This window comes from Conger conger, chromosome 15 (genome assembly GCF_963514075.1).
Source record: "Conger conger chromosome 15, fConCon1.1, whole genome shotgun sequence".
Classification (NCBI taxonomy): Eukaryota; Metazoa; Chordata; class Actinopteri; order Anguilliformes; family Congridae; genus Conger; species Conger conger.
Genome location: NC_083774.1, coordinates 19,224,702 through 19,296,790, shown reverse-complemented (window position 1 = coordinate 19,296,790; position 72,089 = coordinate 19,224,702). Strand labels below are relative to the sequence as shown.

Below are 72,089 nucleotides of genomic sequence, written 5' to 3'. Positions count from 1 at the left end.
GCCTAATAAGACTATCTAACTAGCTAACCACCACTACAATGTCTGGATATAATTTATGCGATTTGTATGCTGAACATCCAACCCGCAAAAATTCAACCCACTTCAAAAGTAGCCTAATTTCATGGGGAAGATGGCAACACTGCAGTACCCTATGATAAATTGCATTCTTAAATCATCAAATAAATTGAATTTGTGTTATCAATACCAATGTCTAAATCCAGAATTATATCAGTGTAGAATGTGGAAAATATGAGAATATATCCCCATCAGAGAAATGGAAATAAAATAAGAAAAAAATCCATTTTGAATGCGGACACAACCTATGACGGAAAAACACAGGAAGAATCATATCCTTGAGCTGCACTGTAATGCAAGTCTTTCCAAGAAAATGACCCCTTCTTTTAACAATGCCTAACTTTATCACAGCTCCTCTCTTCCCCTTTTGAATCTCAGAGGCAAAGCCACAAAATAAAAAAAATACTTTAAAACTATGGCATCATGGTTCATGGTTTATCGCTTAAATAAAATATGGCAATTGAGCTGTACCATCTTAGCTTCTGAATCAGGAAAAGCCATTGATTGCCCCTGCCCGTGTGCATCTGTCATGTTGCTTGCAGCTGGAGTTTCCTGGAGCTTTACATCCCTCAGTTCCAAATTGTGAGGAAAATTACTCTTCAATGTGCTCTCATAACGGAGAGTGGAGCTGACATTTGGAGCGGATAATGCAGCCTATTACAAGTTTTCCACTCAAAACCCTTTTGTGATCTCACAAGCAACCACTGATCTCCATGTGCATGCCTGTGAATGGCCTCATTAATCCTGTCAGTCAACAACAACAACTGAATCATCCTCTGAATCTTGAGGGGGAGAAGCATTTTAGGTCACATTAGGGGGCAGGGCACAGATGAATGAGCAATCACAGTGGTGTAGCACTTGATTTCTTTCCCTTTTTTCACTCTCATTTTGTATTCCTGCTGCTTTTGCCTCTTTCGTTCTCTCCCTTTCATCATCTTTTAAATGCTGCAGCTTTTTTGAGTGATGCAACTCTCAACGGGACACTGAATTGCTGCTTTTTTAGTGTAATTAACATTTATTTGACCTCATCACAACTGACATATCCAATGAGCTGAAAAAAAAAAATGGAAATAAACTTATTTTCATACAATAGAATTTGAGAGTTTTGAAGGGTTTTACGAATTTATGAATCGCAAGATTTATGGATTCCAAGGGGCTGAGACAAGAGCAAGAAGTTTTAATAAATAGAAGAATAGAAATTTGTATTATCTTTTCATAGTTTTTCAGACCCACTCAAGTTGAGCTTTCCTTTTTCCCACGGTTGCCTTTTCTCTTTGCAAATCGGCTCCAAAACCATTTGTAGCAAACACATACTTTTGAGACATGTTTCAAAATGTGTTTTTCGTATTCATAACATTAATACAAATATGAAAATACACTTCCCTAATTTTGGCATGACTCATCATCATTCTGAAACTTTAAACCATTGCCATGTGATATGGAAGCTAAGGTTCCGATCTCGATTCATACATTCCTGCATATTTCTGAACACAGAATATGAAAAAAAAGACTTCAGACAGTAGATGAAGAAAGAAAACTTTCTGTCATTAAAACAAGAATACTTTGTAACACAAGAACACCAGTATTACAGTATATGGAAAGATAATGCACACATCCCAGCCAATCAGAATTGAGTATTCAGCCAAGCCGTCACTGGTTTTGTGTGTGTTGAGAATAAAATTATTTGTATCATATCTGAGAGTGGCTGGATGTGGAGGGATGTTTATTGACACTAGGTTGTACTACAGTAGTCAAAAGACCAACCAAAACTGAGGTGGACATGACTTAATTTATCACCACTGACTTACTTGTTGTTGTACAGTTGCAACTTTACAGAGCCAATGGTGTTCACGTGACTTTGGAACCCTCTTATTTAGCAGGAGTTTCTTCCTTCATCTACATATTCCTTATATGGCTTGAGAAAAAGTGCCCCATTCATATATAATACCATTATTGTTTTGTTTTCACAACAGGAAAATCACATTTTAATAATAGTTGTTATTATGCACTGGCACCAGGGTAACCAATTTGAATATTTCAATGAGGGTGTTTCTGTAAATCTCACTGTGGACTTCAAGTTAAATTAAACCAATTTAGCAGGCTAATTCAGAGAATTAATAAACAGTACACTTTTGTGTGCTTTTACAGTGGTTGTGTGTGGTTTTATGCAACCTATTACATGATGCATATCCATCCTGACTTACAAACAATCCATCAAGTAAGTTCACACTTTGTACTAGTTCTGAGGAAACAATCATTTTCAGCCTCAAACTTGCTGAGAATCTGTCTACACTGATAAAGTCTGAAGGTGAAATGAAACTCCAGCTCCTAGGTGAGAGCGTTCAGACCATCAGCCGTTGGCACTCTCTACCACACCCCCCGAAGGAGCCATGTCACGACAATGCCGCGGTAAATCACGCCAAGCGTGAAGCAAGTCGAGGGTACCGGGTCCTCCACTGAGGCATCAGTCCAAGAGGATTTTGCTTTTAAATGTTTGACTGTCATGTAACCGGATCCTGGCTGAGAAGGTGATCAATCACCAGGGTCAGGTGACGGGCTAGCAGACGACATGCACCTGCACTGTTTCTTGTGGCCTGTGAACATGGCAGATGTGCCCCCGCTGAGCTGGGGGGAATGGGGAGGGGACAGACGGACACGCAGGGCAAGGGCTACCACATCTGCTACCAAGACGTCAGCGGGTACAGAAGTTCCGTCAGTATGGGTTCTGGAAGTATCGCAGCTACCCACACACACACACACACACTTTATCTGGGGCAGCAGAGTGGTATAATGGCTAGGGAACTGGATTTGCAACTCAAAGATCGTGGGTTCAATTCCCAACTGAAACGATGGTGGTGTACCCTTGAGCAAGGTGCTTGCCTGAATAACCTCAGTAAAAAAAACAGCTGTGAATTGATTATTTGTGAGGAATGCAAGCTCTATAAGTCGCTCTGGATAAGATCGTGTGTCAGGGTACTGTATAAGTAGTTCAGTTCTAGTATTCTCATTGTATTGAAGTGCAGTCGATAGGGGAAATATTTGCAAAATATTGGCAAAATATGCATGTTGGACATTGATAACATTCACCGAGCCATAATTTTTACTGCTTTGTGTATGAGCTTAATTAATTTTAAGGCCGTGCTCAAGAGTTCACTGTACCTTGCATTATCAGATAACATAATATCTGACAACACAATTAAACTAATTATACATATTTTATGACAAAAACAAATTTATTAAAAATGAATAAATGTTTGAAAATTAGCTCCAGGGAAAGACTGAATAAGATATACAAAAAATATTGTAGAGCGTTTTCAAAAAGATAAATTACCTTCATACATCCTCTAGCCACTCATCTGTCTAGAGCACAACCTGTACACTCTTAACAATAATTGTTGTACCATCTACATTTCATTGTTTGTAATTGCATGCACACTGGTGACAATGTCCTTTTGAGAACTGGAATATACATACCACTTATCCATGTTTTACATGGCAGATTCCATTTCCCTTGTACATACATGTTTTTCTGTTTTGTCTGTATCACTTGCTGCCCAGTATCACTCACTGTCCATTTTCCACCACAGTCTGAAGACTCATCTCTTCACACTGTAGTTAACTCCTTTGTGGGAGTTTCCTAATCTATTGTCACTTGTCTTGCTTTAGCCCCTTGTATTTCGTACCTTTAATCTAGGAATTTTTTTATTTGTATTTCTCCTGATAATGTACTGTAGTTCCTCAAGTTGTAGTTGTCTTGGTATGGTAGTTACAAACTTGGCCTATTGAGGATATACCACAAGATGCAAACCACTCATCAGTAGTAAAAATCGGAAGGTGAGATCACAGTTTGCAAAGAAGTACAGGGATGAGCCACAAAAGTTCTGGAACAAAGTTTTATGGACAGATGAGACCAAGATGAACCTCTACCAAAGGGATGGAAAGGCCAAAGTGTAGAGAAAGGAGGGATCTTCTCATGATCAAAAACATACAAGCAGTGAAGCATGGTCGAAGAAGTGCCATGGCTTGGGCTTGCATGGTTGCTTCTGGAGTGGGCTCACTAAACCTTATTGATGATGTACAGTACTGTGCAAGAGTCTTAGGCACCTGTATAACATTCTCTACAGATAAGATTCTTTCAAAAATAATTCAATGAAAGGTCCTAAATAAGGAAATAATTTGGCAGAATAGTTAAAAACTGACCCTTCAGCGTTAAAACAGCATCACTTCTCTGAGATAGCCAACGCTGTCCTGCAGTTCTATAAGACAATCAGCAGGGAGGTTTTTCCAAGCATGTTGGAGAACTTGCCACAGTTCTTCTGCAGACTTTGGTTGGCTCCTTGCTTCTGATCTCAGACAGCCTTGATCTAATTTTTCTGTAAAATGTAGTAAATTGCTGACAGTAATATGTTACTTTTTAAAAAATAAATACAAAAATGTCTCTGTAAAATTAAATCTTTTGGAAAATGAATATTTGGAAATCTGAAATGTGTTATTTTATACAAACACACGCAATAAACATATATATAATAAAGTCTAGGGTGCCTAAGACTTCTGCACAGTACTGTAACTCTGTGGTAGCAGCAGGATGAATTCAGAAGTCTGAATTCTGTCTGCCAGCGTACAGAGAAATGCATCCAAACTAATTGGGAGGAACTTCATCATGTAGCAAGACAGTGAAACAAAAAACACTGTCAGCATAACAAAGGACATCACTAGGGAAGAGGAGATTGAAGGTATAGCCCCCAAAAACAAACAACAACTGAAAGAGGCTGCAGTAAAATCCTAGAAAAGCATCACAAAAGAAGAATGCAACCAAGTATTTACTTCAATACTCTCAGTTTCAATACAAATTGGGTGGTCTGACACCAAAGGTGCTATGTTCTAATTTTAAAACATGTAGGTGTAAATACAAGGAAATAAAAGCTGAAACACGATGTCATTCTGTTGAAGATGTATAACCATTATCTTCTCATAGATTACTTGTTTTTAAGGGATGATGAACTTATTTTACCTTGTAATCTTACAAAAGGAATGAAATTATTATCCCTATTTCTCAGACAGAAAACATTACTGATGCCTCAGTAATAGGCGGCCATTTTGGATGATCACTGAAACCTATTTCTCAATAACTATTAGTATCTGGAACTCAAGCTTCTTTTTTTCCAGATAGGTAAGGAACATACATATATTAAAAATGAAGGTATTCTGAGGAACAGGCACAACAATCTAGTCCAGTCTATTCCCTTGGAATGACTCAGCAATAATTTATTACAGCATTTCATTTTAAACTTAAAATACTGTATATGGTATTTTGTGAGTATAAAATATATGATGCTTTTTGTTAGTACTGAGTCCCATTCAAATAGCAAATACAACATATATAACATGCACAATCAGACTTCCCTTGGACCTGGCTATTACGCTATATGGTGGACTAAGCACTGCATAGATGACACTCAACAAGCCTCCAATCATGGAAACATCTGAAGGACATTTTCAGTGGGAAGTGAAGAGAATGTAGCTCACAAATTGCTGGACCACTGCTTCCTGTAAACAACAGGGAAAAAGGAGGAAATGGTCTCACATACCTTCCATCTCCCTATATTTAAGAGAATTAATGCAACCTGCCACTGTTGCCTCCTGAAATGGAGCTATCCCCAGGGGATTATAGTCGGTTAATAAATAGAGGCAATGCTCTTCCAGGTACAGCGGTGGTCTCTAAATGAGACCTGCAATGCTATTCCATAACCAACCTCACCGACCATTTCACTCCTTTCAACGTCCTCCTCACAAGCCTTATGTTGTACCATTACATCCCCCTATCTGTCTGCCCAGGATAGTGCAGGGCAGATGGAAGCAGACATGATAAAAATGTTTCTTATGTCTGTACGCCCTCCCAACCACACTCCTCCTCCTCACCCACTCAAGCATTCTCCTTCCTTTTTCCCCAACTCCAGACCCCACCGAGCCTAATTTGGCAGAGGGGATGGGAGATATAGCTGTGCCACAGACCGTGAAGCCCCTTAAAATATACTAGCTGCTCCCACCACCGTCCCCACACCCTGCCGAGCCGACCTGCTTTTGGTGCTCCAACCGCTGCTCAGGGTGCAGGTGCCGTTGGCGGATCTGACATGGAGGGGTGAAAAAGAGGAAAATCCAGATCAAATATAAAGGTTTCTTGACAAGCCGCTGCGCTCGCCCACCGTTAAAAAAAGGCTGCAGCTGGGTGCCAGTCAGACTGTCAGGCCGTCGGGAACACCTGATCCATGCACACCATTTCCTCTCGGCTGCCATATTGATTTTAAGGTCTCCTTTTGAAAAGCGTATTAGACAGGAACTTGATGATCTGTGCAGCGCTTGGACAGGAGTCAACCCGGACCCAGGTGGTGAGGCTGAAGGATACTGTTTGTTTAGAAACTCCCGTGGACAAGCTACCGGCGTTTTAATAAAACTCATTGAAGAATATGAGAGATACGAGCCAATATACAGCAAAATATTGACACAGAATGATGAGACGAACACAAGCGATGTTCAATTTAATAAGTATGATTGTATTGGGAGTTTATGGCATTTTGCTATACATGCTGAACAATTAGCTTGAGCGATTGCATTGATTTAAGCTTTATTATATTGACATGCCAATGCTAACACATTTAGAATTATTGGTAGTACATATTTGTAAATTAAGTGTTTAAATGAAAAATGGTGTAAACTCTCATGAGAATGGTTGCCAAGAGGGATGCTGGGTAAAGCACAGCCCCTGTGTGTCCGTGATTCAGATGCTTTCGCTTCTCTCCAGCCAACGCATCTTCAGCAGCAATCAATAGTTTCCCACCAAGGAACTTTACAGCCTCCAGAAAAAGAGAAAATCTTTACCAGCACTCTATGACACAGACTGTGCGTGAGCACAATGTATGCACACATTTCTGATTTGCTCATACAGTATACTGTACATACATGCATACATACAGTCTACAAGAATTTGGAAGGTGATACATGTTTCGCCTGTTACTCCAACAGAGTGTATTTGAAATAAAACAACAAACATGAGGTTCAAGCGCAGATTATCAGGTTTAATTTCAGGCTATTCACTGAGCATTAGAGACACCTGTGCACCTACTTATTCATGCGATTATCTAATCAGCCAATCGTGGCAGCAGTGCAATGCATAAAATCATGCAGATACGGGTCAGGAGCTTCAGTTAATGTTCCCATCAACCATCAGAATTGGTAAAAACATGATTTTGACCGTGTAAAGGTTGTTGGTGCCAAACAGGGTGGTTTGAGTATCTCAAAAACTGCTGATCTCCTGTTATTTTCATGCACAACAGTCTCTAGAGTTTGCAGAGAATGGTGCAAAAAACTAAAAATATCTAGTGAGCAGCAGTTCTGCAGGCAGAAACGTGTTGCTAATGAGAGAGGTCAGAGGAGAAGGGCCAGACTGGTTGAAACTGACAGGAAGGTGGCAGTAACACAAATGTTATTACAACATTACAACATTACAACAATGGTATGCAGCAGAGAATCTCTGAAAACATAATGTGTCAAACTTCTGGATACGCTACAGAAGCAGACAACTTAATAAGTCTAAAAAATAAGTCTAATAAAGTGCTCACTGAGTGTTCATCCATACTGGGTGATTAAAAGGTCTTTCAAAAAATAACGCTTCAAACTGAGTGTTACATCATAGCCTTTTCCTCAATCAATGAACAGCTGCATTAAAGTAGCTAGGCATACTGTAGTCTACATGGTACATTAATGACTTGAATCGAGCCAGAATTCATAAACTACAACAAAGTAATTACAAATGTTTAACTGTTTTCAACTCCACCACTTCCCCTACCCTCAACCCCCCGATTATGAAATAAAAACTATGCTATAGTTCTTTGTGTCATTTTCTGCTGTTAAAAATAAATACTTTTTTGAAAAAATATTCTACTGGCCTTCTTCATGCTTTTATGTATGTTGTTGACCATTGTTTGAAATGTTATTTTATTCATATTTGGCCAAGCAGCTCTGCAAAACAGTTGCTATTTGGGAAAGACTCACCTCGAAAACAAGGCAATATAAATAAAACCTGACAGGGAACTGCACAGAAATGTTCCATTACTTCCTTTTCATTTTGATATTAATCTTTTCTAAACCTAAGGCTTTAAAAACCCTGAGCACATTCTTCCATCATAGTATAAATGCATTTTAGATTATCTCATTTTCTCTTCCAATAGATAAGAGCAGGGAGTTAACAGAGAAGTGTAAAATGTGTTGAGTGATTAGGAACTGCATTTAGGTAATGGGATGAAAGTTCTTAAAACTGCACCTTATCTTGATTTATTAAAAAAGGGAGGGATATTTTGATGGTCTGGCATGCTTATGTTCACCAGGAGAAGAACCAAACCAGAGCTCACCCTACAGGCATGAAAATGTATTGAATTGTGCCTCACAGCAAAAATAAATAAATAAATGAATTAAGTGTCATAGCAATTTCAGTTACGGTAAGAGTGCAAAATACGGTTGGAGGTCTGATAGGCCATCCTTAACCTTGGCTTGTAAAGAATAACATAATTTAAATAGTAAAATAAATCAAACATTAGATTATTTTAATAACATAAATAATGCATTCACATCTCTATCCTGGGTGATTTATAATGTTATAAGCTTAAAAACAAATAGGTTTACAGGAAAGCAGTTTTTTTTGAGAGGTTTCATTGGACAACAGTTTAGAGGAACCCATGGTTGTTAACACCAGAGAGAACAGCCATTGCAGTTGGATACTTCAGAATAAGAACTTCCGCCCTGGAATTATATTAAACTGACTCATTGAAGCCCTAACGATTAAAGCTCCTGGATCTGGGCCTTTGTAATCATCTTTTTAAAAAGTAACAAAGAATAATACAAAAAATATTATTAATAAACAGTAAAAATGAAAATAAAAAGCAATCTTGCAATCAAATTTGCAGAAGGGTCTCATGTTTAAATTGCATACAACTGTATATTTAGGGTGACCAGGGGGATTTAGTATGAAAGGGGATGTAGTACTAAAGGAAGCGTAACATAGCCAGGGTTTATACACATTCTCCTACAGTTTATTTCTCATGCAGGGACTACACATTCTTGAGCTCATAAAACTAAAACTTGATAGCTTTCAAGATATTTAAAATATTGCTTGAAGCAATTTTACATTTTATACATCCTCTAACTACTTATTTTTTCACAATGCAGTTTCATAATTGTACTCATCACCCAACAGAGGCAAATGCAAATGCCTCCCACTGAAAAGTACCCACTCTGCCTCAAAGAAACATAGGATAAGCAGCACAGGGCAATTTGCACCACATTCCATCATTACAATGTCAGTCTCTACCACCCACTATGTCCTCTTTAAGAAAACTTTAAGCGAACGACAAGCCTGCATATAATCCCTGTCCCCTACAACGCGTCTACTGCAGAGATTTTGGCAAGGACTGTTTCTGGCACAACACCGAGCAGGCATGATTTATGAGGCCACAGCAGGCCTCTGATTGGCTGGCTCGGAGTGGTAATGGCACTACTCTGTGCTGCGGTCCCATCTTAGTGTCAGCCTGCAGTTTCCTCCTCTTTGATTTACAGGAGATCGTGCGCTCTCATCTTAGAATAGCGGGAACTTTCCAGGCTGAAATATCCCCATCCCACCTTTAGCCATCATCCAGATGCATCAGATATTCTGATCTGAGTAAAATAACCCCAAAACATAATTACAGAAAGAACATCCAGTGATTTTCATGCAGTAGGGTTGCTTTTTAAGCATATAGACAATGAACTTGATATCACCTTGTAAATTTGCCGATTTAAACTCATGAATATTTTAAATTATATTATTTATATATTACTGTGCATTGGTGTCTCATAACTTTGCATCAAGGAATAAGCAAATCAGTCGGCGGACTACAACTATACTGTAAGCGTGTCCCTCAACTACCTAGAAGAAACTTGAGACTTGCGCATATAATGATATGCACAAGTCCCTGTGTATAGGAAATAAAATGTGACTTGTAGTTACAAGCTGCCAACTATCAGTAGTAACAATGTGGCAACAAGGCAATCTTAAGAAGTACAATTCCTTCACAGTTGTCATATTGTGTGAACATCAATTAGCCCCAAGCAAGCAGCAGCAGTAATATGTTTCCTTTCTGAATGGCAGGTTCATGCAAAAACCTGTTGAGGTAATCCAACCAAATAACAACTTTAGTGTCTGTGTGTTATGAACTTAGCAATCGAATAGTTTTGTGTACAGGAAGTAAATATGCTGTAATTAGCACAATTTGTGCTTGTTTTTCTTGTCGAGTAATAATATGTCTCTCAAATACGATTAATTGTGTAAGATGGTGAATACTAATCTGTATTTTGTTTACACAAGGATCACTTAATTTTTTTATTGTTTGCTTATTTATTGTTGCATGAATAAGTAACAGCACTGTTTGTCCTTCAAACAATGACTCACTACCCTGTCACTGTATAGACAATCCTGTATAATCAGACAGGGACTAGTGAGGATTTATATGCTGTAAATTTATATACTGTAAATCCACTTCAACATCAACATCCAGCAAGTTTAAAAAGTGTCATATCTGTGGTCTATCATATTCCAACACCTACATAATAATAATAATAATAATAATAATAATAATAATAATACAATAAATTTGCTGTTCAAAATGTTTACTCAAATGAAAAATGGCAAGGGTTCTCATTATTGCCTGTTCTATCTGTTTACATATTGGAAAACTGTACAGTTAAGAGGTTTACCTATAGTGTGATGGATTAAATGACAAATATCTCTATCCCACTGTGGAATCAATACGATCCTCTGCCCTTTTAGCTATCACCCTTTGCATGGCAATATTTGTTGAATCGTGTAGAAATTAAGATGGCAGAAAGATGTAACAGATGTGGGGGACAATTACAATGTCAGTCATGTAACTGGAAATTAAATGTCATTCTGATTTCACAGTGCGGCAGACAGCAGAAAACCTCCACATGGGCGCTTTCTTACCATTTTCCTCCTTTGCCTCCAATGCCCCTCCAATGACTGAACTTCCTGTTCCTGTCAAATGAAACACAATCCAAATTGTTAGTGTAAAAAAATAAAAAAATAAAAAATAATCATATTTCATTTCTATTAAGCATAGCTCTTCTTTAGTGATCAACGGAGTACAGTCTGAAGCTGTCTGAGGCAGCCACCCAGAAAAATGGACGTCATGTGCAGGTGACTGGCATACAAAGATGATCACCAAGGCAGGATTTAATCTATTTATGCATGACTGACACCCTTTTCCATGACAATTTTCTAATCACTCTTGCCTCCATCATTTCCCTTGTGTTTTTTTTTCCACTATGGCTTTACGAAGTCATATACAAGTGTGAGCAGCGATATACAGGCAGGTGAGTCAGATTTTTGTCACATTCTCTGGTTATTGGAAGCCTTGATAATTATTTAGCCAACTCATTCTCATGGCTAAAGCAAATTCTAGCCACGCGAACTTGGTTGTGTGGGAGTGAATCCGAATCAGATGAGGAAGTATGAAATTGAGTACAGTGCGAAAATGCCAAAAATGTACACATTACTGTTTGTAGCATTTAAGTTATTTACAGTGCATCCGGAAAGTATTCACAGCGCTTCACTTTTCCCACATTTTGTTATGTTACAGCCTTATTCCAAAATGGAATAAATTCATTTTTTTCATCAAAATTCTACACACAACACCCCATAATGACAACATGCATTTTAAATTTGCAACATTAATTTTTGCAAATTTATTAAAAATAAAAAACTAAGAAATCACATGTACATAAGTATTCACAGCCTTTGTTCAATACTTTGTTGATGCACCTTTGGCAGCAATTACAGCCTCAAGTCTTTTTGAATATGATGCCACAAGCTTGGCACACCTATCTTTGGGCAGTTTTGCCCATTCCTCTTTGCAGCACCTCTCAAGCTCCATCACGTTGGATGGGGAGCGTCGGTGCACAGCCATTTTCAGATCTCTCCAGAGATGTTCAATCGGATTCAAGTCTGGGCTCAGGCTGGGCCACTCAAGGACATTCACAGAGTTGTCCTGAAGCCACTCCTTTGATATCTTGGCTGTGTGCTTAGGGTCATTGTCCTGCTGAAAGATGAACCGTCGCCCCAGTCTGAGGTCAAGAGCGCTCTGGAGCAGGTTTTCATCCAGGATGTCTCTGTACATTGCTGCATTCATCTTTCCCTCAATCCTGCCTAGTCTCCCAGTTCCTGCCGCTGAAAAACATCCCCACAGCATGATGCTGCCACCACCATGCTTCACTGTAGGGATGGTATTGGCCAGGTGATAAGTGGTGCCTGGTTTCCTCCAAACATGACACCTGGCATTCACGCCAAAGAGTTCAATCTTTGTCTCATCAGACCAGAGAATTTTGTTTCTCATGGTCTGAGAGTCCTTCTGGTGCCTTTTGGCAAACTCCAGGCGGGCTGCCATGTGCCTTTTACTAAGGAGTGGCTTCCCTCTGGCCACTCTACCATACAGGCCTGATTGGTGGATTGCTGCAGAGATGGTTGTCCTTCTGGAAGGTTCTCCTCTCTCCACAGAGGAACGCTGGAGCTCTGATAGAGTGACCATCTGGTTCTTGGTCACCTCCCTGACTAAGGCCCTTCTCCCCTGATTGCTCAGTTTAGACGGGCGGCCAGGTCTAGGAAGAGTCCTGGTGGTTCCAAACTTCTTCCATTTACGGATGATGGAGGCCACTGTGCTCATTGGGACCTTCAAAGCAGCAGAAATTTTTCTGTACCCTTCCCCAGATTTGTGCCTCGAGACAATCCTGTCTCGGAGGTCTACAGACAATTCCTTTGACTTCATGCTTGGTTTGTGCTCTGGCAGTGTTAGCCAGAGTCCTGGCTCATAGTGGCATGCTTTGTTAGAAGTGACCTTTAGCCAATGTATGATTGACATGGGAGTCCACCAATCACTGTTTAGTAATGGTTGCTATGTGGAAATCACCAACATCCAGCTCTGATTCTGATACATTGTCATTGTTAGGGAAAAACAACCTGTTACAAAGGTTATTTTGTAAGTGGTCTTCTTGCTAGTTAGCTAAAATGCATACACTTCTCACACCACTTTGTAACATTAATTAATGATGTGTTGTCCATTCTGTTACCACCCAGCATAAAGCAAATAATGACAACGAACATCCGATTACATATGCATTTCTTTAACTTTTCTTCACCATTGTGAAGAGATTGTGAAGTGAAGGTAACACCACAGAAATTAATCATTTTGAATGTGTTTTAAAAAGCGGATTTATTTTTGAAATAAATCCGTAAAATGTTTTTTTACATTTTACATTACAGTTGGTTTGCAATAGTTAACAAAGAATCACCCTTTTACTGTTTCATCATTTACGATTGTATCAAGCATAAGTACTTTTATGTTGAATTAGATTATATGTACATCCAAAAACCGTCTGTAATTGTTTGCAGCAATTGACTTAAGCAGATGCTACCAGCTGATTCCATCTTGTTTGGTACAACCTTAGCAAGAGTCATTAAGGAGGGCAGGACTTGTGGAGATTTACATCAGGACTATAATATAAAGATTCAGAACCAAAGCCACTTACACTGCATCACCTTAAAATAATGTTTTTGTATATTCTTTAGAAATTGACATTTCTAACATTGACATTGACATTTCTAAAGACAGTGAATCCTGTTCAGTGCAGACACAGACAGACACATCTATATTTGGATCTGTAAAAACGTTTGTTCAGTGATGTCTTTTAGAAGTGATATACCAGGCAGTATATCAGAGAGTGATATACAGTGACAAGACTCCAGGTCACTCTTTCGTCAGAAATATTTGGTTCAATATCCGCCAGTAGAATCTATTTAATAAACCATTAGATTCTGTCAAACTGAGTCAGTTTAAGGGCATCGACACGGGCATAGCTAGGATTTGAGCGTTAGGGAGGCTAAGCCCCCAAAGAAGAAAACAGTTGAGATATGTATTTTTTTTTTTTTTTCTTTTGGCGGGGGGTGGCATATTAGAGATGGTAGAGTCACTGTGCATGATAGTACATGCCTTTGTCTGAACAAAGGAAGGAAAGGGTAAAGGTAGCTTGGGTAGGCCTGCGTGGTGGAATAAACTAATGCTGCAGGTATCACTCAACAAAGAATTGCTTCAACTCAAAGCGATACAAGAAACAATTAGTGGGTTATTCAGGACTAGGTTAGTTATCCAGAGTGGGAGAGTTAGAGGGTTAGCTGCGAGGAGAGAGAGACTACATGTGTTACTCTATATATATGTCATAGACGATGAACCTATTCACACACAACTATCGGAATGCATTCTACTGAAAAAAACTAAGACAAATGGAAATACACAGAGGCATGCCTGGAATGTTTGCCAACCTTACTGTCCTTTCACATGTGTTGTTTTCTAAAACGAATAGTACTACAGTACTGTTTTACTGCAATTCCATGGTGGTTAGCTGATGCAATGATGTGGGGAGGGAGGGTGAGATGTAGCCAGAGCAAACAAAGAGTGTCAATGAAGAAGTGCGATGAAGACTGGACAATGTGATTGTCCTTGGACTTATATTGGTTTATTGCCTTTGTTCTTACAGTATTTGGTTATTGTAACTAGATGTCAGGCCTGGGCGGTGCTGTAAACGTCACGGTAGTTCTTTGTGGAATCCTGGGAAATGTGGTCCTGTGGTCACAACACATGAAAGCTTTGCTATACAAATCGAGTACCCCCAGTGAGCGGCCACACAAATCCCCTTGAAAGGTAATTTGTCCAAGTCACTCTATCATTTGTTAGTGTAGGTCACACAGACGTATTACCATGGAGGATTTGCAGACTGGCAACTGCTTAATGTGTGCTTAAAGAGAAAGGTGTAGCTTCAACTGAAAGCAATACAAGAAACAATTAGTGGGTTATTTAGGACTACCACCTAGAATTCAGTCAGCATAATTAATTCTGAATACAGAAGCATCGTATCTACACAAGTTCAATCAAGTGCCTCCAAATTCATTGATGCTGCTTCATCCCACAGGAAGGCTATGATCCCAAACATATACCAGTGCTATCTGTCATCTTAATTATGTTCTAATTCTATGTTCTAACTGTTTATTGTGATTAGCCTATTGTTTTGCCTACTGTATGTCTTTGGCTTTTCTAATTTCTCAGCTTCATAATGACTTTCATTGCACAACTCTGGTCCTCATTTTGACAAACACTAATCACAGACTCAAATGACAATCCAGAATCAGAACATAGAAAACTAGATATTGAAAGCTTTCTTATACCTGCACCAAGGAAGTGATTGAAAACATCTTTCGGCTCAGAAACAGCTGAGAAGCCAATTGTCCAAATACTTTTGGTCCTCTAAAATAGAGGGACTATGTATAAAAATTCCAAAACAGATCACCCGATATTGATATACCCTCAAAAGTGACAGTCTGCAAAATCCAATATACTTGAGTACAGAGCCAAAAGAACATACATTGTACCATTGTCCAAATACTTAAGAACCTGACAGTGTCTGACATGTAGTTAGCTTACATATGCATGCATGCATTGTTACCACAGAAACAAATTAAGACATGCCAACAAATGAATACACTGTCTGAACACACAAATCTGATCTGACCACATAACAGTGTGGACTGTCAGTCCTAACGATAGGATTTGAAAAACTAATCGGATTTACATGCAGTGTGAACACAGCCTTAAACCAGATTTATGTTTTTATCTTGATTCAAACAAGCCTTAACACTATTTGAGAATGAACAATCAAAAAAACCTGGTGCAGCACATTGTAAGTCCTGGTGGTGGGAGCTTTTTCAAAACGTAAGGAAGTTTACAAACCCAGTTTTTAAATAATAATACTATCCTAAAAAACATCTAGAAATACAAACATGAAAAATATCAGTTTTACTACCAGGAATACAAAAGTGCAATATTACCAAACCACAAAAGGCCCAACATTTTTATTATTTTTTAACAAATCCTAGGAATTCCCATTATAATATGGGGTTGCAATATTCCACACAATAGATTAATAATGCAAGTGTTTATTTGTATTAAGATGCTTTGATTGATAATAACAGAGTTCAAAATTTCAGACATGACAATTGACAATGTTGTTTTTTTATTTATTCTTTTTAAATAATTATGCTATAATAACATGTAGTTGTTTTCTGACAAGTTTGTAAACCATGACCCTGTGTGTAGTTTCTACTTCGAAATGTAAAATTATTATAAAACTGATAGCAACTACTGTGGTGGGGAAAATGTATAACCAAGCATTTATAGGTATATGGTGTTTGAATTTCTACTCCAGGAATGCGTCCATTTGTTTACGTATAGCTCTAGTTGGAAGTAAATATAACTAGTTCTAACATATAACTCGTCCAAAAACACTTGGCTATATTTATATTTGTAAGCAGCACTATCTAATGTTCTACCAACGTTTTATGGAGCTAACCAAATAAAACTAACAAAAATAATAACTACTTCATATATAAAATCGTCTTGAAGTGGCAACAATATATCTTCCCATGGTTTGAAGCCTTGCTGTGCAACTAAGAACATTGAGGTAAATTTGGCATGCTAGAAGCACACGACCCAAACAACATGCTTAAACATGAAAAGGCAGCTCTGACTTTGCCACAAAACACTTATTTCCTGCTGCCATAGTGAGATACAGTTGCAGAGTCTCCCTGTTTGTTTTTGTGGGTGGAACATGTCAAAATTGATTAAAGGTGGAATGGAAACAGCATCCCTTGCATCCCTTGTGCTGTTTGGGAAAGAGTGCATCTTTCAATCCTCAAATTTCCTTGCCAATGCTGAGAATCTGCACAGATTAAGTAGATCCCTTAGTGTTCATTATTTTTTGTATCTGTGCAGACTGAATGCAATACATTAAGCGGATCGCTGTCATTTTTTCATTTGTTTTACTCTGGCCCTGTTTCTGAATTACAGAGAAGAAGCTTTCCCCCTTAAATATAATTTTTGGTGCATAAAATTGTGTTGCACTGAATCATGGACATCTCATGAAATGCATTTCCTCTGTTAATAATGAATTCATCATAGATAAACAGCATGTTGTGTAGCATTCAGATCACTAGACTGATCCTGAGAGGCTGAAATTACAACTCTAATGTTGTTCACAAAACTCTAGAAGTTGAAGAAATAAGCTCTGGGAAATGTGTTCAAAGTGTGTGAAAGTGCTCCATTAAAAATGCTAAAAGCATTAATCCACACAGATAAGTGCATGTCCAAAACAAATAGACTATCATTTATCAAATCACACTGATTACATGTAAATATCACTGAGGTATTTTTTCCAATGCTAATAATTCAATTATGCCAATTATACACAGAGAAGTACAGCTTAAAATATACAGAGGCATGTCATCCCAAACAGCAGAGGCTGTCATGTTTTCTCAGAACTGTTTGTTTAGTGCAAAGCTTAACAATTAGTCACCTGTTTGGAAGGAAACAATCTCTGACTGCAGCAGAACACATTGGAACAATATTTGAATTCATGCTTGCATCTGAAACAATTCCCAATCCGCCAAGTATAAAAAAGTTAGTGTTGATGAATGATATGGCTCTTGAAGCAATGTTTTACTCATTTGTCATGTTGCTATGAGAAGCCAACAACAAACTGACATTGAAGCACAAAAAGTCCTTCCACTTTAGAATACCTTATTTAATTTGTAGTCTCATCTCACATAGTACCATCCATCCCCCAAACATACCAATGTGCATTGGTTATAGTATATAATGTTTTTAGAAAAATCACACTCAATTTTCATTTTGACATTCTACAGTCACATACTGTACATTCTTGCTGCTTCCAGGGAAATACATTCCATGTTATCTTATGTCCATTGTTGAATATATGGGGATTAATACCCAGGTTTAGGGGTGTGTGTGTGTGTGTGTGTGTGTGTGTGTGTGTGTGTGCATCTGCACGTGTGTGTGTGTGTGTGTGTGTGTGTGTGTGTGTGTGTTTGCCTGTATGTGTGTTTGTGTGTGGTTGTGTACGTGGGCCACAATGCACTGAAGAAGAAGAAGCACAAAAGTGATTGCTTTATACATGAGTGGAAACAATTTTAACATTTTTAAAAATGCCTTAAAGCTTTTTTTTTTTTTTCATTTTTGAAATTGTAATATTTAATTACATTCTGATTTTACAATGCACTTCATATCAAAACATATCTAACAGCTAACTAAAGTATTTTTTCATCAGTGAAAGGTAAGTGAATAATAAGTAAAGCATTAAATCTGAAGGCCAAATTTTTCAAAGAGAAACCTTCAAATTAGTTAATTAGTTAGAGTGATCTAATATCTCATTACTGTTCACATTTAATCACCTTTCCACCCATGTCCCATTTTGAGAAATTCCCTGCAGCTTAAATCTGGGTAGAGTTACCTTTTACTATGAACTCACATAACATGTGAGACCAATTATGGTACTATAATGATGTGGAGTGTATGGGTTGTCTTCTGTTCAAAGTTAGTCTCCAGTTCTTTTCTTTTCTTTCCGTTATTTTTGGTTAATTGGAAGGTGTCATTGGGGGATGTCCCGGGGGAGGGTCAAATAGAGGTTTTAGCCACAAGTGATGTCTTCCTTCCTTCTTTCAAGGTGAAGAATGCAAATAGAGCATGGTGTATTGTCAAACAGTAGGCTCTTTTGAAACACCTTTGAGGCAGAGCTGCTGTGTAGCAGTGAAGTTGTCAAGGTTTGAATCTGATTTCTCCTGGATTCACAACAATTGCATCTGGCACGTGCAGCACCTTCATTGAACCGTAGAATTTCCTGAGACGGAGAAGACAAGCCTCACAATTGGATTCTATGCATCGTGTACATGGTATGGACGCAAAACAGCGTCCATTCAGTTTACCTTAGCATGACATTACAAAGGTTGCATGTACATTCACATCTTGCAGTAAAGTTGTCTTTAACTAACAAAGCTGATTAGCTACTTAGCTTTCTCCGTTTGTTTCTGAATACTTTTGGCATGCAGTAATTCCATTATTACTGTGGTAAAATAAATAAACAAAAGAAAATAGCATTCTATCTTGAATGTGATGTGTGCCATTCTATAATGCAATCTGGATAGTAATAACCTAATTGAATTCGACAAGATAGGTTTTTAATGTAATTTTACCAGAAACTCAACCTTGACCATTTTCCCCTTGGATCTTGGAATTAAATCATTAATGTCATTTTACCAAAAACCAAGCAACCTTGACTTTCAACCCAACGATCAAGCAACTAGAGAAGGACACATTTTCTCTCACACACAACTGATATTTTCCCTTCCACAGTTCACTTTAGACCTTGTGATAGAGGACAATCTAACTTACTGGATCTACTACATACCAGATTCTTATCTCCCTTAAATTCTCAATGTTGTCATTTTTTATGTGAATATACAGGACCCAGCAGAGGTGTTATGTTCTTCGCTGTCGTGGGGTTTATTTTAATAGATGCACTGCCCAGCTATGTACCAAGTAAATTTATTATGTGTCACTACATTGTGTTTAAATGTACTATTTCAATAGGAAATATCTTATATTTGGCTACTAGGATTGTCCAGCACAAATTAGTTCCAGGGGTGCCACCATCTGTCCACCAAGTAGCATGGCAGAGCAGAGAGGACCACCCCTATTCTATTCTAAGGCAACTGCACTTACAGTCTGGACTTTAACCTCATATTAATCTCAAATCTAATGCTTAATTTGTGAGCCAAAATAATGGAAATACTTATGGACTGCAAGGTAAATGCTCAACATTGATCAGTGATCATAAAAATAAGTTATATTCTGATTTGTGGTTCATTATTAGAACTTGCTAGCTTACTTGTTTGTAGGAGAAAACCTAAAACTATCACACAATGCTTGAAATTCCCAACACATGCAATATTTTGACAATTTTGACTTTGACAAGTTCACTTGATCAGTGTTTAGGGTTAGGGTTACTATTTAGGGTTAAGGTTATATTAAATACAAAACTGAAATATTTGAATCATAATGCAGGCCCAGTAACGGTGCCATGGCCTTCATATTCATTGATATAAAACTTGAAACCATGAATTCCTGAAGGATGCAGTTTCTCCTCACCCAAGAGGACAAGCTAATCTTGCTTTATATAGGACCAATAGCTTTTTTCATGAATCCTATTTAAATAAAATGGTCTGTCAATTAGTATAGCTATTTGTGCAGAGAGAGAAATTTCAGAAATGTTCCGCTTTCTGAGGGGAAAAGCTTTTTAACCTACTGCAAGGCACCAAAGCCCTCCTCCAAATGCTCGCAACGCTCTGTGAATTTCACGGTCTCTCTGATCTGAGCCCCGTCAAATGTGCGACACGTAGCCGAAAAACCAGGCCTCGGATGAACTTTCATGTTTGCGGTGTTTCTCTCTCTATTTTTCCGGAATGTGACTTTTCGGCACGGAGAGGCTGGTGTTTGCTTTCAATGCCCCGGCTCTCACCCCAATCACCGCGCCGGCGAGAGAAACGTGCCTGCCCCTGAGAGGGCTCAGTCTTTGACGTGTCAGAAACGTGTTTACACTTGACACTCAGAAAGCGGCCTGCACCGCAGCGTCTCCCGTTCTGCACATTCGTATGAGAGGCGCTCATACTTCTGTACATTAGTGAGGTGTGTCTTCATTCGGACTTCAGCTGTCAGGACCAAGAACGGCCCTGGCCAGAATTACACCAAAAGAAAATAAAAATCAAGATGTCTCCCCACTTGAACATGACAGCATGTGCTGCACTCGGATCTGAGATTGGTTTGACTTCCAGGTAGGCAGTCTATCAATTTTCCAATGTTTTGTTATTTATTTATTTGACTTGTTTAATTTATTTACATGCAGTACAAGAGCTGTGCAAAGCCAAGTATTTGTAAAAAGATGCATGCATCTGTATTGTATACAGTATACATCTTAATCCTCCTAATGTGTTAGAAAGCTGCACGCACCTTTTGCGGGTTAAATTTGACCCATGTTTTAACTCAAAACAAAACACAAAACACTAAAAAAAGACCTGTCTATGTTGGAAAAAACACAAACACAATTAAATGTATTTTGTTGAGAATAACACATTCAAATGGAATATGAAGAGGGTTTCTCAAATCATATGACGTGTCATATAAACCTGACCTAAACATATATACCACTATGAGCACCTACGAGTAACAGTACCTACTATAAATACCCTGTTATTGTGTGAATAATAATCCATACTCAAAGCTCAATTGAAGACTTAAATAAATATTTCACAACATCACTTTGCCAAAGGTTGCACAATGCTTGATTGAAGGCTCGAAATATTAAACTCCCTCACTAGCCCCCAGGCTGGCTCTTCAGCCATAGCACAGTGACCGGGAAAAGATCTGTGAGAAACCCTGAACAATTATATTTATAACCAGACAATACCAGATTATCTTTGAAGAACCGCTTTACCGTTGATGAGGATGTGTCTATTTCTCCTTGTGTTGTGTTGTGCTCTCTTTCCTCCATGTCATTGTCATGATCGAAGATATGATCAATAAACTCATAAACAGTGAGCTGCTGAATTAAATTGACAAGAACTGAAACCAGGCTTATTGAAAGATCCCAAAATCTGTAATGTTATTCATGCCACGCTCTGACAAGATGATAATGTGCTATTACATTAATTACATTAATGGCATTTGGCAGACGCTCTTATCCAGAGCGACGTGCAGTTGATTAGACTAAGCAGGAGACAATCCTCCCCTGTAACAATGCAGGGTTAAGGGCCTTGCTCAAGGGGCCAATGGCTGTGCGGACCTTATTGTAGCTACACCAGGGATCGAACCAATAGCCTAGCCTAATGGCTAAGGTGGCTAAGGTGACCTGGAGGGTTGGTGGTTGAAGCCCTGGTGTAGCCACAATAACATTAGTGCAGCTGCTGGGCCCCTAAACCCCACATTGCTCCAGGGGGGATTGGTCCCTCAGTCTAATCAACTATAATCCGGCTTGGATAAAAAGCATCAGCTAAATAATTGTAATGTGCTTGTCTGCGAGAATATGAAGGGGAGCAGTTGTGATGACATAGCAAGGGATATTCTTTTTGAGTGTGTGTGGGAGAGATAGATGGATTGATACGTAGGTAGATAGAAAGAGAGTGAGATAGAAAAAGAAAGATTGGGTGTGTGTGCTCAAGTTCCTTTTTAGTGTGTGTGTTCAGGTTAATTTTTAGTGTGTGTGCATGTGTCCGTGTGTCAGTGTCCTTATTCTGCAAGAAAAGATTAGTTCCCGATTGAGTGTCTAGACCCAAAGATGAATCTTGTTTGGGTCAAATTTGATCCACAGAACTATTCAATGCTACACGCCATACTATCAATGGCCAGTATTCTCTGGCAGGTCATATTTGACCAGTAACACCGCAGATGTAACAATTTCTTTAGAGACCTTCAGAACTGGAAAAAAATGGTCAACATTGGCTTTGTTGTAAATGGTAAATGGTTGGCATTCATATAGCGCCTTTATGCAAAGCGCTGTACAATTGATGCTTCTCATTCACCCATTCATACATTGGCTGCCATGCAAGGCACCGACCAGCTCGCCAGCGGCATTTGGGGGTTAGGTGTCTTGCTCAGGGACACTTCGACACAGCCCGGGTGGGGGATCGAACCGGCAACCCTCCGACTGCCAGACGACTCTTACTGCCTGAGCCATGTCGCCCATGCTGTGTTTATATACAGTAGCTGTTTTTGAGGATATCATGATACCAGATTTTTCCAATACAAAAAACAAGATGGTATGTATTACACATCTTAAAACACAATAGAATGGTTGCATATTATTACGTACTGTATATAAATACAGTATATGTATTTTTAACAACACTGCTAAGGGGTCAACAAGCTGGGCATGATCGCCCAAAAACTATGAGACTTCTATAATTTAGTTAGAATTATTTTTTTTTTAAACCTTTTGTAAATTACAACTCAGATTAAATGGAAAATGAGAGCACTTTGCAAGGTTTTGACATATTTGAAGGCACAAATACAAGATTGGTGCATTATTAATTTCTGAAAGGTTGTATAAGCTCATCTTCTGAGGCTATATATTGGCTGCATAATGTTTGAATAATGCTGCTGGCATAACACGGAGAAAAAACACGAGGCTGACAGAAGCTGTTAAGATTAATCTCCACTCGCTGTCGATGACAGCTCCAGATATCACAAGCTCACAAGCAGCAGAGACGTGATCATCACAGTATACTGCATCAACATTCAGACTGCATTGATCTGACCCACACTCACTGCAAATAAAGCTACTGGGGGAGAATAAAAAACATCTATTTATAGTGTAAATATATATGCATATGCACAAAGATGCACACAAACACACACACACACACACAAAGCCCCAAACCTTCCTTGTGTTCCTCTGATCAACTGAAGATGTCTGACATCAGATCTCATTTTACTCAGCTGATGCAATCGTACAAACCGCACTGCCATACAGTAGGCGTCATTTACACAGGGGATATGGGGGACATGTCCCCCTGCAATGTTTGGCTCTTACATTGAAAGAGGGCACGATATGCAGTACATAAAAAAAATAATGACTGGTTTATTACTTCTTGACTTTCACAACAAAGCGCTTTTGGAACAATGTGCAAGAAAGCTAAGAATTTTATATCAGTACATAATCTACACAAAAGGGCTATGTGTATTATATACTATCAATTCCACCAACATATCTGCTTCATGGTTGCTCACTTGAAAAAAAACGTAGCTTCTGACCACATGTAAAACATTCAAACATAAAGCAGTGAATGTAGGTTACATATCGGAAGCACTATTAATGAAGTTATGTTATCTTTGGTAGTCTCTTTGAAAGCCCTATTGTCATCTTTTCTGGAAATAAGCAAGGATTGCTGGGAAACTTGTGTATTTTTTGTGCTGATGCAGAATAATGAAGCCTAACTGTTAGCTAGTTTTCGCGGTTTCAGCTAGTTATGGAAATTTGTAAATTGTCATTTGTAACATGCACATTGTACTGGCCAATAAGTTGATTTTCCCATAAGATAAAGTGATTGCCTCGTTTTATCTCTAAGAAGACTCTACATTGCTGTTGCGTGTAAAACGCATTGTCCATGTTGAATGTTGAACAGCATTTGGTGCAACAGCCACCAAGGCCAACAACATTCTCTATGGCTGCTCTTTGTGCTGAGTCCTCCCACACATGCCAGAGTGCTGCATTGTCAGGAAAGCTTTGAACGCCACAGAGACTCTGATCCCCTGGCAAATATGTACTGAATCTGAAGGAGAAGACAGTGATTTTTTCTTTGCGCATGTTAATGCTATCTCCAAGACCAATACGTTCCTGGAGTCAACTATCCCTGACTAACCAGGGGCACTGTTTGCTCCATGGAAACAATTAAAAATCAAATGGCCACACTATTCCAGAATTCTCGCCTCATCTAGTATGGCCTGCAGGAAGGCTTGTTACGCATTGACGAGCTTCCCGGACGTCGATGCAGAATAATGAGCCAAATGCCAGTGACAGAGCACATGCTGTACATCTTGTGCAGGAAACCAATGTGGAAGGCATCAAGTGAAAAATTAAGAAAACTATCTTTTGTCATAATGTGAATGACATGATATGGAGCAAGGGCATGCGCATAATATTTAAGATCTGAAGACCTATGCAGCCATATATAAAGCACAAACTGCAGTTAGTTCTAGCCATGCAGTTGAACAGTTTGATGAAATGAAACACTAAGGAGGATTTCTGTTCTCATTAATAGGAATGAGCTACCCCCAATTATGCTCCCTCACAATCTTCTCCACATACCACAAACCAGAGATAACCTACTTTATTTTCATTATGATTTCATTTATCAATGGCTTCAAGGAAACAAAAGCAACACAGTCAAAAGGGGTATTCTCTTGACGGAATAATTGTATAACATCTGAAAAAGGGAGGAGGAAGGAGGGTCAAATGTGCAATTTGGATTATATTGCTTTCATCGCTCAGCCTTAAATGAATGTTGAAAACACCCATGGCATCTCCTTGCAGCAGCATACAAAAGTTTGAATGAGCACAAATGACTACATTCTGAACTTCGCATAAAGGTTCAATGATGTTTAGATCTGGTGATAGTAGAGGTCATGGAAGGCCTTTGACGTTATCCACATCTCCATGATACCACTCTTGAATTTGTTTTGTGTGTGTATGGTATTATCATTTTTGAATGTGCAGACATTGTGAGGCAACAATCTGGGCACTATTGGGTGCATCTCATCTACCAAAATGGCTTCATGTCCTTGGCTGACATGCCCATATACAGAGACTTCATCAGATATATACCGTCATGGTTACATTGTCAGTTTTCAGGAGTGACAACCATGTTAATATTTGAGAGTGAATACTGTTGTGTACTGTACACATTACAGCAGAGCAAAGTGAAATTAGCCCACTGTGTTTGAATGGTAACAGAAGTCACTCTCCTAATCAGATCTTGCAACAGATAAAAACACCGTCTGTAAACGTCTGTTTACTACAGAGTAACAGCCTTGGCATGTTTTTCAAGTGTCCTTCATTCAGTAATTCAGTTGTCTCATTGGGAGAGGAAGAACAACAATTAGTAGAAGGCAGCCATAATTTAATATGATTACGAAAACACAAAATGGTTATGAAAACAAAATATGAATACCCAATAATATAAGAATATAATTTGTACAAGAAGGTAATTATCACTTTAATAAGGTGAAAGCTTTATACAACACAGACATTCAGAGAAAAAAGTTAAGTGATGCATGAAACTGAAGGTAAAATTATTTTCATATGTACCGCCAGCTAATGGCTGTTATGCCATGCACTCGAGAACAGTACCACAGTACAAGTCTGGCTCCTCTCAGAGTGGTGCTCAGAAAACACTCATTGTTGACTTTAGGAGACATGGCGAGGAACTCACTCTACTGGACATCGAACGGGTCTCCAGTTTCAGGTTCCTGGGAGCCCACATCTCTGGGGACCTCACACGGACAACCAACACCACCTTCCTGGTCAAGAAATCACAGGCTTTACTTCCTGAGGACACTCAAGAGAGCCAACCTGACTGAACAGCTGCTAGTGTCCTTCTATCACTGCTTATAGATAAAGATTATATATTTTCTCCATAGAAAGTGAACAGACATTCTGCATGCTAGTTTGGTATGCTGTTCTCCAGCTGACAATAGAGTGCTCCAGACAGTCATAACACAGCTCAGAAAAGAGCAGGTACCCAACCGCCTACCCTAGAGGATATCTTCAGCTGCTACTCCCTCCGCAGGGCTACCAGGTTCCTTACAGATTCATCCCACCCCAGTCACCATCTGTTTGCCCTGCTGCCATCAAGGCCAAAACCTCCTGACTCAAAACAACTTTCAGAGCGATTACTGAACTAAGAGTGATGACTGAACTAAACTTGGCACCCCATCATCCTAATATCTCCCACAACCCCCAAACCCCCCCCCCCCCCCCCCCCCCAAACCGTCATACTTGCAACTAAGCGTCCTCCGACTTGTAAATGCAAATATGAAATTTTAGGTTTCTCTACACGTGCAATAATGGATAAGTGCAATAGTAGTTTCATGGACATGTGTCATATGTTTTTTTTTAAAATATATATTTACATCTTTTCATATTTTTATATTTCTATATTTCTATAAGTATTGCTTGAGTATTCTTTCCTATCTCCTTGAAATTCTGTAAGCATTGCTCAGGAGGGGCACACTTCATTATGTTGTGCTTTTGTGCAATGACAATAAAGACATTTTATTATATTCTATTCAATAGTAAGTAGCTGGCTCTAAGGCAAAATTCACATGTTCACAAAGTTCACAAGGGAGAGACATGCTACAAGATATTGGACATACATGCATGTTTCATTTCAGGCAAGCTTTCCCATCAAATTGCAAATATTTTCAGGAGCACCTGCTAAAATTCATGGTAAACACATTGGCTTGTTAACAGCCATACTATAGTTAGTAGGCCTGCAGTCAAGAAGTGGTGGCTGATGTATAAATATTTGTCATATTTGGGCTTTGGCTGTCAGATATACAGCAGATTCGGAATGTGGACATTCCTTGAATAGAATAGTTTCATTGCAGTGCAGATGCAGTTGTTCAAGACGTACAGGACATGATCATTTCTGTTGAGGGAGTTCTGTGATTGTCATTAGATAGCAAGCCAGCTGGCTAGGAAGCAGTTACAATATGCCATCAACTAACGCCAAAGGCAGAGTGATGATAATGAGCAGACAAACGCTTGGCTCGGGCCGTTGTGTTGTGTTCACTGACTTTGGGAACAAACATTAACAAAAACAGGAATGTTTATCCCAAAGAGGTGACTAAGTTGGATTTTATCCATTTTATAAGGCAACGCATAAATGGCTGAACAGAAAGTTTTTGTTAAAAGGCAAAAATGCAGGGCATACTGCTATAGCTGTACCGCCATATTTTGTTCCTTAGTAAATCAGATGTCTTTATAGAAACTTGGTTTAGTGTACAGTACAGTCATGCTGTAATGGAAAACAGTGACATATTAGCACCAGCTTGGACAATCAAGCAGTGGTTATTGATATCAGCCCCAGAATTTCAATATCGTACACCCATAACTTCAGCTGAACTATTGGAGCTTATTCTTGAGATTTATTAAATATTTACTTAACAATAGCTCCGTATTTGGTAAGGGAAGGCACTACTGTGTGATTAATTCGGCCATATGGGTGAGATGAAGGTCAATTCTTTTGGGCGTGGATTAGTGCAACTTCATAGCACGAGGGCTGGGTACCGGAATGTGATTCTTTATGAGTAATGCTTTAGATAGAACAGACACATTTTTCTAAAGCCAGAAAAAAGGCTGAGCAGTCCTTTATAGCAAAATTATCCATAAACCATGTGACTATTCACAATGAATGTAACGTTTGCTACCATTCATTTCTACAAGCATTACGACTAATGCTCACACCCGACATGAGGTTCCATATTGCGGGGACATGACTGTATCAAAGACTAATACTTTTCTGGGCACTCTACTTCACTCAAACTGAGCATGATTAGTTTTAGAATACTTGTGGAACAGATTTAACTTTCTTTTTATTCAAATCTTTTTATGATGTATATAATGCACCAAACCCTGAATGCCACTGCACAGAGTAATACATCTGCCCTTTAGTCTAGCCATTTACTCTGATAACTGTTCTCCAGAGTCGAACAATGCGACAGACACACTATGCTGTTGAGGTTGTTGTCATTCTCTGAACACATTTTTTTCCTGTAGTTTGTTGAGGGATATTTGTTGGCCTCCTTTTCTGATGCAGAGCTTTTTAAAGGCCGACATGTCAGGCCAAGGGGACCATGACACTGTTGTGGTTAAGATAACAAGAAAGGAGGGAGATAACTTCAGCTGAAGTCAGAAGGATGTTGCCTTCACGCTGTGAGGCCTAAAATTGTGCTACCAGCCAACTGTGACTAACAAGACGTGCTTGTTATCTACTCTAGCAGTTGGACAAGCAGGACATTTTCTTTTCTATACAAGCCCCAACCCAGCAAACCACCCCCAGTCGCATTCTTCTAAAACATGACATGACAACTGTACGTCTTGTTCAATGTGCTGTTCTCTCTTCGCAATGTGCAATGAGAAAAGGTGAGCAAGTTAATTTTACTAGTGACATCTGCTCATACTGGTGGTGCTTTGGCCCAAAAACTTTGTCTGCAACTCAGTTGCAGAACTTAAGGACATACACTATTTGTTTGTCCTTTGTTTGTATTTGTTGTTCACTCAACCCTTGTCTTTAACCATGGTCTGCTTCACATGAGATATTGGTTAATTTATTAGATTATTTAGTAAATATTTTCTGTGAAAAAAACACCCAGCCATAATCATTGCATGGCTTTTCATTAATTCATATTTAATATTAATAATCTGTTTTATGTTTTATGAGTTTTGTTGCAAATATTATTTCAGGTATTTCGAGATCTGGAGCCTGTGTCATTATTTCAGTTGCGCCTCAGTTTACACCTGCTCATGCATAATCGACCGTCATTAAGTACGTGAACTTTAGTAAATTCAACGGAATACATAACCAGCCACATGTATAATATCTCTGCCCTTTATTTGCGCAATCCACCCTTAATGTGCATTAAGGAGGGCAACACATCTTGTGAAGCCTCACCTAGATGGCATGCATACAGCGGTTCAAGCCCCGTGCGCCAGTTGGATACATACGACACCTTTACTGGACAGACTGTGTCACATGTGTGCCTGAAAATCATTGCGTATAGCGTAGTAAATCTAGCCCTTTGTAACCATAATTAAGGCTTGATGTTTCTAATGGAACTAAGAACATTGTTAGAAATAGAACATAAACCAAAGTTTGGAGAAGCTACATTGTGGATAGATTACATTTTGGTCTTAATCATCCTCTCCATCAGTCCAGCATTGCAAATCTGTTAAAAAGCAAACTGGAAGTGTGTCAGTGGTAATCACTTGATTTAATCTTATTTTGATGAAAGCTTCATTTAATCAAAAACCAATCACAAAGAAATTGAGTTATCATCAGTTCACATGTTCAACACACAAGTCTCTGCTGACACAATACCAATGATAGAACCTTAATTTTGATTAAGAGACATGCAGATGGCAGCACACCATCAGTAGAGAACAAGAACAAACCTAAACTTAATCATTATGCATTTTTGGCAATGGCTAACCTCACATGCTGTCTTGAAGGGTGAATTGTGTGCAACAATGCATTTCTCACGGTAATACATAAAATGTAAATGAGATGCTGTCTCTTGTTCTTTATTTAAGATTGGTGTGTGCACACAATATTTTATATATTATTTTATATATTATATAATATTTTATATAATATATCCTGAAATATATTTGGTGTTTATTTTTTGTTGTCTGCTGTGTCAGGAGAAAATAGCTAATTTGAGATTTCCCCAAAAAATCTTTCTGATATGTCCTCTTTCCCAAAAAATATTTTAGGGAGGAATTTTTGTATTTCTTGAAATATATTAGATAACATATTTATCTTTTTTATATTTCTAGTCATTTTCAAATATTTAGAAAATTATTTTTGAAAGCATCTTCACTTCACTACTGCTTTACAGAGTAGCTTGCCTGTGGTCTGAAGTGGTCACTGATGTATTTGTACATATTTCTGCAAAGCCAGAGATGAAGCCAAGGTCAGAAACATCAGTCAGAAGTACGTCATTCAATAAATCCTGTTTTGACTGATTATTTTAATACAATTTCCAGTCAAACAGCCCAGTCAAAAACCATGTATTAAATAGTTCTCACAAATAGGCCTAGCTATGCTGTGTAATAATTACCCAGGTTTGGTAATATGTGGACTAAAGCAGACGTGTGTCTATCAAGACCACAACAGATCAAACAACAAACTAAACTTTTATTTTGATTAAAAATATTTAAAATGACTATATTTGGGCTGAATGACAATCATGATGGTTGGACCAGATTCAGCCCTTACAGTAAAACAATGTCTGCATATTACATTATTGACATTTGGCAGACGCTCTTATCCAGAGCGCCATACAGTTGATTAGACTAAGCGGGAGACAATCTTCCCCTGGAGCAATACAGGGTTAAGGGCCTTGCTCAAGGGACCAACGGCTGTGCAGATCATATTGTGGCTACACCGGGATTAGAGCCACCGACCTTGCATGTCCCAGTCTTTTACCTTAACCACTATGCTACAGGCCGCCCCATATGTTGGGTGCTTGGTAAGATAAAGCTTCCATAACAACATTTTTAGGCATTACCTCGGAGCTTTGCTTCAAATGACAAGGCCATTCTGCTTTAAACTGAGATAATGTTACAGTTAATTTACGATCCCATGTTTTTTGCATTACTGCCATTTGGCCATTTGACCAATTATCTGCTCATGCCCCACTTTTCTGCTATTCTGCTATTCATGATGTCAGAATGCACACTGTTTTTTTTTAATATTCAGCTGATAGCAGTAGCATGTGTTTTACAATGAATCTACGCAGGATTCCTCTGTTTAAATGTTTAATGTGTCCCTCAGAGGAGATGAGTTTTCTGTGGTTTAAGTCAGACATTATTACACTTATCTACCATTGAACGGTCCACCCTCCCCATCTACAGCAACGGTTATTTAAATATATATGAAGACTTTTCGCCAGCCTGGAAGCAATTCTGTTTTGTAATCTGTTGATTGATTAGACAATAATAGACACTGCTGTATGTAGAACAAAGGAAACATGTAGGCAGATTCTGAAGGAGCTATTTGTACATTTAAATATGTGCAGGGAATGAAAGAGAAAGTAAACACATACTGGCTGGAAGTAATTCTCCTCCAGCACGATAAGGATTTAAAACATCTATTGGCAAATATGAAGCCATCTCTGCTTCGGCGCCTTTTCACTACGAAGCTTCCACAGTAAATCATGCTCTTTATGGTGTCTTATAAAGGCACACATATAAAGCTTTCCTTAAAGTATGCATTATTCAACGACTTCATTCTCATGTCCCCACTCCCTTACATTTTATGGCTGTTGTTAAAAGTTAATTATTTCAGATCCAATGACATTTCAAATCAATGCAAATTTACAAAAGAAAAAAAGCTTAAAAAAGGTCTGAACATTCCAATGAAGTGTTCTCCAGAGTTCTCTGATTTTAAAAAAAAGTGTATCTTCTTTTCCAAGTGACTTGTAGAGCGTACATCCTTCATATATGATCCATTTACATAGTCAGGTATTTATTGAAGCAACCCAGATGAAGTACCATGCTCAAGGGTACAATGGCAACACCTGACCTGGGAATCATTCCTACAACCTCAGAGTTACAAGCCTAGTTCTCTAACCGTTTTTCTACACCATCACCCCGATGAAGGCAACAGTGAGTATGATGAACAGACCACCTTCAGCTTTTATTTGTTGCTCAGGGATAGGGCATAAAGGGAATTTGCATCTTTGTAACCTCTCAGTTCAGCGGATTAATCATGCCAGAGCCAGACAGTTGGAATCAGTGTGGAGTACCTCTTACATAACTTGACGTTTCAATGCTGTGTGGATCACACAATGCGTTTGCCTGACCATGAAAACGATGACAATGGACCATCATTAACCTATTAACAGGAGACACTGATGCCTCCCCAGCCAGCCCTCTAGGAATCCGATTAAGCCCGTCTCCCTGTGAACAGCTGCAAAACCGCTACTTCGGTGCTTCTAAGCACAGCTTTGATTGAACAATCGTTAGCATGCTTTCCGTCACTACTAAATTATAAACCGATTTCATATCGGTTAAACAAATTAAATTCCTTCTCAGAATTATATGGCTTTTCTATTTCTATTTTATAGTAATACGCCTTGGGCTATGACAGCAATTATCCTTACCCCTCTTGCTTTATGAATTGCAGAAGCCTCCAAGCATGAACGGAAAATAATAGCAACTGTCACCGGGTTCAGCTGGGACCGGGCCATCTGGACGAGGGTTGGGAACGGATAAACAAGGTCCAGCTCGGTCAACGTCTCACACTAAGGTCAGGGCCTCCGCGGCGTGTGATCAGCACATATCGTTATGAAGAAGTGAGACCCGTTTCCAGCCGTGGCCCACAGCTGACGTACCGCTATTGCGGCCAGACCGGAATGAGCTACGGCCCCGGTGAAGGCTCTTCTTGGCGAGCGGTGGGTAAGAGCGCACGATCACCCACCGAGCCGGTCTGCGGAAGGGCCCACTTTCTTGCGACATTAAAAAAGACTAATGTGGTCTTTGCCCTTTCACTCATTTCCTCCTACAGTGGCAAAAGAGAATAATTGCTCAATAAAAAGATATTCTCGAAATGTGCAAGCAATGCTTTTAATAAATTAAATCACCAGATGAAATAACTGAGTGAGCTGTCTCATTTGCTTTGCTACCTACATACGTAAAGACCACTAATGTACTGCGCTGGTGAGTAGGGGTACTCTGTCTTCCATTTTTATAGTTGCACTTCTGTTCTTCTAAAACTTCTGAAAATCCACTCATCACCACATTCTACAACGAAAACAAAAATGTATTTTTGTGCTGGCTATAGCTTCCAGTGTAACTTCCAGTCAAACAAATGCTCAGATGAAATGAAAATGTATTCTAAATGTTGATCATAGTGAAAGAGGTGCATTTCCTTTCCCTTTCCACAACAGTTTGGCCACAATTAATGGAAATCATTGCATTTTAGTTAATAAAATGTAACACTTGGATTGTTGATTGAATCAGGCCAAGGGGTGCTCGAAGAAAAGGAGATGCTGAAATTGGTCAATCAAGAGAGAAATGAGTTTTTAAGCAAAGCTTTGTGATCATGTGGAGCTGGGTTACTCCACTAGGGCCCAAGGGGTAGAATGGATCACGTATTGCCCCATTTGGAGATTAAACTATCAAAGGCAATGTTGATTATTCACTGTGAATGTGATGAATAAACAAATATATTTTAGAAATGTCTATTGTGTGAGCACATGCATATTGCTATGTGCATTATCATTTGAATAACAAATGTAGCCTGCCAGCACTGCTTTTTCTTTTATCGATCATGGAAAATCAGTTGAATATCCAAGTCCATTATTTAATCATTTGCTTTTTTAAAATGGAAAAATATAATTCAGATGTATGTTACTAAATGTGGTTATCATTTTCACCAACTCACATATGCAGTGTATTTGGATTATTAATAATTATAGACTATAACAACAGTATGGTCCGAATTTTGGGGGTAATTTGAATAATGCAGGTGTGGTTTATAGAAATGATGAGATTTGAGTGAGGAAGCAGGCTGGATGCATTGAGAAGGCAGGGAGAGCAGGGGGTAGGAGTGGAGCACGTATGACTGGTCATGGCAGGGGGCTGTGCAGGGAAGTGGATGTGTTTCTCTGACAGCACCGAGGTGAAATCACCCATGTGTTCATTCTGCAGACAGGCCTGGCGGTGAGGTGAGTGTGAAATGTTGCCATGGGAAGAAATGGCTGTTTTCCTTCCAATCCGGATCCATCCAATCGATGATGACAGCGGACCAGTATTTCCAACCCCACCCCCCGCCGTGTCAACCCTATCACATCTGTACACACCAGCGCAGCTGTTTTCAGCCAGAGTAGTTTGGCTCATGTGCCGTCTCTTCTCTCGTTCATCACGCCGGTCGGCTCAAATCTCCCAAAGCAAACCTGTTTGATAAGCCTCATTTTAATGTCTAACCTCTAGAAAGTGAAACAAAAAAGTGTCAATGCTAAAAAATTATCTTAAAAAGTGGAAAAAACTGTCAAAAGAGAATCTGTGAGCAGTAATTCTACACCCCAGATGAATTGGATGTTTTGGTCGAAAGACTAAACATATGTACAATATGTCACGCAAATAAGACACAATCAGAACACATTCACATAGAAGAAGTAGGACAGAATGTCTTAGAAGCCCTCTGAATAGTACAATATCATATTAATATCAAACAAGGGCACACTATATATGCGCCTCTGCTCACTCAGTCAGATCGCAAAAAGCAGGGCAAATAAGCAGGAAGTGACACGCAGTGTTGTCATTGTAAATATCACAGAGCAGTGACCACACAGCTGTCATCTTTGATTCAGGTAATGGCTACCCAACTGTTTGTGACACAATGTCAACTGTCCTTTGCCCTGAGATGTGTCAAGGTCAGGGTGAACCAGCTACGTGAGGGCGGTGAATGCCTGCCAGGGAGAGCCCATGGGAGATGCACTAGCCTAATGTGACTAAAAGCGTGGCTTTACCCTGGAAGCTTTCTCCTCCGAGCTGCACAGCCCTTGCAAACTCCGCAAACCGCAATGCTTTTCACAGAATTAATAGAAAATTGCACAAGCTCAGTCTTCCGCTGGCACAAGCGGAAGCGTTAAGCTGTTGTTGTTCTTTTCTGCTCAAGCAATCAAGTTAACTTAAGCACTGCCCTTGAACTTTAAAGGTGCCAAGAGGATACTGTGCGAAACATCAGCACTGCAGTTTCCCCCAAAGGTGCCACATTCAGACATCACTGTGCATTAAAATCAACTGACCCTTGTGAAACAACACACGTGCATGTTTATCAGCTGATGTACACATGCCTGAGGCAGGATTAATGTCAAATAATCACACATCCGGTTAAAGATTCAATATTAGAAGTGTGTGTGTTGTATTCATTGATATGTTATTATCGTTGGGTAAGAAAAAAACATGTTCCCTTGTTTGATTTACTTTATATTTGAATTTTCAAGCATAAAATGTATGTGCTGTGGAAATTAGGCTTGGAAAACATCAGCTCTGACAGTTTCATTGAAAGCAGCTGCTTGGTCCTCTGGATGATACCCATGAGCATTGCTTTTGAGAGGAGAACTTGGCGCAGGCACAGAGACGAAATCTTGTGTACACACAGTGGGAAGCCAAGGGGGAGGTGCATTGTTATACATATCCTTAGAGTTATCTGAGTGCATACACTTGTTTTTTTTGTTATGGAAAATGTACATGAGTGGTGAGATTATGACTCTACAAACAGGTTGCACAAGTAATCAGATGCACAACATCATTACATAATTTAAATCTAGGTAACAGTGCACTGTATTTGGGAGTGACTAGTAGCATGGTTGGCACCCATGTCAGTTTTTGTTTTTGAATTTTACGTGCTTTATGCATGCAAAATAAATCACGACAGGGTTTGTGAGAAAGCTGTAGTGATTTATTTTCATCTCACGTAATTGAGTTAGCTCAAAAAAGGTAGGTAGCTCATTAAACAGGAATACTCAAAACACGTCATCACATGCTGCGACTCTTTAAAAAAGTGGCAACAGGTTATGTGAATTACGTCATTCTTAACATTGTGTGCTCACTCACAATGCACATTATTATTGCTTGATTGTCATGGTTACACTAAAACACAGCCCTTAGTTTATGAAGAAATACATTTGTGGTCATGTGATAACATTCTCAGGACATAATGGACATTTATATGTCAGAGCATTGACATATATAAGGCGTGGTACATTAATTTATGCAAAGGAAATGTGGAAAGCTTTCTGATTGGAACATCTGTCAGTATTTCTCCATGGCTGAACTCATTGCAGGGGTCTGCCCTCCTGTGCCTTATACTTTGTGTATTTGCATTATTAACATTACAAGACTGATGATCTCTTACTGACAGACAAACTGTCCTTGTATCCTAGGTTAGATAAAGGTTAGATAAATCAACAATGTATGTACAACATTTTTGCATTATGCTGCAACAACATTACTAGATCAAGTCTCAAGTGTTTTCCTATTGTTGAAAGTAGACAACTGGTGAACTTTACTACTTATTAATCAAGCTACACATTGATTAATTACCACGAGGTGATTAATGTTAGGATTTACAATGTGGAAATGTATCAGCCATACCCAGTGCAATTGCTATGTAAATATCTGATTTGATCCCTTGCTTTCTTTCAGTTTACTGTGTTATTAAATGTGATTTCCCTGTAAAAAGGTCTGAGCCGAAAGCTTTATATAAATTTTGAAATAATCAACGATTCTATTTTAAACCTAATGACCTTTTTTCCAACAACCTGGTATGGGTGTGATGGATAATCACCAAAGCAAAAGTTCTGAATAATTTGCTTATGTGAACGATTTGCCAGAACCACATGCTGGGCAATTAGTTCAAGATGATGACATTTAATTCAAGATGAATAACAAATGATGCAGAATAAACAAGAGAGAGAGAGAAAACGTCCCTGATATTTAAAAAAAATAAACTTGACAAGGAGAGATAGTCAGTGTACGTGTTGAGTAACGTGCATAAACATGCATACAGACATATCCAAGCACACACGTTCACTAATCTGACTACCATGATACATAAGCATGAAGTAGGAAGGTGGTGTCCCATTATGGCCAAATAAGGCTGTCTGCATTACCTATTTCAAAGTGAGCAAAGTTTGCATTACCTATTTCAAATATAGAGATTGCCAGTTCTGAAGAAAACCGTTCCTACAAAAAAGATGTATAATAATAAACGCCTTCCTTTATTTGAATGCGTAAAAAGTACTGTAATTTGTACATGGTGAAAATGCATAGAAATGCCCTTTAATACAAGCTGAGTGTACTCTAACCACATGTGATTTGTTTGATTGCTAATCTCAAATTGTGCAGTACAAAGCCACGTCAAGAAAAAAATGTACAGTATGTATTTGGCCCAAACATTAGCAGCTCTTTATATATGTAGGAACCCACACAGTTAAATGCAAAAGTATTGGGACGGTTGGTGGTTTTTCCTTTCTGTACTAATCAAGCAATGAAAATGTCTTTAATTATTCCGTTTTTTTTTAAATACGGACAAAAAGAATTGGGACCAAAGACTAAGCTGTTTCTAATTTTACAGGTCACCATATTACTGTGATGGAAATCTGTGTTTGTTTGTGCATGGGTTATATCCTTTCAAGCATTTGCAGAGTGAACTTTATAAGCTAAAAGATACAAGATAAGAAAACTGACGATGAGGGCACTGAGTATGACAACCAAGGAAAGAAAATACATGGCACATTATGTTATTAAAAGATAAAAGAAAATACAAAAAAGTCAGCCGGAGATATTGCAAAATGTTTGTGTTTTCCAAAGTCTGAAAAGAAGAGACTAACTCCTGGATGACTTAGGAATCACCAGGTTGTCCCTGGAAGACATCAAAATGATGATAGGATGCACATTATGAGTGAATGTTGGAAATCCTGCCTCAAGCTTTCAGAATGGTAATGTGGGGTGAAATTGAAAATAACTTGGAGGTAATGATCACATCAGTATCAGTATCAGTACCAGTATCCCCATCAAGCCCTTTGGATTGAAACTTAAGAACATCTAGTCAGCAATCCAAATTCTGGTCTGCTCCCTTGGATACTGGTTCCTCTTTCAGCAGAAGCATCATCTCCTTTTAGGATGCCTTTGAGACGGGTGCGTGGGGGTTGGACCCAAAATGCACGACTCAGAAACAATAGTAAAATAAAGTCCCGTTAGGGCTTTATTCGGGACGAGTCCCAGGAGCGTAGTCAATACAAGCAAAGTCCATACACGAAGATCCAGCCAAACAAATACAAAACAAACAAAAAGCACGGTGCCGAGGGAAGAGGCAATCTCGTAGTCGGTAGGCGTGCAGGGAGGTCCGGTAGCAGGAGAGCTGTCAGCGGGGCAGATGAACAGGCGGACGGCAGGCAGAGGCGTAGTCGTGGGGAAGCGAGAGTCGAAACCATGAAACAATCAGCGGGGCAAAAGTACAAAAACGGTAGGCGGGGACGTAGTCGAGAAACAAAACGAAGGTCACAAAACAGAAATCAATAGTCGATGGTCAGTAAACAGGCGTGGATCGTAACGTGTAATCAAACAGTAAATAATGCTCAAGAGTTGCGTGAAAAAACAGAGGCAGACAATTTCGGAGTGAACAGTAGCGCGACTGGGCTATAAATGCAGGTGTAGACAGGTGTAGACAATTAGTTAGAGTGTAGCAAGGAAATGGAAAACAGGTGCGATGGATGACAAGTTTAACAAGGAGATTAGTAATCGTTAGTAATAAACCTATCCTGCCCTAGCATTAGTAAATTAGTAAATGACATGCACGAGAAACGTAAGGTAACATGAACACATGATTAGTCTTGTTAGTTTCTACCCAATCCTGATCTAGCGTTAGTAGTTTCAGTAAATAGACAAGTAGAAACATTAGGGGAGTGAAGGACAGAACGAGAGAGAGAGAGAGAGAGAGAAAAGGCGGAACGCAAGGTTTGCGGAAAAACATGTAAAAGTGTATGCATAACAACGACCAGTTAACGTAACAATAAACATACATCGAAACATAACACAAAGCGAAACTAAGACGATAATCACTCAACATAACCAGGTAATATAATCGTAACGAAACATAACTAGACATGACGAGAAAATAAATCGTAACAAGAAATAAACTAAACAACATGACGAACCTAGACTAACATAATACATGATAAGACACTACGTGACTAAGACAACATGAATAAACATAAATCAACATAAAACATGGTGAGACAGACCTGAAACGTGACAGCCTTGTTTGAACACAATGTGGATCTTCATGTTTCTGTAATTATCTGGCACTCGTGGGATTTTAGCTAATGGGAATATGAGAAGTATTGAAGATACAGATTCCATTTTGACAGCAAGGCAGATTATTACTGCCAACAAGGGTAAGCAAGCTCAAGCCATAATTTTCTCATTTTTTCACTCACTATGTACAGTTGTAGATGTGAGCATCTTAGTTGGACATATGCTAGCCTCAGTTCACCACCCTGTATAAGAGCCTTTGATAATGTGTCCACACTCCATTTCCAGAAATTCAAAATGCAGCACAAAAGGGTCAGTTTCCCACTTGCCAAATTGTCAATAAGCAACGTACCTCTGGTGACAAATACTGTCTTCTAATGTTCTGTCAATCTGTCTTTCCACACATTTACTTTTGCAACTGAATACCTCCACAGTGATTCAATGTGCTGCAACATGTTGCCCTATGTTTGCAAATAATATATTTTGCACCTTAACCTAGCATAGCATGGCATAGCCATACAGCAACTGATTCAACAGATTTTCCTGTGCAAATTGGGCATTACATCTATGCATTATATATTATTTTTGTTATATTATTATGGTAAGCTTTAGATTTAATGTAAACTAAAGGGAGCTAGTTTATTTTCACCTGCTGATTTTTCCCCTTGGAGAGCAGGGATATTTGCTTGCAATGAATATATAGATGTTTACATTTCTGATTCAAATAATCATCTGAACTGCATTAGGAAGAGAAAGCGTACTCATGGTATGAGGAATGGGTTATTGAATATTTGTAAAACATGCTTCCCATAAGAACATAAAACAAGAATCTGCTTAGCGCTCAGCAGATTCATGGGTGGATGTGACACCAGGAAGGTTGGAAAGAGGGACAGAGATGGCTGCTCCACTGTTTTGGCTCCTGTCAGCTGTACCTGTCCCCTCCCCCAGCCAGGGAAGCCTGCAGGTCCATGGACAGCCGTGGCCTTGGATGCAGGCATGGCCCACCGGAGGCTGATCAGCAAGCACAAACTGCGTCCAATTGCCTTTGTTAGTCCTGTGATAAAGGCAGAGCCTTCTGTGTCTTTGAGGAGAGACCTTTTTTGGAACATGGCTTTTTTTGTACCTCCTGAACCTTCCTAAAAGTTTGCCTCTCTGCTTCTGAGAAAGGGTAGTTCTGTTTTGTTTCATTATCTTGGGAATATTTCTTTGCTGACTTTTATTTTGTTAAAAATAAACCAGCACACAACTTTCTTTTCAGTGTTTTTTATTCAGTCGCTGTCCTCGACAGCGATGCCATGCTATGGTGGAATTGCCTAAAAAAAGCATCCAAGATGCTATCAATGATTCATTCACCATCGATGTTTAATTCAAAACATTTGAGTTGTTTCACCGTCATGGTCTTCACGACAAATCCCTACTGAATACATTGTAAATGCACCATCTTGTAAGCAAGCATTTGTCCATTGGTGTCTATTCCTCCCTGTCAGTATCAAGCAGTGCACTCATGATTAGTGCAGGGCTGCTTTCTACACAGTCCTTTTCTCCTGGGAAGTTGTGTTCCGCTACATATAATTCTTCCACATCATTGCTGAACATCACTAGAATTTCTCTTTTTTTTAAAACCTAAAATGCGGCGCTACAAAACCTCCAAAGAATATTATTTAAAAGCAAATAATTATTTTTTCAGAAGACTATACTGTATGTGTGTTTCGACAGGCTGTGTGTATGTGCATGTGCGTGTTTGTGTGTTGAAGATGCATGTTTACAAGAACATTTATCTTGTATAAGATTTAATTTAATTTCCTGAGATTTATGTCCCTATGTTGCACTGCTTTATTATGTTTATTTCCCTATGCTGCCCTTATTTGTTGTGTGTACTTGCAAACAACCTTATGCACCAATCAGTGATGATAAATCATTAGCTTGTTAACAAGCTCATTGTTTCATTCCCTGCTTTATGATCCACAAGATATTACATAGCTCTCAAGTTAATTAGCTATAGACCGCGTATATAATAAAATGGTACGAGTTAATCAATCCATGTTTTTCGCAAATCTAAACTGGGTGCAAGATCTACAACATTACATTCCAACTCAACAACAACAGCTTTTTGAAAAACACAGTTTGGCTTGAATAAGTTGAATAAATATGTTGAATTGTTTGCCACAACAATGCTGGTCATATTTTTATGACAAAAAGGTAACATTCTTGCCTTCAGTCAATCTCAATCTTGTTTTTTATATGTTACATATTACATATTATTCAGGTCTGTGTGACTGTACTCCAAGTACATTTTCACAAATTGTGTTCTGCATATTTGTAGCCAAGCCTAGATATGCACAGTAGATAACACAATCAAATGATAAAATAATTCCCCTGCTGGAGGGCTAATCAGCTAACCAGAGCAATCAATAGCTAAGGTGATTCCAGTACATTTCTACCTATAGTCTGCTTCTTCATGTTGAACAGTGGAGCATGTTATGGATTATATAAAACCCATGCAAACAGCATGACATGTATGTGACGGGCTAAAAAAAATAAATGAGATGTTTTATGGTCACATATAAAGCTGATAAGAAGACAGGTCCCTTTCAATGACCTCACAACACCTATCAGAGAGGCAAGGTGCCGAAAACAAGGTGCCACAATCCTCCATGGTGCAAGGTGGATGTGGAGGGGTACACGGCAGACTGCCATGGCCAGGCCACAGGGGGCAGGGTAGGCTTTTGAGGCTGAAGAAATGTTATAGATATTTGGGGCTGTTAGCAGAAAGCCATTTGTAAGCCTGCTCAAGAACTTGGAAGTTGATTCTGTACTCCCCAGATGACTAGTGCAGGGCTGTATGATTAGTTTTTTATGTGCTGTGGAATAAATCAGGAAACTCTTTTCTGAACGTGAGCCAGAAAAAGTGCATTGCAACAGTCCAGCCTTGCAAATAAAGTCACAGGTGAGCTTTTTGGGTTGCATGTGGTGGGATGACAAAAAATACGGATTCAACAAACGCACCCAACTTCAGACAACTGCCTTAAGTTAAGAGGTCCGTTATAATACAATATAAACGGTACTGTAGGTGGGTACCCTCAGGTAGATGGCCAATTAAAAGACATTTTTTCTGGCAAAACATAATAATACGGTGGACCTTTGATAAAATGTAAAAACATTTTTTCTCCTAAACAATCCACAGAAATACGTTTCTGAAAACATTTGCAATGCAGTTGCTGAATCTTGATTCATATTTGATCTGCAAAGACTAGTTTGAAAGTTTGATCCAAGTTTGCTGTGCCAGGCGAGTTGCGCTGACATGCTCTTGTTTCATATGACAGGTCAGGACCACTTGTAAAAGTTGTTCATACCTAAGGAAAAATTCTAAGCAAGAGAAAATTAGTGAATGCGGTAAGTTCTCTTAAATCCCACGTTTTAAGAGATTGAAGCTATTTAAGAACAAATCTGTCTGTATGAGTGTCAGGGTTGGGAGGGAGTACCGGCTGTGGCCACCAGGGGGGTGCTTTATTACATCACCTGGTAGTCATTAGTGCCAGCCAGGTACCTACCTCTGGAGAGTATTTAAAGCTCTCATTTTCCATCGGTCTTTGCTTCAGTGTACACTTACGCTCTGTCACCCAAGCAGGTATAGCACACGGTAGACTCTGGTATTTGAGTCGGGTATTGTGCTGGGTATTGGTTCTTTCTGAGCCTGTTTCTATTCGCAAAAAACTATTAATTTAGGTAAGGAAGGGGTTCTGCTCGCTGGCAGTGTGCCTTACAGAACACCTTCCTTGGGATTGAGTTTCTTGGTTTACTTTTATTTTTCGGCTCGTGTGAGTCCGTGGGTACGGGACGGTGTCCCGGGTATGTACTTTTATTTCTAAGTTTTCCGGAGCTGCGACTCCTGGTGTTTTATTTTCTGTGCCTAGTATTTTACACTAGGTTGTACGTTTATTTTGGGTTTCCCCCCGGTTCGGGGGTTGAGTGCTCACATTTATGCACTCTGTTTTTTGTTGTTATTTCTTCACCCTGGTTTTAATGGGTAGTTTTATTTTTTGAGCCGTTATTTGGGGCTCTTATTTGTGCGGAGCTATCTCCTATTGTACCCCGGTCTCTGCTATTTCCCCGGGGTCTGGGTGGCGGACGCTTCTGTGTGTTTGCTCACTTAGGATCACCCTTAGTCGCGCTTGGCTCTCCACACCTCCTCGTCACAATGAGTAGTTCTTGCATGAGGCCCATAAAAAGATGCACCTAAAACAACAGAACTACATGCAGAATGTTCAAAACATGTATGGTATTAAAACAGTTAAATTAGTTTGATATTTACCTAAATTATACTCAAATTAATATCAATGTTTGCCTACTGCCTTTTTTTAGAGTGTAACTTGAATGTACTTGTATAAAACTTGCTGTTCTATTCAGATTGATTTAATATTATGGTATGCAATGGGACATCTGACATTGGAAACGGAAGGACATTGTCACATCCCACAGCACAGCCCTATAATCTGAAATCCAGAGCACAAGTGAGACAGTGACATCACCAAGGTTTATTATAGACTGACAGTTATGGGTAGTGTCATTTCCATGTCGAATACAAGTATGCAAGAGGAGTCAAATATGTTCAGAAAATCAACAACTATTGCAGTTGCAGTTCGTTAACATGACTAATATAAACCGTATAAAGTATGCTTATATTTATGGAGGTTGACAAAGTTAAATGATAGACACCACAATTTTTCAATTAAATCTTTTGTCAGAGAAAACTTGATTAACTTGATTACTTGATTTTAGGTTTATCACGTGTAGTTTTCACCAAAAGCATTGGATGTGATTGAAGCATTGCTTTATTTATCACATTTATTTTTTATTTTATATCATGGGTGATGAAGTGCCTCTCTCTATTTTGAATTAATGCTTTTGATTTGGCATGCACTATATTGCCATACAAGCCAAGATATATTATTTATTCATTTACGTGTTTGATAACTTTATTTGAATGACAACAGACATTTATTTAAGCAGATCACATCCCATAACAGGATTGTTGCTGTAAACTCATTTACAGATGCATCTCTTTGCCATTTCAGAGCAGGTTGCTTGGAAACACAGCTGTGACAAAGCCTGAATGTGGTTAAGCCCAGTGCAGATCCATTGTCCAAGTGAACCTTGGTGAGTTGGAAATGTCACATTTGTTGTTGAGTGCACTTGCTCGCTGGAATGCATTGTTATGCACCTTAATACATTATAATTGTTGACTGGATTTTCCCTCTAAGCAGCAGGAGCCTATTCTTTTCCAACTCTATTCTTTAGAGTTCATGCGATTTCAGCAGTACAATGTCAAATGTTCCATTAGCCTTCAGGGCCATAATTTCCCACACATATATTTTCATGTGCAATTACATTAATGAGAAAATTGCATCAGACTTTTGTACAATAGCCGATGGATGTCTGAAAGGTTGTTGTTACTGAAAGCATTTCCGTTTTACAAATAAATCAAATAACAAAATAAAAGGAGAAATGTACGGTGTCAAGCGAAATTGAGGACGATGCTAACTTTGTTGGCGCAAGGCTAACATTCCCATGAGTATGTAATGGAATGCGTGACCATTATATACATATATACATGAGGATATTACTCAAACAATAGCAGCACTCGTATAACGGTCCACTTGCCTTCACTTCCCATAATTGATATATTAACAGATTAATACATAAATAAATAATAAATAAATAAGCTAATTATAATAAAAGTTTCTAAAATGTACAAACATGTAATATTTTACTAGGTACTCTAGGTACTCATAATAAGTACTAAATTAAAAATATATGATAAGATTAAGGAAACCTTCTGCTTATGCCAGTCTTAGATATTGTTGAAAATGGTTTCATGTGCTCCATACCATTCTTATTCCCACAATAGAGCCCATGAGAGGCATAGCCTAACTAAGTATTCTTTAACAAATGAAGTCAGTTTGGGTTGTTTTCATGAATTTGTTTAAGACATCCTACTCCAATGACAGGTCATATGGACAAATTAACTGGTAGAGGACCAGGAAAATGTTATGTTTTTCATATGCCATTCATATACATATGAGAACTTGTATGCTCAAGTTACTATGTCCTACATAGTTCAGGGAGAGAAAAAATTTACATTAATTTTTGAAAATGGTTATGGATAGACATTAATAGGTAACAAGTGCACTTACAATACAAAAAAAGTCTTCTTCACTTAATATAGTGCAGTGGATGACTCCATGTCTGAAGTGGTGGCACAAATCATCAGTGACGTTAACGTTTATATAACGACTAGCATTGGTTGGTGGGGGAGGGAAGTTCTCTAAGAGCTCACTGATCAGAAGACAGCACTTGTCGGGAAAAATTACACAGCTGTGCCAGAGACATTTTCCGGCTGGATGATGGTGAAAAGAGCACCTTGTACTGTCAAACGGTGCTGTGGATGGAGGGAGCTGGCAAGGACCTCCCACACCTCCCCTAAAAGCTTTTTGAAATAGATTTCCCTTGTCGGCGCGTTGCAGGTCTTTGATACGTTAACCTCATCTGGCCCACTACCAGGAACAACAAGGCAGGGAGGATTATTTCTGGAATGTTGTGAGAATGGCCTTGGTATGTGGGGTGTGTATGTTGTACATGTATGTGTGTAAGCCTATGCATAGAGGCACCGCCTAATATCTGAGGACTTAAGACTCTGCTTAGAGTCTGCTTCTCTGGCTTACATCAGTCTTATCCTGTCCGAACAGATGCATTCTGAATGTAAGTTAAGTAATTCATAATTCATTAATTCATTAATATTGCACGCTACTTTGTAAGTGATGTACACAAGGCTCATCCTGTTAAGGCACCGTTCTAGTGCTTAGGTGGGCTCCACAAAGCAATAATGAAAGCACACTGTGCCAGTACCATCTGTGGCCAGTAGCCACAGACCACACCGTGGATTCAGATGGAAAACATCTGATGCCCATTCCCACCCTGAGAGTGTACAACACTGAGTATGTTAGGATTGTGAAATTTGATTCGGAAGTAGATAATATATTATCACTACTACTGATAATGATAACTAAGGCTGGGTATATCACATAAATGATGGGGGGGGGCATGGATTCTGGGATTTTGCCTGTTTTGGCAGTTCTATAACTTTCCACATTTTTCAGTTTAATTTCCCTGTTGTTAGTTTTGGATAATAACTGTCAACCTTAAAATAGCATGCAACATTTGTATATGTACATGCATTTTAACAATATTGCCAAATGCTGGGAGAACCAAAGTGTGACAAGGTACACACTCACTGAGCACTTTATTAGGTAGACCTCTACACCAGCTTGCTAATGCAAATATTTAATCAGCCAATCATGTTGTTGCAGCTAAATGCACAAAAGCTTGCAGATGTGGTTAAGAGGTTCAGCTGTTTTTCAGACCAGATGTCAGAATGGGGAAGACATGTGAGAAGTAGAGAAGGTTGTCAGTGGAGAAGGGTCAGACTGGTCAAAGCAGAAGACCAATACGTAATAAGTCTTATTAATAAGTAATAAGTCTAATAAATAACTAATAAAGTACTCACTGAGTGTAGATTCTGGAATGCACTGGGATTAAGATTCCAATCATTATCAGTTGTTGCAATCAGATGCTTGATGGCTCCTGTCAACAGTGTTGATACCCTGCACCCCTGCTCACATTGACAAGAGGTGCGGCATGAAAGGCCCTACCTAGCAACGTACAAGATGTTGTAACAAAACAAACTTTATAGAAATAAAAAAGACAAATGATAACCGTGTTTTATTTTTGTACAGTTTGAGCATGCTCCATTTCTAACAATGTTATGCTAAGTTTAAAATAAAACAGCATGCTTTCTTTCTGAATTAAGAGACTAAATTTACCAGCTAAACTGGTAAACTCACAGGCTATAGGTTCTTATTTGCTATGTGCTAGTTCTTCTGAAATGTTAAGCACTTATTAGTGTTGCTATGGTTGCACATGTATTTTAAACTTGTGTAAAAGCGTGTCCAGTGCAGGACAAAATGTGTATATATTCCAGCTGTGGTGGCTATTGTCATTTGAATTAAATGCGAGATGTAACGTTGCAATAATCTTCACTATTGCCGAGATAGAATGGGAACGTTGTGTGGGAGGGACCATTACATCTTTTATTTCTCCCAGAAGCGTAATTGTTTGCATGGCTGGGTGTTTGTCACAGAAGTCGCAAGGGATTTTCTCTTTTTTGGCAGTCCCTTTAAATCCCATATGCAAAACACTTTCATAAAACACTTTCCATATGCAAAATCACTTTTCAACAAGGGCCCTATAATTGCGCAATACGACGGTGAGGAGTGCGTTATTGTATTCCAAAGTAGTATCTGAAGCTCTATGTAGCCATGGCATCAGACTTAAAACTAGCATTTGTGCAGTTATCCATTCACACAGTATTGTGGCAGGGGACACAGTTGTAAATACCTATTGATTGAAGGTACAAAAGCACAATTTGCTGCTTCTCAAAATAGTGTTCAAATCACTATACAATTGTGATTATGTGAGTGAGACATAACACACTTGAAGAGCAATGAAATTGGATTGCAATATCATTTTGTTGTTTGTCAGCTCACATTGGTGTACAAGCATTCCCCCAAAATTCTACACAATATTACAATATTACTTGCCAATGGTCTTTTTTCCCTCCAAATTTTCCTGTTGCAACTGCTACTGTTACTAACTACTGCCCATATATAATATAATTACAATATGTTGAATATTGTATGACATCAAGAAGACAGATGTAGGGCAGATTTGCCTTAAGACTTTGGGAAATTGACATGAATTCAAATTATTTTACTGAATGCATTAAGTAGCTGCTACAGTCCTTGTCAGCTCTTATTTGCTGTATGGCTTCATGCATATGCCTATTCCATGCTACATTTTGAATCAGGGCACCAGCAGTACATTTAACAAAGGACATTGAATAATATTCCCTAAATGTTATCTTAATTGCATATATTACCATCAATTTACATGTGGGGCATCCATGCAGCGTTTCAGCAAGCAAAAGGGAATCACATTTAACTCTGAATCATCACAAAACAGGACAGTAAAATGGAGTTAGGCTTTCTTTTTGAGGAAATTAATAGCTTCTAATTAAGGATACCTTGAGGGAAGCTATTTTTAACATCTCTTCTTAGTGACTGGGTATTTCAAATTGGTCCAATGATAAGCCTTTTCCTTTCAATTAAATAAAATGGCACATTAAAGAATCCTCTTAAACGTAGATTAATCTGATTAGTATTCCTGCATTTTCTATTGAATTGATGGGAAGGAAAAAGCAGATTCATTTGCACGATTTAAAAGCAGAATGCCTGGAACATTGATCCCTACAAATTTGGAGAACTGATTCATGAGACCGCTGATGATATGCAGTACTCATTAGAGAAAGGGGATTGCAATACAATATGATCGATTCCTACGAAACCTGCAAGTAAATATTTGACTTAAATTTACAGTCAATTATAGAAAGGTACATACACATTACGTTACCTTTATAATTGAACTACGAGTATCAAGTTTGACCCTTATATTCACCCAGTCCTCCGAGGAGACTAACACATGGACTCTCCTTGTACTGTCACATGTACTTTCCTTCACTGTGTTCATCCAGGAGCAGGGAGGTCTGTGCTCGCCCTCACTGTGTTCTCACTCACTGTGTTCTCCTTCACTGTGTCTCCTTCACTGTGTTCTCACTCACTGTGTTCTCCTTCACTGTGTTCTCCCTCACCGTGTTCTCCTTCACTGTGTTCTCTTTCACTGTTCTCTCCCTCACTGTGTTCTCCCTCACTGTGTTCTCCTTCACTGTGTCTCCTTCACTGTGTTCTCCTTCACTGTGTTCTCACTCACTGTTCTCTCCCTCACTGTGTTCTCCTTCACTGTGTCTCCTTCACTGTGTTCTCACTCACTGTGTTCTCCTTCACTGTGTTCTCACTCACTGTGTCCTCCTTCACTGTGTTCTCCTTCACTGTTCTCTCCCTCACTGTGTTCTCCTTCACTGTGTTCTCACTCACTGTGTTCTCCTTCACCGTGTTCTCCTTCACTGTTCTCTCCCTCACTGTGTTCTCCCTCACTGTGTTCTCCCTCACTGTGTCTCCTTCACTGTGTCTCCTTCACTGTGTTCTCCCTCACTGTGTTCTCACTCACTGTGTTCTCGCTCACTGTTCTCTCCCTCACTGTGTTCTCCCTCACTGTGTTCTCGCTCACTGTGTTCTCGCTCACTGTTCTCTCCCTCACTGTGTTCTCCCTCACTGTGTTCTCCTTCACTGTGTTCTCCCTCACTGTGTTCTCACTCACTGTGTTCTCCCTCACTGTGCTCTCCCTCACTGTGCTCTCCCTCACTGTGTTCTCACTCACTGTGTTCTCACTCTCTGTTCTCTCCCTCACTGTGTTCTCCTTCACTGTGTTCTCACTCACTGTGTTCTCCTTCACCGTGTTCTCCTTCACTGTTCTCTCCCTCACTGTGTTCTCCCTCACTGTGTTCTCCCTCACTGTGTCTCCTTCACTGTGTCTCCTTCACTGTGTTCTCCCTCACTGTGTTCTCACTCACTGTGTTCTCGCTCACTGTTCTCTCCCTCACTGTGTTCTCCCTCACTGTGTTCTCGCTCACTGTGTTCTCGCTCACTGTTCTCTCCCTCACTGTGTTCTCCCTCACTGTGTTCTCCTTCACTGTGTTCTCCCTCACTGTGTTCTCACTCACTGTGTTCTCCCTCACTGTGCTCTCCCTCACTGTGCTCTCCCTCACTGTGTTCTCACTCGCTGTGTTCTCCCTCACTGTGCTCTCCCTCACTGTTCTCTCCCTCACTGTGCTCTCCCTCACTGTGCTCTCCCTCACTGTGCTCTCCCTCACTGTTCTCTCCCAGGATCAGGGGGCCTGTGGTCTGTAGCGGCTCAGCGAGTAGAATCAGAGTGGATACAGCTTTAATTTCATCAGAGGGGACAAGGCCCTCTCCAGAATCCGCATGCAAACTCACGCATTGTAGTTGTGCTTTGTGTCTGCCATTTGCAGTGACTATGCAGTTTATGCGAGAAGTCATTTTAAAATGCTATACACTACATTATCGAATATTCCATTACATATATAAGCATTCATATACTGCTAAGGTTTCATATAGTATCGATAGGAAAATATTTTATACAGTTGTACATTACCTGAACAACATTTCAAGGCTTCGTTTTATTACTTTGTTTTATCACCGAATGATAAATAACAACAATATGAAGTGGATGTACCGGACTGTATGATGGCTTTGACACAGCCAAGATTTCTGCCTCACCAGCCAAAAAAAGATCAGTCGAATGGGTTTTCCCTGTCGATAAATACTGTCGAAGCTCCTCTCCACAGAATAACTGTGTTAATGACGCCTTCAATGTGTCAGTACAATCTGTTTGCGCGCGTGTGTGTGTGTGTGTGTGTCTGCTTCTCGTCTTCCTGCTTGTCTCACCCCGTTTCAGGGATATGGCGGTTTCCTGAGGTTATGCCGGTGGTCTTTTCAGGGCGAGCTCCGGGGATGTTGTCTGTTTCCCACAGCCATGCCTGCGGTCGCTTCAGGGCGAGTAGCAGGGACACGATCGGACGCCCTCTCAGCGTGCCTCTTTCTAATTTGTCTGCTCCAGCATGCAGCTGGCCCTGCCATCTTGCGCGCGGGGACCCGGGCGGGGTCTCACGCAGGCCCCCGGTGTCGTCCCATATGCTCCGCCTGAGAGGAGCGGCCATTCCGACACCCGGTCTGCGGTCCGGCCCTGCCGAGCGAGACAAAATGCGGAGCGGGCCGCCTGCGGGCGATGTGACACCCCCTCCTCGCCCGCCCCGTCTCTCTCAGCAGATGTTGCCTTCTGCACTCCCACACACCTGAATGCATTCACCGCGCCGTGCTCAGAAGCCACGTCCTCCCACTGACTCCGGAAAAAAATGCCACGGAAAATTCATGCCGCATTTCAAGTGGAGCCACGAAAGCTCTTTTGCATTTACAAACATTTTTTGGGCACTTTAATGCATCTTAAATTGAAAAGCCTCATTTCGGCTGGAGCACAGTCGTTCGCCCTTTTGAATCCTGTGATTTAATTTCCTTTTCCGTTTCAATTTGCTCTTCGAAAGGGGACTCCTGAGAGAAATTTAATAGAGAAATATATACAGTGGGTTCTATAACGTTTGGGACAAATACATATGTTATGTAAATGAATGTAGTCATGTTTAGCAATTTGACTGCAGGAAATCTGGGACCAATAGACATTACCAGGCATAGCTATAGTTTTGTTTTTGTTTGTTTTTGGGTTTTTTTGGGGGGGGTGGTCCGTCCTGCTTGAATTTCTCTAAATTAAATATTTTCTGCAAAGAAGATTAGGATAAAACTCCTCCACAGTGATGTGAAAGACTGATATTATTCTTCTTATAATAGGAAGAACAATAATATTAAAGCTTAGGAAGCTTTTGTGTGCAAATATTGCCAGTTATTACGTTTACAGGGGCAATTACTTTCTCACAGGGGTTATGTGGGTGTTTGATAACATCTTTCATTAAATAAATGAAATAGAAATATAAGAAATGTGCTTTATCTAATATTACATTTTGTCAAAAGATCTGAAACAATTGCGTGTGCAGGCAATAAGGAAATCAGGAAGGGGTCAAATACGTTCACGGCATTATACCGCATACAGTACACATAGCTCCTGCGGGTGTGTGTGTGTGTGTGTGTGTGTGTGTGTGTGTGTGTGCACCACATATAGATGGATGTGTGTCCAACTTTCAGGGTCAGTCACACTTTAAAAGCATACTTTTCATTTCATCTTTCCAATCTAATGGATATTTGTGAGAAGGTAATTTGGCAGGATTTCTATTGCTTTCTTCATATTTCCATATTTTCAATTTTCACTTCAACTCCTCAGAAACTTCCAAACCTGCAAGCACAATGCATTCCCCATCCATACAATATGTGATACATCACTCATTCCAATATATCACCTTTGAGTTAGTCGCGGAAAGGTGAAATGGCTTACCCAAGCCGAATGTGCAGAATGATGATAGCTGGAAAAGCAGCAGGTTGTTTGGATAATACAGGGTCAACAATGGTCCCTGAAAAAGGCACTTTTCAGACCAGTCATTTTGAGGACCTGTATTGAGAGATTCAGGGTCCATTTTATTATGGGCATCCTCGCTTGCTGTGCGCACCACTACTTACTAGTTCTCTAGTTTCGTACAATGGAATTTGAAAAGGATGTCAGAGGAAGGTAATTGAACCCTTCTTATGATCTTTAAAAATGGAAAATGGAGCAACCAATTCTTATTAAAACACAAAAAATAAAAAATCAGGCAAAAAAGTTACGGGAAATCAGTGTTAAAATGTGTTGCTCTTGGTATTGAACAGCCTGTGTTTGACAAGCTGTGCTAATCGGTGCTCATTTTCTGAGCACTGCTGAGAAAGTATCCCAGGTTCCTGCTTTAACAGTTAGCAATGTGTTTATGGCAAATATTTTCCCATAGATCAGGGCGAGCACAAAACAACGCTGTTTTAAAATCTTAGAGGTGTTAAACAGTCATTATGCTTTACTTTTTTTATTTTTTTTAGCTGATGTCAGATGGAACCATACTAAAATATTGGGGTTAATACTGAAAATGATAAGTTCCCTGACATATTGGATTAATGAATAAAAAAACATTGTGCTAATATTTGAATCGTACTTACATTTCAAGCATTCTTAAAAATGCATTTGGGAGCATTTTGATGATAATGATCTCTAATAATGAGTATAAGTATAACTGGTATAAGTATAATTTATCAGTGCACATTAATCAAGATTTTCAGTTGCCACATCAATGAAAATGCGCCAGAGTTAGCTAATGAGCATCTGTAGTCCCTAACCTGCATGTCTTTGGACTGTGGGAGGAAACTCATGCAGACACAAAGAGAACATGCAAACTCTGCACAGAAAGGCCCAGACGGGGCCTGAACCCAGGGCCTTCTTGTTGTGTTTTTTTTTCCATAAGACAGAAATGCAAGTATTCATTGCCGAATCAAGAAAAAGTTGAAAACTTAAGTCCAGAGATAATCATTTTAAAGTTGCGTTCAAATGGTATATCTCTTTTTGGATGTGTTTAATTTTGAATAGCCTAAAAATGTTTTCTAATCCTTGATTGAATTAATTTATAATTCAGAAAATGTGTGACTTTTAATAGCATTCAATGATCTTCAATGTATTATTTATTTATTTAAACAAATTTTCTCCAAGTTTGGAAAGCCTATTTGTATTATTGATTGTTTTATACCTTTGACTGAGCAGGCATGCTCTTTCACAGCAATGCCCTGTTCACTTACCACATAGACACTGAACATGGAAATGTTCTTCATTATTTTAAGAATATTTTACAGCGTAAAATCACATGACAAATCCAGTGGCTTTGTCCATAAGTGAAGCATGACAGGCTGTCCTTATCACCCAGAGACATGTTCTCATATCTTAGTTCCTCTGACGGCTATGTTTTATTAATAATATGGCAGAACCAGCAGAACTGCGTGTGAATGCGTTTAAATTGGAAACTGCAGTGAAAGCAGCAGATATAAACAGCATGGTATCTACCTTCGCCTAATTCTGATCTCTTGCAAAATAAACACTCCCAACACGACGACAGCAGAAAATAGTGTCAACGGTGCTCTTTAGAAAAGCTTCACTAAATTAGAAAAATATCAACAAGGCACGATTATTTCATTTTGGGGCTTTCAAAAAATACTTCAATACATCACATCTTTTAAAAAATATATATCCGTTGTTTAAAAAAAAAAAACTTTTCAAATGCGTATTTACAATTATAAGCAATTTTCAGTTAGCAATTCTTTTTTTGTTTTTTTTGCTGCTGTTCTTTTAAGTCTTCGGTGACTGGAGGTTTGTACTTTGGGACTTGTTTTCCTTGAAATTACAGGGTACTGATACATTTTGCAGAATGATTCCCTCTTAAAATATATTATAAAACGGGCAGGACAAATCTCAGATCTGATTGATACCACTGCTGTGAGTTCTAATGCTTGTTTACAGTTCTATTTCAAGTATCACTCCGCGGTGAAGCGGCCATTCGAGTCAAAATGGAAAAACCTTTAGATGCTAGCCCATTAATGTCAATCACTTGCTGTTATGCTCCATGATGTTGTCTTGTGTTCCCTCTGTTTTCCCCTCCATTTTTGCTCTGCAGGTGGCCAATCACAATTCCATTCGCTGTCCCACCTGTCAATTGACATTATCCTGGTCCCGCCTCTACCAATCACATATTTCCCCCCCAAGATAAAAGCTGTTTGTTTGCTGCCTCTCTCTAACTGAGCTCTCACCTTGTCACACTGTTACAATTTGTGTATGTGTGTGGTAAACCACCAAACTAGTTATTCCCCTACTTGTGCATATGTGTGTTTGTCTGTGTATAGTCCAGGCCCTGGGGCAGGTAAGACAGAGACCTCTATAAATCATTGCTGCATGTAGGTGGAATTCATGTATTAGACACTTTAGGAAAGGAACTGTGTAATTTGTTATGTAAGAGTCGTCAGGATAGGCTTTTGTTTGTTGCTGGATAAGTCAGTCAGCCTATCTTTGTTTCTAGCTTGGTTTTGTTTAGTTTATTTCATTTATTTGGCAACATCCATGTCGCTTGGCCTTGTGACCTTAATGTATTCTTTGTTCTTTAAATATATTTGTAAACAGCACTTGCACTTTGTATAATACACCGCTTTGCACTTTGCACACCCTCATCATTTACACCAAACACACTCAACACCCATCAAAATATTTTACGCACTCCCTCCTACCCCTAGACACCGGAGGGATGTAACACTTGCAACAATGTTGCCCAGGATTTGCAAGCAAGCAGGGAAGCAGATCCACACACTGCCTTGGCTTCCATGTCATTCAGAAACTATCGGATGCGGCTCTTGATTTGTGAGAGATATTTGTGTCCGTAAGCAGGCAGAAGTGTAAGAGGTTGAGGGTGAACGAAACGTGGGGACTGGAGAGAGCAGAGTAGCGCTTTTCCAAATAATAAAATGAGTAGACCTACACAATGATTCCACTAATGTTAGACAGTCTTTCAGTGCTTGCACAATGGTAAAGTACAAAGAAACATCCAAAAGGCATGAACTTTTGTTTGCTCAATCACAATAGCTTGCAAGCTAACTAGCTAGCGAGTTTGGCAGAATAACGTTAAAGTTTACTAACGTTGCATAGCTACCGCCTGGAACTATCTGACAGCGGCAGGAAATATTTTTTTGTAAATTATTCTTGGAATGAATTTGTTATTTTTCTGGATTCTGTCAATAATATCTATATTATTATGTTTGGTAACCGTTTTATAAAAGCAATAACACACTCCAGAACGTGGTGTATATATACATTTTATCACAGCTACGGGGGTTGTGATAAAATTTCTATATACCATTGCCTGTCATGAGTTATTGCTTAAATACACCATTTAACAGCTGCATAAAGCCACCCCAAGCACAAGGTACATTCAAACCCATATCTCACTGAACCATACTTCCCAGCCAGCAATGTCTTGATTAAAATTAAATCTGTGCGAAGAATTGTGCCACGACAGCACCACCACCATCTGCCACCATCTGAATGTAGTGTTTCTGAAACAGACATTTAATGAAACCAGTAGTTGTATCAAACTCCTTGCTCCCTCACTCTCTCTCAACAGCTTATTTTAACTCCATTCTCTTTAACAGGTACTTCAGACATATTTTCAGTTCGGTACATTGGTTGGTTGTGACCTTGTAAAAAATATTATCAGAATATTGTTAAAAGGTCATCCTTAGTGCCTGTCTAATAGTTATATCAAACTGTAAAACCATGCAATAAATGATAGGCTCTAACAGATCGCCCTTATGAAATGTATAATCCAATGACCGTTACACAGCATAAGTCATATCTTTATAGACGTACTGCACACATTAATGTACATAGTAATTATCTGCTACCAGACAAATGCCTTTTATTATGGCACATTTATGACGTCATGCCTAAAATTATATACTGCATTCCATTTAGAAATACTCTCAAATATTACTTTCAGAGTATACTGAACCACATGGGGCTGTTCATCCTTATTATTGGCACAATATTATTTTATAAAACCCCATTGACAGAAGTTTATGTATTTTGTAAACCAACAGTCTGGCTATCTGGTGTTGTGGTCGGCCTTGGCAATTACTGATAATATAAAACATGTGTCCAAGGATTGAATTGAAAGGTCATCAAACACATGATCACTTAAATTATGTCAAAAATGAATTGGTGTCCAGTTTTACATCACAAGGCAAGCAATGATTTTTAAAACTAGTGTATACTCAGTGAGCACTTTATTAGGTATTTATTAGATTTATTCTTTAGACTTATTGGTCTGACTGTTACTGCTACTGTAGCTGTCGACTTAGAGGTTTGACCCGTTTTATGTTGAGACGCTCTTCTGCATACTACTGTTGTAATGTGTGGTTATTTGCATTACTGTCACCTTCCTGTCAGCTTCGACCTGTATGGCCATTCTCCTCTGACTCCTCTCATTAACAAGGCATTTCTGCCCAAAGAACTGCTGCTCACTGGATTGTCTCTAGAGACTGTTGTTCGTGAAAATCCCAGATCAACAATCACCAATAAGTTGCTGCCACATGATTGGCTGATTAAATATTTGCATTAACAAGCTGGTGTACTGGTTTACCTAATAAGTGCCTACTGAGTGTATGTTGAATGTGTTTTCACATTGACATTATCACCCCTGTTTAGTTCCAGTATTAAGTAGATTTTGTTGTATAGCCAAGCTGATATATTTATGATAAATTGCGTAAAGGTACCTTGGCTCAGGTTTGCAATGAATTGCTTGAATTTCAAAGATTGTAGTGCGGTAAAAATGGGGGAAGAGAGCTTTTTTTGGATAGGGTAAATGTTTATTTGTATGAATACTTTTACCTCAATTCTGCCATTTGTGCTAAATGGGTAATACTTGGTTTATGTCTGTGGGCTGTTATCTGAGAGAAGGAAGATCCACACACTTGACTACAAAGTATATTTCATAAGCCTTGTCTGTCTATTTCATTCATTACATCCTGCATCTAATTAAGTGGCTTATGAGACACGATGTGAGTACAATTTTTATGGCGACTCTTACCCCATTTGTTTTGATCTCATAAGCAGAGCAGATTGTCCATGAGTAAGCTCACTGAAAAGAGGTTCATACAAAAATATTTTTTCAAATCAGGTGTCAATCACTGACGGACATGGATTTGTCCTGTAAGCAAGTGTCATTTTGGTGATTTAAGGCATTAGCATGGGATGAAGGGCAGAGGCTAAGTGTATTGTTGCATCTATAGTAATTTTTAAGAAATAAACCCAGTGTTCATTTTACATGACCATATGGCAAGCTGAGACATCAATGCAATTTATAGGAGTGAAATGTGAACGCCATTTAAAAATTGCTTGTTTTTAAAATTGTGTTTGCATGTGTGTGTGCGGGTAAGCATACCGTACATTGTGCCAAAAGCATTATTCATTTCGCTACTGGCTGGACGATACATATGACATGAGATTAGATTGATTCTCTGCCTCTCATAACATGGCACAACCATACCACAAAAATCAATGTAATTCCATCATAGAAACCATTCCTGAAAATATCAGTGCTATGACTGAAAACCCAGAATATGTATCTGACTGTTGAGGAAGAATGGGTGGGCCAGCATTGTAAACACTGCTGGTGATGAAAGTAGCAACGGAAGGCAAATTCTGAATTAGAGCAAAGACAATTCTGCCTTTGAAAAAATGTTTTTTTGTTTTTTTCCCCCTACAGTGTCAAGTGAGTCTTTGTATTGGTTGGGAAGCTGCATGTAAATTTGAAAATCAGTAGAATCAATAGAAAATTGATTCTTTCAGGGATTCATTCTTTCATAGTTGCCATTATCCCTGTGAACATTGAACATTATATGATATGGTAAGAGCACCTGTAAACAACTATATATAGGACATCTAAAAGTGTTCCGTATTTTCCTTGCTGTCGGTGCTATCTCACATTAAACTATGACAAAACCCCCCCTGCAGACTTTATGTATGAGTTCCCTGTAGATATGCATAAAGCCTCAAATAAGCTACTGAGATCTAATTTTATTACACGGCACGGTCTGAGAATGATTCCTCGGGCTTCATATACTGTATATACAGTATATTGGGGGGGGGGGGGGCACTATTTCTTGAAATTGGAATTATATTTTGCATTATATTTGACTCCTTAATTCCAAACAAGGCTCTTTAATTTATTGATTGACTGCACAGCATCCTAAGGGTCGAATTCAACTTTGCTTCTCATTCTCTTCCTATAAAACAGACTTTCTCCTGGGACTCTAATGTCATTGGTAGTACAGGAGGCTGCAGGGTGATGTGCTGACAGCCTGGTACGTGCACAGAACATTTAAGGTGAAAAGACTCTTTAGAAAAATGGCCCTGCTATCAAAAACAATTAAAAAAAAAAGAATAGCTGCTTTCATAACATAATAGCTGCTTTCATAACATAATAATTACATTCACATACAGTATTTATAAAAGAGTGTCAAAAATGAGGAGTAATTTAATCATTCGACTTAACCCGTGCTAAGTTTCTGACATCTGCCTAGGCCGACAGTTGAAGCAATCAACTGTGGAAGCAATCATATAGCACAAATGATCACCTAATGTTGTGTTGCTTCTTCTAGCCAACTTAATTCACAGTCATTATCACGATTTGTTGGCTTCTTTTTGGATATTGGTCTATAGACATCAATTACCTAAAATGATACCACTTGTTTTTTAAGTAAAATAAGCACACTTTATGTATTAGTATTAGACTTAAGTGGACCAGTGGAAAACATGTTCAGCAATGTGTACGGTGGCCCTGAGATGACATCTCAGAAAAACCTCCTTCAGTCTAAGGGAAAAGGAAAACGCTTATATCACCTTTTAATGGACTTTTGTGAGACTGACACCGTGCGATCCAGTTTCAGACCAGATGTCGGTCGACTAAGTGCAGTAAGTCAACAGTTAATGCACATCCTAGTGATCCCCCCAAAAATTATTGTTTGCTCGACTGGTAATTTATTTACAAGGGAGCTGGACAAGCTCATTTTGGGACGGTTGACTACTATGAGTATGAATCTAATGAAATTATGATAATACACATCAAAGTCAAACAAAGTGTTTTAGTGTCTAAGTCTAAGCCAATAAGCAACCATAATCATAAACCACAATCCTCAGGAGAAAAACAACCATTGAACAGACATTAAGTTCTGGTGGAAGGGCCGCTTCCCTGTGTTCTGTTCGAAACACGGTGAGTTTAACATTATTTAGCAGGCAGAACTCTACCCGCGTGGTAGGGGCAGTGAATGCAGGCTTCTCCAGACAGCTGGAAAGTCAAGGATCTGGGACCTGACCCCCCAACACAACTAACTTAAGCTGCACTAAACAGGGGTAGAGGGATGGGGTTTCAGGATTTTGCAATGTCATGGCCCTAACCTGAAGTGTTACTTTAAGGACTTTATGTGTAGCCCTAGTGGGGGTGTGTGTGTCAGTGTGTATTTGAACCCACCCAAAGGCCTCCCGCACTCCCTCTCCCTGGCAGTCAAGAAAGAAGATGCCCATACTCTGGAGAGGATGCAGACTGATGTCAAGTCAATCAAAAAAATGATTAAGAGTCATGAAATAGGAACACATTTATTGACAGAGACCAGATACGAGCAATAAAGAAAGTGATTACAGATGTATAGCTACTCTTATCACTTGCAGCAATACTCAATTACCTTTGGTCATTTTTCCACCAATAAAACAAGATTCAAATCCCAAATATGGTAGGAGAATCCACTTGTTTAGCTGGCTAACTTAAATCACGAGCGCTCGTATAACTGACCTCTGACCCAGGCTGAACCTTGAACTCGGCTGAAGTTAATGAGTGCGTATGTTAGTTTATGATGTTATTATCGTCCCTATCACTTCTCATTAAAACTATTACAATAACGTTGCTCCAGCGAACAGCATATGTCCCTCTTACAGCCCAGTGCTAGCTTCGGAGGAAGTCTTGTGGCAGGGAATACTCACAAGGGGAGGGGTAGATATGAATTGTGGCGTTTGTACACTCGCTAACGAAATTAGTGAGAGAAAGGATATTACAACTTGATCTCAGCCGAACTGTTCTACCCGGTCCCTTTAGAGCTCTCAATGCAGCTTCCAATGCGCGGCCTCTTAGAAAATGCATCCAGACAAATGGCTGAAGTATACCTATATCTTAAGTCTCACTTTGTTGTTAGCTAGCTAGTCAGATTGTTCTCACTTGTCTAATAGCGTAACACTATTTTCCGGTGATACTTCAGAAATGTGCAGGCTTGTAGTTCAAACAATACGAGTGTTTCAATCTTCTTCACTCATCGAAAATAACCCGACACAGGCATGTAACTACGACGACTGCCTACACTTCTTCCATCACCCTAGAAATGTTTAGCCATTCTCTTCAAAACGCCACCATACATTCCTGATTGGCTGGTGAGACTGATGAGTCAGCCACAGACTGGCTAAAGAGAGATGCTCACACATTGGCCATGCATGGACTCTTATATTCGGGAGCTTTCCCCTTTTAAAGACATACAAAAAATATTTTTAAAGTTGTCTTCACATCCATATGTCTCGCCACAATTAGCAAGAGCAAGTTAAAAGTATTAAAGCCCCTGGTGAGTCCAATGGTTTCTTGTCGTTTGACTGCACATCTGTCACCAACACCTGTCAACTGTTTTAGCTGTGGTTCTAACTGCAATCAAGGCTGTAGTCTCGTGCTACCCGTTTTGCTGCTAACAGTTCTGCTAGTTTGCTAGCTATTCCATAGTGAGTATTTATGAGATTATGTCCATGTTGGAAGTGACTCACTTTGGTATGGCTGATTATGGGGCATGGACAATGATTATGTACTGCCCTTTTTGACAGTGACTGTCCCAGATTCAAATGCATCAGCCACCAGAAGGATTTCTGAAGCTCTAAGCAACACATGGACAGCACTCCATGAATGAACCCACCACAATACTACTGTCAGAACAATGAAGTGCTGGAGGGGAAAGCAAGATTTTTCTTCTTTGCGGTCCTGGCTGGAGCAGCTAGTAAGAACAAAGGTGAGCCCTTGGCAACCTTCAGTATAACACAGTTTAATAAAGATGTAGGGTCAAAACCAATGTGAAGTACTTTATTTTTCCTTCCAACAAAGTCTGCAGATGGACACAGAAGGACAGGTGCACCATGGAACATTCGTTGGATTTCACCATGCTCTTCAATTGACTGGACTGTTTCAAATGATAAGATAAATTATACAATTCCTCTACATCCTTAATAATTTAGTAAAGTGTGCAACAACTAATGCAAACATAGCTTTTACACAGTGATATTCCTGATACATGACTAATTATTAGACTAGCTCAAAGGTTTGATAAAAAAAAAATATGCCAACTTATCCACCTCGGCCAAGCATAAAAATATGCTTATTACACAATATGTTATGGTTTTTTTTTTTTTTTATTCCAGGCGTTTCCACTCAGGTTTGCTAGTGTGCACTGACGATTTTCTGCTGTCCAGTTAGTTCTATTGGTAAGGGACAGTCTTTGCTCTGGTAGGAAAGAAATATCCCCATTGCAGTGTTGGGGACATCAAAGCAGGAAAGACCATCTTTCTCATGGGACCCTAAACTAATATGAATTTTCCACAGTACTTTATCTCAAATAGCAGGGTATTCTCTGGTGTCCTGATCCAATTCCCTATATGACTTTTTCCATCGGCCCATCTAACCAGCACCCATTTTAATTGCCTAAATACTGTAGATACTTCCCTGTCCACCTCAGCTGATGTGTCTTGCATGTTATGGCATAGAATGCCTACTGCCTCCTTAAACACAGAGACACACACACTCTTCTTGGTTGAAATAATGGGTTAGTTGTTATACCATCAAGGGATTTGACCAACAAGGGATGTTGTGGTAATATGAGCACGTTTGTCCAGATCCATATTCCCCCTTGAGCTCACATGGGAAGTTTGATGACTATATTAAATATTGAGTGTTTTAAGCTAAACTAAGATTTTGAGGTACAAAAGTAATAATTCTCATCTCATCTTTTTTTTTTTGGTTTAACAGCTATATTGTACGTAAAATGGTTTAATGTCCGTGGCAGTGATAAACTGTTTCTCTCTTGATGCTTCAAATTCATACTAGCTTCAAACCCACATGCCAAAATAGCTGGCTATGTAATGGCTGCACAGGTTGGGGGTGGTTGTGACACTTAAGTCTGATTGAAACTCATTGTTTTTGGAATGTATTTCTCAGCATGCCAAGGCAAAGGGAGAGGAAAACAGTAGACACACTAAAGCACTACATGGGTAGTCAGCTGACACACACACACGCGCGCGCGCGCGCGCAAGCACGCACACACGCACGCACGTACACACACTGTTACAGTATATTGTTTTGGAAATAGATTTTTAGAAATAAAGCTTAGATAAAGACTAAAAAATGTCATTTTGAAAAGGATGACGTAAAAAAGACATGTATATTTGTGTCTTTCTTACAATTTACTTTGCATTTGTTTTATAGAAAATAATTGTACTCTAGCCCTATACACAAGTATACACAAGGTCTGATTTAAGCACATTTTATATTCCTGTTACATCCATCTCCAGTTAGTGTAACTCACCCCAGTAGTGGGATAGGTTGGCACTCCTTGCATTTACTCACACATTCTGTGATATTGTTGTATGGGGCGTTGATTGTTGGGGCGGCCTGTAGCGTAGTGGTTAAGGTAAATGACTGGGACATAGTCGGTGGTTCTAATCCCGGTGTAGCCACAATAATATCCGCACAGCCGTTGGCCCTTGAGCAAGGCCCTTAACCCTGCATTGCTCCAGGGGAGGATTGTCTCCTGCTTAGTCTAATCAACTGTACGTCGCTCTGGATAAGAGCGTCTGCCAAAATGCCAATAATATAATGTAATGCAATATCTAAAGACAAATGTGGGTAGCTTATATCAAAGTTTGAGATCTCTAACATAAATTGAGTTATACATGTTGGAGCAAATCGTGTTACAATTGTCTCTGAGTTTTAGTTTCTGTTTAGCTCAATTTGCCTAATGCCATCCCTTCACTGCAACTGACTTTGGGGTGATTGTGCTGGAGGTTGAATAGAGAAGGATTATTGGCCTCATACAGCAAACTACTGCACTTTTAATTTCGTTGTTTTCCCATATGCAATGAGAACAAGCCCGGCAGCAAATAGGGTACAGATATGGAGCACCTCCCAGAGGCTCCACAGATGACGGTGTTTGATTGATATTTTTTTGCCCAAATATAAGCTTTGAGCAGAATCGAACTTGTTCTACAAACAGTCCTAATTTAATGAGCCGCAAAGTGAAACGTCTTTAATTACTTATACTGCATGGCATAAACTATTTAGAGGAGGTCCTGGCAACTGAAGCATGTCAGGAGCCTAGCCCAGGGCTTGAAGCAGTGATGGTTCTTAAAAAGGTAATGAAGCTCATGAACACATCTCAATGTTCCCCAGCAAACATCTGCAGTAAGAAAACATTCTCTTTAAAACATCTCACTGTACAGTATGCATTTTCAATGCACATACATGTAGACAAACATATCTGTAAATGTGATCTGGGAACTATACAGTACTGTGCAGAAGTCTTAGGCACCAAAGACCTTATTATATATATGTTTATTTTGTTAGTATAAAAGAACACATTTGAGATTTCCAAATATTAATTTTCCAAATGATTTAATTTTACAGAGACATTTTTGTATTTAATTTTAAAAAGTAACATATTACTGTCAGTAATTTACTACTTTTTATATAAAAACTTGATCAAGTCCATCTGAGATCAGAAGCAAGAAGCCAACCAAAGTCTGCAAAAGAACTGTGGCAAGTTCTCCAACATGCTTGGAAGAACCTGATTGTCTTAGCCGACGCTGTCCTGCATTTCTATATCTCAGATAAGTGATGCAGTTTTAATGCCGAAGGGAGGTCACAAAAAATATTGATTTGATTCAGTTTTGAACTATTCTGCAAAATAAGTAAAATGTAATGTAAAATGTATAGTACGTTTATTTAGGACCTTTCATTTAATTATTTTTCGAAATAATCTTATTTGTACAGAATGTTATACAGGTGCCTAAGATTTTGCACAGTACTGTATATGTAAATTATATGCCATGATAATGCTGTTATAGTTCCTATATAAAAACAAATACAATGCATACAAAACACCATCCACAAAATATAATTTTTTATTTTATTTTAATTTTTTTATAAATCTTTAAACAAAACAATATTCCAGTATATGCAAGTTTCAGTCTAATATTCTCAAGTCTTACAATTTTTTACAATTGATTGTAATATGTGATCAGGCTGCCTGCAAAACTTATACCCCAGAAAGTCAATAATAACCTGAACTGGCATGTAGCATTGGATTTCATGTTAAAGCTTGTATTATTTAAAAGGGTTCCAACCGCAAACCAACCTTTATATTCCAGGGGATTGCTATTACAAGTGCTCAGAATGAGTTCTGCTCTTGCTGCCAAGAGAGATCATATCTCAATGTTGCCTATGATGCAAAGAGATACAGTCTTAATAGATGTGATATCTGCAGAATATGGGCAAGTGCTGTGCAATCATTGTGTGGTTGCTTCACCCAGTCTGTACTGGCCCAGCAGTGATGGAACAAACTTTCCAAAGTGGTCAAAGTGAACAGCAAAGCCATTGAACATCTTCCAATACTTATTATTATTATTAATTATTATTATTATTATTATTATTATTATTATTATTATTATTATTATTAACATTATTATTATTATTATTATTATTATTATTATTGTGTTTTTGTTGTGGTTGTTATTGGAGATCGACTCCTTAATACCATTTCTTGACTACACAAATTCTCAATTGAAGACTACCAGGTGGCAGTTATGGACGAGATTGTTTAATTGAGTAAACAAGTACTCCACAGCAGATTCTTCAACTATTGGCCAATGGTGATGACTCAAAACAAGCTTGTATCCTATCGGAAAGTGTCGTCATGCAGACTAGCCTATGCAGGAGGGTATCATCTGCAGTGCCTTTAAGGAGGTCTGCTGCTGTAGCACAGGCTTGAGGCACAGAATGAGTGAATTAATGATTGAATGAATGAATTAATATTCTAGAACTCAAGCAAGCACATGGACAAATCGACTTATAATCGTTTCGAGAAATTTCTAAAATGTCCCACCCTTAGTTTGAAGAATTTGTGGTGAGAAGCTTCTTGTTCTCTGCACTGTGGAAATAAAATACCACTGACTAGGAAAGACATTAACATGCAGAGCATGAACTTATTCTGTGCTTCACATTCGCATTCTGCACCGTGTCTTTCAGAGCAGACATCACATGCATTTTCTATTGATGTGAAATTAATAAAATGGTGTTGTCTATAAGAATTTTAGATTGGTTCCCACAGGCCAAAGAGGAACAGGACCCCTGAGAAGCACAATTTCATTAGCAAGAGTGAATTTATGGACTCCACGTCTAATTCTGTAATTACAAATTGTATCAGTACAGTAACTAGCTAAGAAAATTACTGCTTAAATTAAAAAGAATTAAATACATAAAGAGTGTGCATAAAAAATATCCAAGTGCTTTGTTGCCATCCACCCCTGCAATGAGGGGCCAAATCCTGACAACGTGTGCCGATTCAGTTTAATTTACTGCAAGTAATTAATTGCCCTCTGATATATGAGTGCCAATGAAAAGCTATCATGCGGCTTGCTTTATTTGTGTACCTGATGACAAGGGGTCTTGGGTTGCAGCTGTTTTTTCTTCCTTAAGCAGTTTCAAAGTAATGTCTCCTGTGTTAAATATTTCATGGTCAATATGAAGCCTGGGCAAGCTTCCCTGTAGACTTCTGGACCATGTATTAGGTTGTATATAAAGTCATTTGCCCAGAGTAATGAGTTTTGTTGCAACTGCACAGAGAGTATTATTGAGTTGAAGATGCTGCATGCAGCATTTGACGTGAGGTGAAACTGTGTAGTGTGTCTGGGTGTGAGGTTGTGTGCATAAATTTATAAACATATTGTTTTAACCCCATATCCTCAGTGCAGATTTGGAAAAAAAAAACTCATCTTTGATGGATAGATTGGTTAGCATCAGTAGAATTTGATAATAGTGTTATACATTCCTCAATATGAATGGATTTCAGTTGACATCTCAATATTCTATGAAGATTCATTAGTATCTGGGTCTTGCCACCCCTAGACCTGGAAAAGTGGAAGTGAATAAACAAGAATTTACCTGGAATGTTACCGCTGCCTTTATCTAGATTCTCAGATGCGCCTTGAGAGTTATTTTTTTGCACGGTCATCCATATCATTTCAAAATTTAAATGAATAATTTTTCAAATAGATTTTTGCCAAATGTGTTTAAGGACTCTGGACAGATCTGTGTTTAAGCTGTGGGGCTCCTGGGCTGGTGAGTGTTAAGGATGCGAGTTCAGTGATGTGGACTGGATAAACCTGCAGGTAAATCCACACAATGCTTTCTGCCGAGGAGGCAGAGCCAAGGGATGGAGCGTAATCCCTCTCTATGAGAGAAAGTGTCACTCGGGGCCAGAGAGGGCAACTCTGCCAAGAAGCACCTGCGAATCGCACTGGCAGGGCTATAAGCTGGTATTATAGGACATGGACATCCAGGTCTCCGGAGTGTCAGTTATATTTTAAATCTCCACAACCTTCTTCCTCTCTGCTAAGCCATCAACGTGGCTGAATGGGGAAGGAAATGTCTGACAGGGGTAAAAGTTACACATTTTTAAAAGAAACTGGCGACAATATGAAATTATCTATGAAAATGGGGAGTTAAGAAAAAAACATGACTCATTCAGATTTAGTTAAACTGAATTTTATGTGCAAACATTACGACTTTAAAGAGATAAATATCGTATACTATTAAAAAGCAGACGGCTGTCAAGTTACTAGAGTAACCTACCTCAAACTCATGAAAAGACAAAAATGATCAATCCAGGGGCAAGACCTCGTACAAAACAAATGATACATAAGCTACTGAGAAGGTGAATTGTGTCAGTGGTGATTAGCAGATGGGTGGGCGTTCTCAGTATTAGTAACGAGGTGCTCACTCTGATGGAAAGGCTATGGTGAAGAAAGCTGGGACAGGCACCCTGCGTCTGGAGCAAACCCGACTGTCAGTAATGGATTGTGAGATAATTGTCCTAGCAAAGGACTACTGGTGTGAAGCAGGCACAGACAATGGTCTGGAATCCAATGTGACAGATTATTAAACCTAACAGATGTCCAAGATCCAGACGGTTTACTGGGCAACTTGCTGCTCCTTCCTGAAGATCCACAATCTATTCATACACATTATATAATTAGCAAATTGGGGCCTATGGATATAACTTTGTAGTTATTCTGTTTCCAGCACAACACTTACCAATAACATACGGAACAGTTACACATTTAAAAAATGTCACCAAATTTCACCAGCTGTATCAACATTGTGTCAATCAAATAATCAAATCAAAATCCATAAAAATGTTTTTGGTTTTTTTACCTTAATGAAGGTCAAAGACCAAGAGTGCCATTTCTGTGCATGTTTAATGGATTGCAGGGATACTGATCCAAATTATCGCTAAGAACAAGTCAGCTTGATTTTTTTCATGAGGCGAAAAATATAAATTGTCCCACCTCTACTCTGGAACACATCCTTATCCCTCAAATCCTAGCACAAACCCATAAGGTTACAATGGCACAAGTATACCTCAGAAATATATGCATTTTATGTCTCCAAGACAACCTCAGAGTCAGATTTACTGCATGTCAACATCTTATGCAGTGTGGGGGGAGATTTCATTAACAATACACTCCACTGCCCATAGAGGCCTGCTTTGAATTGCAAAGCATAAGCACTGTCCAAATTCCATGTTCCATGCTATTTACCTCACCTTAATTAACACCGTCTGCACCAATTGTTTTTCAAATGGCCCCATTAATCCATGTCCACTCTCCCTCAGCCATGACTTTATATATTTATTTATTGTTCCTTTTTATCTTTTTTTTTTTTTTTCTTTTTGCGCCAAGACCAACAGTTTGCAGAGTGCAGTCTTACTTCCACTGTAGTGAAGCCTCTAGTGGAAAGACCTTTTGGGAAATGCACAACTAATTTGAAATAATATTTCATTATGTGCTTGGGAAGGAAGGACAGGGGGCCCGCAAGGTAATGTGGCTTGTTGACATACACAAGGGCAGAATGACTGCTGCCCAGATTGTAAACAAACTGCCAATGCTGATGTGCTATGAAAGGGGAAGGGATGACACACTACATTGATCCAGAACTGGAGCTAGGCTTCATTTTAATTAAAGTATCACTGAAATCCATAATCTTTATGCTTTATGCTGGCCACTAATAAACAAAAATGCTTTACTACAGCAAAATTGAGAAGGTCACCCCAAAAGAGATGTCTTCAAGCTTATGTCCTATTTGTGTTTCCTTCACCACTTGGTTCTTTAATAATTCTGCTATTATTGTCTGCCTTTAGTAGGATATTATCTTGATGGAACAGATGCCCAAACTCATAGACTCCAGCCACCAATGGACCAGACCGGTGAATCTGGGTACTTTGAGGTAGTACAGGCTCCTTCTCGGGGGTAAGAATAACATTGCGGGAATACGATATTTTACCTAAATTACCTATAACCTTTGACAACAAAATCTTTTTTGATTATATGTCCGACAAACTGAAAGTATTTTGAGCGTTTCCATATCAAGTTGACATTTTTACGCTGAGTAGTTTTTGAGAACGAGAGCTTTGTTTTTGAGAACGAGGGCGTGGCTATGGCAGTGACATCTTGCCAGTCTGGTCTATTGCTAAGGCCTGAAAGACCTGGCACATTAAATTACAAACAGCAGAAAAGCTAGCTCTAGAAATGCATTTCACAGAGCAGAATTCTTGTTGAAATGGATAAGAATGACACAAAATATACTTTTGAATCAAGCATCGTTATGCATGCTAGCTATAAAAACAAATCCATTTGTTGTAGGATGTATCATCAATGAATTGCAAAATACCACTTTTTTGCTAGGAGAGGGCATCCACGCATAAGAAATGGGCAGGAAGGGCTTGCAAGACTAGATTTTGTTTAATGCTAGTTAAAGTGGGCAAGTGGGTGTTGCAAATGTGATAAAATGGGTAATGGAATAAAAAACAATTAATGTAATAACTTTGTCCTCTTTAATGTAATAACTTGGGTTTGCAACTTCTTTGCTGTTAATGTAACAACATGACATATTACTGTCTGTATGTTTGCTTTCATATCTAGTTCATATCAATGTGTTGTGATGGCCATGGGTGGTACACTAGTTAAGGCCACTGCCTCCAATGGTTTGAATCTGGTCTACTACCCTTTGTATATTCACTCACATGTACACACAGATATACACACAGTATTGATATGGGGGTATCCCCCCTTGTCAAAGCAATACTATAACAAAGTGATAATTATTTTTGTGGCAATTGATACAATATTGTTATTTTAGCATTGCAATATTATTTGTTATCAGTTTTTTATTCAAATGTGGAAAAAATGTACCATTACATTTGAATGAATTTGCCACAGTGGCAACAGTGGCCGCTGAGGTCCCTCTCCCCAGTGGCTTCTTCCAACTCATCCCAAGGTGATCTCAGGCCAGCTGGGAGAAATAACCAGCATGTCCTAGGTCTGTCTTTGGGTCTCCTCCCTCACTTGTGAATAAGACCCTGCAAATTGTGATTCCTCCACCAGGGACAGTTGCTCCCCCTTCACATTAAGGGAACAAGCCACCTTTTCCCAGGAGAGAACTATGCCAAGATTGGAGGTGCTGATCCCAACCTCATCACACTAAGCTGCAAACTATTCTATTGTGAATCGGTTACGATATAATGAGGCCAAAAAGACAACATAATCCGCTAAAAGCAGACACCACGGATATGTCCTGAAGCAGAGAAACACTCCAGACCATGTTGGTGCCTTGAGGTCCTGTCTATGACTATCAGGTGTAAGCCAGTCATAAGTAACATTTGGTGTCATGTGCTAGTCAGCTTGCTGACTTCCCCCTCCTGGAGCATGCATTGTTAGCCACCACCTTTTAGCACACATGCCTGTGGGGGAGAGCTAGAGAAGGATTCCTGGAGGAGCCTTCCTCGGCCCCCTGGGGAGCCCCCCTTCTCTCACATTCCTTACAGGGTTAGAGCACAGGAATACTGGAGATGGCATAAAGATGTTTCATGATAATCCCAGGTCAGAATATGGTAATGTTTGGTGTTATTCTGATTGGTTCAGTGCGACTGGTGTAATGGTCTAGTTTTTGTAACAGTCTACCTTTGATATCATAACCATCCAGGAGCTAAGGGGAAACTGGGCAAAAGCTGTCTCTGTAGAAGCCATTTGTTTTAGCTCCCTGACCTGGCCTGTAGCATAGTGGTTAAGGTAAATGCAAAGTGGGACTCAGGAAGGGCTGCCATGTGTGAGGAGCCTGAGAGCTGGGGTTTCTGGTACATGTCAAAGGCAATGCTGTTTGGACTACCTTCAGGCCATCGGCGCCAAGGAGATAAGGACGGTTGTATGAGTGGTTTAAGGTCAGTTAAGTCACAAGGACCATTAAAAAACTCATGGGAAAATAATGCGTCCGTGACCCACTACCTGGACACCTCCTATGGGAAAGGCTCAGGACACTCCCACAGTGCCCCCATTTGGGCACTGCTGTCATTACAGGGGTGACTGCTCTCCTAGATTAAATATTCAAAACTGCTATTGAGATAGTAAATAGACACGGTAAAACCTTAAAAAACATTGTCCATGTGATCCTTGTATTATTGCATTATGTCTTATGTAATAGTAACAGGAATTGCATGTAAAATGGATAATCAGGAGGGAAGTTTCATGATAACTGCAACATAATAAATCCGGTAAAATCAAGGAATCGGATGAGATACATTTCATACCAAATGGAGTTTAATAAACCACAGTTTCAGTAACTCAAGGGAAAACCTCTCTTGTCCTCTCTTGGTAATCATCTCATTTTCCCTACTTAACAACCCCCAAGGGTGGGGGTCTAAATTCCAGATTTGACCACCCCTCCTGGTTGATTTACGGCACTGCCGCCTGGTTTCAAATGTATGATTTGGCATAAAAGCAAGGGAGACAGACCAATCTGGGAAGATCGCATTCGACTTCCCACACAACATGTCTTGTGTATGTATGTATGTATGTATGTGTAGCAGCGGAAGATCGCATTCGACTCCCCACACGGCACATTCTATACTCTGTGTTTGTGTGTAGCCAAAGCAGGCTAGGTATGATTATTTACTCTATCTCTATTCTTAATTTGTGTATTTTGTAATTGACTGTGATATTCTAAAGCTAATAACCTACCTGTCTGCGAATAAACTATTTTGTTTGTAACTTGCGTGATCTCCATGACTCTAATTCATCTTGTACCTTTTCAGCCTAAATTACAACTGAATACTCAGGGGGAAATAGTGACTAAAGACCGACTGATTAGCGGCTTGGTACATTCGTGGTGTTTCCAAGCTGGGAAAGGCAGTGAAGTTCGGCCCGTAAAAGGATTGGTGGTGTATGGCTCTTGTAATTTGACGCGAAGGGAACCCATGGGCGTTTATACGTCGGTTCCTGTCAAGTTAACTCTAAGGAGCCCTCTAAATACACGCCGACCTGGGCTCGCAACTATCATGGCAGTATTTTGCATGTATTGTGTTGGCTAGACCCTCAGCTTCTGAGTTCTCCGCCGAACTGAGATTTCAGCGATAATGCTAATCCCGGGA

At 39.2% G+C, this 72,089-nt stretch overlaps 1 long non-coding RNA gene across 1 annotated transcript; it reads left to right on the top strand.

Moving 5' to 3' along the window:
• Positions 1-54,518: 54,518 nt before the first annotated feature.
• On the top strand, positions 54,519-61,519 carry LOC133111297 (uncharacterized). Its single transcript, XR_009704977.1, has 3 exons — positions 54,519-54,631; positions 61,171-61,352; positions 61,445-61,519. It is a non-coding gene; the product is annotated as an uncharacterized LOC133111297 (long non-coding RNA).
• The last annotated feature ends 10,570 nt before the right edge of the window (positions 61,520-72,089 follow it).